A 72,089-nucleotide genomic window follows, 5' to 3' on the forward strand; every position below is an offset into this window, starting at 1 on the left:
TGTGCAGCGTAAAGGCGTTTAAAATAGTTTTGAATATTAAACGTATTGATTTCACAAATTTAGCTTTTATGTGTTACAATCTGTTTTGGGTGAATATTTCACTTGGAGTGCTTATTGGCCATGTGTCAGAGCAGCCCTGTCTCCTAAAAATCACATTCCCATACAACAAAACTGCATTGTGAATTCTAATTCAAGAGAAACATATTTTATCTCGGATTACGTTTTTGTTTATGATGAATCACAAATATGTTTGTTATGATAGTCTGTGGAAGTCCGCATAGGCAGGAGGTCGGGGTGGTGGATGGTTCAGGACTTTCACCCAGAAGACCGCCATTCATGTCCCGTGTGAAAACCCAAAGTCAACGTTTGCTCATTTTAATTTACGTCCGTAGCTTAAATAATGTAATAAACGTAGTCTTTTTAAGCCAAACCACAATTTATCACCAAGTCATTTTGCTGTGTTTTGTTTTGTTTCAATTTCTAACATTAACCACATGCTTTCAACTGTTTAAAACTGCGACCGTGATCCGGGAGAAAACATGTTTCCCCTCAAAACGTAATTCAGAATACAGTTTAGTTGTATGGAGACATAATTTTGTAGGAGACAGTGTTGAGATGACATGGGGATAATGCAACAGTGGCTGTCAAATTTAATCAGGTGGCCTATATTTCACTCTGAATTGTAGCAAAATGGATATACCCCAAGTGAAGTACAAGTAAATGCAAATCTGTACAATTCCACCACTACTCACCACCATTTATGCTAAAAGTTTGGAACAGTATGGAGCTTCTCCAGACACAAAATGAATATTCGCATATAGGAACGCACAGAGTTGCAAGTCTTAAAATATAGCAGGCCAAATATGCTGCCAAGGACAGATGATGTTTCTGTTTATTCACTTTTATTGATCTATTAAAAAATGTGATTTGGAGACACTAAGATTTACACAACTACATTTGCACGGCATAAATCAAATTAATAGTGTACTGTACTTGACTCTTTTACATCATCGTGAGATGTACTGTAAATTGCGAACATATGTATTATTTGTCAAGAAGATATCTGCCAAGTAATCTTTGAATATTGTACAATCTTTATGAATACTTATGTTTCGTTCCTTTTCCTCTAAGACATGAAAGCCAACATTCAACCCAACGTATCAGCACATCAAACATAACATGAATCCCTCAGGAAAAAAAAGATGCCTGCTTTGCACTCGTCGCTCTCTTCTAACAAAATGGTTGGTAAAGCAGCTCTTATGTGCGTAACAAAAAGCCCTTTGAAACACTCTCAAACAAGTCCGTTCAACATGTAATTGCAGAAGAAGAAGAAGCAATGCACTGTGAATGTTTGGAACATTTTACTCAGAAAATAACTGGAGGGAAAATGAGGGCTATTACAGCACCACGTATGAAAAATGTGAATGCCCAAGGACAGGTTATGGTGTCCCTGCTAGCTGGTAGATTGATAGCTATAAAAATCCTGGATCTGTTTACCACGCAATCATCATGGGACCTCGTTTGCACAAACAAATCTGAAAACAGCATCTGAGAATATACTAATGGCTCACGCTTGCAAGGCCCACACAGGTCAAATCGATGGGATGCTTTGGCTTCGAACACTCTTCTAATGTATTGCCAAGGGTTTTCCCATGTCGCCCAATTTACAAGTTGGGAGATTTGTATACGCCGATAAGCCAGAGCTCAAACTTTTGATTTTCTTGCCCTTGCTTGGCCTAGAAATGTTCGTTAACATTAAAAGCAAATAAAGCATTGGAATGTATGTTTTTGTGTGGGGAAATTGCCAGCTGATATGTCTTGGATGTATTATTGACATCTATAAGCATGTTTACTGTAAAATATAAAATCCTGGATTGACACAATCTGTACATCTGCATACCCAGAACTCACGTCCTTACCTGTGAGACGTCCCAGAGCTCAAACAGATTTAAACAGAGCTCTCTCAGAGCTATCTGTTTAATTTGCATGTATTTGGCACCAACAGAGCTTCCCCTTTTTCACTCTGAATTCCACTTTGGTTACCGAGAGCAAGAAAATAGGTCAGGAGGAGGTAGGAAAGGTTGGAGAGGTGATGAGAATTATAAAAACTGCACAGTGGAAAAGGCATAAGACTTGTTTTTTTTGCTCACAATGCATTCAGTAGTGTTCATTTGACCACTTGTGAAAATGACTGCAGTAATCTATGAGAGGGAAAATCTATTTCTCAGCATGCATGAACCTTTCCTACACCTGACTAAACAAACATCTCTCGCTGTGCTGTCATTCGTCTTTGCCTTGGATTTTCAAAACTGTGAAAAACATGGGGGCGTTCTGGAAATATCTTTTAAAAAACTATCCATCAAAATCGCTTAATGAAGAAATCTGAGGCGGAAGATAGGCCGTGTCATTTTAACACCTACAGCGGTTTAAATAATTCACCACAAGGTTTTCCGGTGGTGATTTTTTAAAAATATGACTTCATTAAAAAATATACTGAAGCTGCTGTGGGTGACTTTTGGCAACTGGGGAGCAGAAAGAGTCCAAAAACAAACTCACAGCAGCACACCTCAATAGATCATTTATCAAGTTTATGGCTCACGCGTTACCAGACAACTGCCTAACAGACCCAGAACAAAACAAGACTATTTTTTACCAACTGTCAGCCCAGTAATGGCTGGTTGTATCCCTGGTTTGGTGTGCCAACTCCTGAGAAAATCTGAGAATCTGGATCTTTGGCTTGCTAAATGTTTGGTGGTGTTTCACTAGATACTTATTTTATTCATTGTTGGGCAGGTAGTAGAGGAGGGAAGCAACAGAGGAACAATGATACAATATTATCCTAATACTTAAGTCACAATATGATCTTATTGCGATTTCAAACAATTTGGGATGTGCTGAGTATTGCGACAAGACATATTGCGATATACAGTATGTAAGGGATAATGTAAAGCGAAACGGTTGGGGTTTATTTCACAAAATTAACCCACTAACTGTACATTATCCCACTTATAACACGGCTCCTTATTTAAGAAATCAATAATTTGACACAAAAATGGTCAGCCAGAGTCCGACATCAGAACTGCGTCCATAGCAACGGTCTGCTGTAAAGAAATAACAGACCGTAGAACGCCGTGATTGACCAATCAGACTCCGAGTATTCAACAGTATTCAACAAGGCCGTATAATAATGTGACTTATTACCTTTTTTCAACTGCAAATTTTGAAGTTTGTCAACATCTGCTTTACCTAATAAGAAAAAGTTTTCACTCTGTTCATCTCAGACTTGTCATTCACATATCTTGAGGTCAGAGGTCAAGGGACCCCTTTGAAAATGGCCATGCCAGTTTTTCTTCGCCAAAATTTTGCAAAACTTTGGAGCATCATTTAGCGTTCTTACCGACAAGCTAACATGACATGGTACCAGTCGATTACTTAGGTTTTATAGTTTCATATGATACCAGTATCTTCGCTCTAGCTTTAAGACTGAGCCTGCAACAATGTCTGAAATATAGAATAGCGGCCAGATTATTAAAAGGTTATTAGTTTATACGATAAAAATTGATACTTGAAGTCTGTGTATCGATACAACGCAAAATACTGCGATAATATGCTGTATACATATTTTTCTCTCTACCCCTAGCAGGTAGCCTATTGTTTCTTCAACTAATGTAACTCTGTATCAGTCTTTGTGACCCAACTGTATGAATGGAATTAACTGAAAGCTGCACAGAGCTGTAGACAATACTGTTGATTCTCAGTGGGATCAGCAGTAGAGTTACCCATTCTATTACAGGGAGTCATACTGAAAGGAGCTCTTGGGTTTGCTTAATTGTCGGAGGTCTTGGACTACAGCTGCGGGGGTTTCTTGCTTGTTCCTGTTCTGTTCCACTGAGGCCTCCAACCGAATTTGGGGTTGTGTCTAGATGATAATCTGCAAGTTGGGAAACTCTCGCAAGATGGTTAAGGTTAGGCATTGATCTCAAATAGTTAAGGTTGGGCATCGATCTTGAATAATATTTGTGGCCTTGTTTGGCTTGGAATACACAGAAGAACTGGCCAGGTAGCAATAACAGCTGCCGGGACTGAACAGAGAAGAGAGCGCCATCAAACTTAATCCGCAGTAATTCCCAGGAAAAAAATGTAACAGATTAATCCCTGAGAGGAAGACAAGGGTGTTAGGTTTCTTTAGGTTTAGGCCCCAAAACGACTTGGTTTGGTTTAGAGAAACATTGTGGTTTGAGTTAAAAGGACCTTTGTAGTCATGGCTACCATAATATTTGTATTATATTATATTGTATTATAACTTCCCTATTTATCTTGGCTTTGTGATTTAGGAGACTAAAAGTTCTTGTTGCTAACTTAATATATGTGCGTTTCAACTGAATGCATTACTTTACATCGATTCATAAAATCTTTTTACAGAGGCAGAGTGAAGCATCTCTGTGGACACTGTTGCTGGTTATTTGTTATCGTAGTCCCTTCAGTAGTCTCAGTAGGACAGTCCAGGCTTGTTTGTTGGGGAGTTTGGGAGCTGCTGTCAATTCAGTGACATTAGTACAGTGCTAAAGACACTGTTGATGGCTTTTTAATGCAACACTAAATGTGCTGCCAAGATAATAATAAGCACAAATCTGACACATTATCACAGTTATGATTAATATAAGTAAGGCTGCAGGAGTGTGGGCATTATTGGCCAACAATTCCATAATAATCTTTAAGCATATTGTAATTCAAGTGGTCCCCCAGGGTTGGCAGTTTTCTGGAAAAGGCAAAAAAAAAAGCCAGAATTTGGAAATACAGCCCGAACCCTGCAGCTTTCCTCTCTTCATCCTAAGACCTTAGTACTCGTCTTTCATTTCAAACATCATCCTTCATACAGTAACCTGTACGAGTACTAGTCCTTCATTTCAAACTAGGGGCTGTCAAAGTCAACTCAATAATAACATGTTAACTCTAATTTCTTTAATTCATTGACGCAACTTGCGCTTCTTAGTTTGGAACGTTTTAAAGCTAGAGTGAAGATTGAGGCATCATATGAAACTAGAAAACCTAAGAAATCCATTGGTACCAACCAGGTCATACCAGTTTGTCGCAAAGGAGGTTAAATAATGCTCCAAACTTACGTTAAATTTTGGTGAGGTAAACCTGGCATGGCCATTTTCAAACGGGTCCCTTGACCTCTGACCTCAGGATATTTGAATGAAAATGGGTTCTATGGGTACCCACGAGTCTCCCCTTTACAGACATGACCACTTTATGATAATCCAATGCAGTTTTGGGCAAGTCATAGTCAAGTCAGCCCACTGACACACTGACAGCTGTTGTTGCCTGTTGGGCTGCAGTTTGCCTTGTTATGATTTGAGCATTTCTTTTATACTAAATGAAGTACCTCTGAGGTTTTCTGGTCAATATTTGTCATTGTTTTGTGTTGATAATTGATTTCCAATAATAAATATATACATACATTTAGGACGTGCATGTGCATCTGTATTTGTAGAACGGCCAATAGGAACGCCCTCTCTTTAAAATGACCAGTGATTGGACAAAGTCTCCCGACGCGGGCTAGATTTTCTAAAGCCTGAAAACAGAGCCAAGAGGAGATGCTGAAGTCTCTCCGACCACTTGAATTACAATATGCTGAAAGGTTATTATGGAATTTTTGCTCAATGATGCAAAAAAAAAAACCTGCCTTCCCCTGCTTTAAACAGACAGTGCTGTCTGTCAGCCCTCTCAACAGTCAATTATTTTCTACCTCTTACATATGCAGCACCTGTGACAACTCTGGCTCAGTATTACTCAGTATTATGTACATTTCTAACATAAAAAAATGTATCAGTAGTAAGTGGTTTTGACCATTTCTGCCATCAGTGTTGCCCACTCCCTAGTCCTTCCTGCGAGAGGAAAATGTGCTCAGTGATGAAATATTCATGGAAATGGTAAGGATTCAACTTATGAAGTAATTTGCTATACTTCATTTGAAGTGTGTCTTGAATTTCTAGATGCTTTGAAGTGAGTGCTTTTTCTATTTGTATGTGCAGAGAGAGTGACAGAGCGCACACATGCACACATGGTACTTGTGGGTGTCTCAGCGGCGCCGTTCGCTCCTCGGTGTCACTCATTTCCCTTGCTCTACGAGTTTTCTCTTCCCCTGCGGGCCCTCGAGGATCCAAAAAACCTGTGGTTTATGTACACTTCATATCTCAGCTGCAGTCGTCTGAGGGGGACCTGGACTGTTATCCCAGCAGAGAACAACACATCATTTTCTCCTGTCAAGCCTTCGGTTAGGCCTCATCACAGAGAGCAAGCACTCAGGATCCATGATATTATTAGTCTCCCAGGGAGGGTTGTTCATTCAATTTTCCCCACAACATTGCACTGTAGCGAGGTCTCTTCAGCGCGGAGCGGAAAAAAAAAAAGTGAGAAATGGGAGATAGCGCCGAAGCACAGCTTGTGTTAATCTCTGTGTTGAGAGGTATATCTTGGAAACAAGGTGATCCACGATCTTAGTAGACGATCTGGGCAAAATGTAATGAATGTTTTCCCCACTGCCCGCTCTCTACAGAGTCTCTGCCTACTTCTTAGGGGTTTGGTTACGAGACGCTAGGCCGGTGTGATCAATGGAAAGCCCTCATACAACGCTGTGACACGGTCAGGGAGATTCTCCAGCTTGATACAAATATTTGCACCTCAATAGACGCAGGAAATGTTGCTCTCAAACAACTTCAATGAAAAAGGGAGTGGATTTTTTTTTTCCCCAACGTACACCGGATCCAATCTAAGGCACCTGGAACATTCAGAAAAAAAAGGTGCTGTATTTTCAACACGGGCTGCACAGTTCAATCCCACTCTAACTTTCAAAGCCCAAGGCTTAATCCCCTCACCGGTGAAGGCGTTTGTTTGAGGATCGCCCTCACCGCTGGCGCCCGCCTCTCCGTCCTTGCCATGCCCTCCAAAGGCGTACTGGCAGATCTTCACTCAGGATTCCTCGTTAAAAAAAAAAAAAAAAACAGCCTTCTCTCCCAAGCCCCTCACTCCATCTTCTAATTTATTTCTCGGTTTTGTTTTGTTGACAGTCGCCAAGTTGCATCCTATCAAACACCCTGCTAAATGTGGCCCAAAGCTCCACTGAGGAAAAAACTGAGGCCTAAATGTCATCAGTCAGCGCAAACAAAGAATTATACCAACTTAGTTTGCTTATTTTAATAATAAAAAGTAATATAGCTTACAGTAGTATGAATGAACCATGGCCATTGTGTTGCTATTTTACATTATGGGGGCAGTAAATAGTTTTTTTCTTTGAGGAACTTGTGGCCTTTACAATAAACAACAAGCTAGTATTAAAGGCCACTGTCCAATAAGGAATGATGGTACGCTTCCAAATCGTGAGAGGTTATTCATTAGAGGCAAAACAGAAGAAAATTATATTGACCTTTATTTTTTTTAAGATACTACAGAGGAGATGAGGAGAATGGAAAATCCTAAATAAACATACATTCATGTATTCATGATTTTTACGGAAGCCCTGAAAGGACATGATTAAAAAAAATGTTTTAATACCATAATCTCGAGATCACGAGTTAGTTATGCCGTTAACTCGAGAAAACAAGCTTTGTTATCGCTGTATCTTTTATCACTTATGTTTGGGTCAAGTCAGCCGACGGTAAATGCATTCAAGTGGCTCAGATCAAGCCGAGAGCATGGATATATACATCCTGAGAGTGATGGACTTGGTGAAGTTAGAGGAAGGATTTTGTGAATGTATGAATGTCAGGAATTATTCTTTTTTTTTTCCAGCAACCAAAAATCTGTGATCAGAAATTAGTGGCTTTAAAACGAATTTGCGTTAACACATTATTACCCCGTTAACTTTGACAGCCCTAATTATGAATAATAAAAGAAAGCAACCTTTTGTTTTCTTGCGACGACGACTTAAATATCTCGAGATCAAAAGCTTTGTTATCTCGAGATAACGGCATTAAAAAAAAAAAGTTTGATTCATGTCAGTTTAGGGCTTCCGTAGATTTCTCTCCATGCAGAGTAACCCATACAACCCCATTGAAATGATATTGGGACAAGTTAAACAGTTGAGAAAATGAGAATTATGTCTCAATTGTTTATTATCATCCGAATCCTTTTTCCAGGGGCATCACAATAACACAATTTGTCCTGTTTCATATGTCTGTGCTGCTGGTATCTAGAGTGATGGTGGTCTGGTCCTACTGGAATGTTTTATCCCTTACTCCTTGATCACAAGGCAACCCTTTCTTGTTTCAGGGGCATCATCAGTGACTTTATTACCAGCGCTTGAACAAGTGTGGGCCCCGTTATAAATCTCATCCGAGCTGTCCGCCAATCCCAACTGGCGGATATGATTGTTATCCTTTGAGAAATTTCCCCGATGCCTAACGAGGCATTTAAGCTGCCGCGGTCGCCCTCGGAAAGAAAGTGGGGCTCAGAAAGAGGAATAATGTCCTCATTCAAATTTGACACACTTGAAGTAAAACGCTGACCATTTTGAAGGCATAAAAAGTGGGAAGTGGGTGAGGGAGACACAGTCTTACAGATGATTTTCACTCCTATTCAGCAGTTTCGGACCAAAGGGGTATTAGACAGAGGACTTTTCTATTAGATTTAAGCCTGGCTTTTCACCAGCCTGCAGAGAGAAATCTCCCAATGGTCTGTAGAATCAAGGAAAATAATCTCAATCCTTGCATCATTTTTCATCACGTCCCACTGCTAAGAGCAGGCATCCAATACCATTTTTTTTCCCACGCCATGCATATGAGATAATAAACAATCCAAATGTAAATTAAACTATCAGCATGTAGATCTCTCCTCAAGACTTATTATCATTCAAAGACACCAATTTCAAACTGCAAACACAGCTTTTTCTGGAATGCTTTTCTATATTCAGTTGACCACTCTCTCAAGGTTTACTTTTTTTTTTTTTAAATAAGCAGCAAAAGCAAATATATATATTTTTTTGTATGTCGACAGCCCAGATAATATGAGTTTCTAATTCTTGAAAATCTGCGTTGACTCACACACACTATGGGGGATAGAGCAGGAGAGGAAGGAGGAGAGCTGCCAGTGATTGATCGCTGAGCCGTCGAGCGGAGCTGCGGACGGGGGATTGGAAAAGCTCGGATTTGAGAATATGCCAATAACTCATTTCCAAAGAAATAAACATCAGATGCATTTACAGCAAATCAGAGATGCACCGGAAAGGAAAACATGTTCATTTTTATCCACAAATGCCCGACAAACTCCTACGCTGCACAAGGCAATCAAGTCGTAAAATCACAAACACATCTGCCTTTTATCAAGCCAGGAAGAAAGTGCATCACAGCTATGAAATGTGGGTGGCGATTTGATTGTTCTTCTTCTGTTGTTTGGTTGAAATACCAGGAATGTAATGAGTCAGATGGAGCATATATGACTCCTGGGTTAGGTGTTAAACATTAAACATTGATAACAGGTTGCACTTACAAGAGTGATCATGTAGACTTGATAGCTTCAGAATGGGACAATAATGGAGGCCTCTGAGGTTGTAATTGGGATGTCACAATACCAGAAATTTAGTAGGCGATACCAATACAACGGAAATTCCATGATTCCCGGTACCAATTCGAGACCACAGTAAAAAACAAAATCCCATGTACTTCAATATACACTGTCAAGAAGATAAACAGGTCATAATTCCACCTCTATTCTATATATATTTTATATTGCTGTGAAAACATCTACTTCAAACATCTGGATTTATTCAGTTTTCTTGCCAAAAACTACATTTTACGAGATTACATTTGAACACATCATGATAACGTTAGAATTTACCTTTGCCTAATACTCATACGTTTTACTGAATAGAGCTTGAACACATCAAATTGAAACTCAATGCGACCACCGTTAACATTAGCTGTAAACTCCGTGCAGGACCGTGCTGCTTACTGGCTGCTAATCTCTAACGTTAACATGTTATTGACAATGTAGCATTATCAGGGGGAAAAAAAGGTCCCTTGAACGCGGCGCTAGTGAGTTTACTGTGTCCTTTTGGATTTTAGATACCGTTAGTCTCAAGCCCTGATGGTACCTGCGGTACTGTAGAAAAACTAATACTGTCACGTTTTCAAAATTTTGTCATCGACTTGGTACCGAAGTATCGGTTCTCGTGACATCCCTACTTACAAGAGTGATGTAGATTAAATCTGCAACGATTAATCAATTAGTTGTCAACGATTAAATTAATCACCAACTAGTTTGATAATCAATTAGTCGGCTTGAGTAAAGTCAAAATTCTCTGATTCCAGCTTCTTAAATGTGAATATTTTCTGGTTTCTTTACTCCTCTATGACAGTAAACTGAATATCTTTGAGTTGTGGACAAAACAAGACATTTGAGGACGTCATCTTGGGCTTTAGGAAAAACACTGATTGACATTTTTCACCATTTTCTGACATTTTATAGAGCAAATAACTAATCGATTAATCAAGAAAATAATTAACAGGATGGCACCGTGCATGGCGGCCTCTGCCATCAGTGTATGAATGTATGGTCGGAAGACTAGAAAGGCGCTATATAAATGCAAGTCCATTTACTGGAGGTATCAATTCTTTTTATATACATTTACTTGCTAGTTTACCGAGTTAAATGAGAGATTGATACCTCCATGTCTGAGAGTGGTATTGGTCTTCCCATGTAACTCTCAGCAAGAAGTTGTATATTTCCCAAAAAAGATTAACTTTCCTTTAGTGGGTTGGCGTTCATGGAGGCCCAAAACTCTGAGCATTTAACTGTAACAGTATGTGATACAAGGCAAAGCTTCAGAAGTTGGTCCCTGAGGATTTCCTATTCCTTATTTCATTTCTCCCTATATTTCCCTCTTTCTCTGTCTGGTGATCCCACTGACTTCTGGGTTGTTTGTCTTGCAGCAATCTGAGAATCGGAGCTAGTGCTCAGTGAAGCAGCTCAGTGTCTGCCCAGTATCAGACGCAACCATGTGGCTCTGAGAAACCTTTTCTCATGCAACAACAGCTTTGTTTATGCTTGGGTAGAGTCTTGACACCGTACTGTAAAATAGCATTATGCAATCATACAGGTAGCGAGGGATGTTTTGCCATCTGCTAACCTCCACAGTGCCATCAAACTCTTTTGGACAGTAAACAAGAAAAAGTTTTAATTGACGTTTGAAACAAAACTGCATTTTGTATCAAGGCAACTCTTTTACTTTAAATAAAATTGGAATTGGTGGAAAGGTTCACTAAGTTTAGTTAGTTTATTTAATTAAATATGATAATGCCTGTCAGTATTTTTGACAACCAGTAATGTAAAACTACAGTTACAGCATCCTTGTCGCAATAAATGGCAAATGAATGACTGCAACTGCAAGTCATTCTGCGTGCAATAGGAACACCTTTCTTGCTTTTGGCGTGTCATTTGTACGCCGTGTAGTCTGTACCGACTGCAGTGTAAACACATCCGCATAAATGTGCTATTGCTCAGAGCTAGTGACGTAGAATGAATAGTGAAAAAGACTGATTATGGAGGGCAGGAGGGTGAGACAAACCCAGGACTTTCAACCAGGAGACCGGTGCTCGTGTCATGTTGTTGTTATTTTATAAGTTAGTGACGTTTGTGAAGTGTTTTTGACGTGTTTTCTGTACTTCTATTACATTGTTTCTGGATGTATTTTACTTAATTGGTCGGTTAAAATCAGGGTTGGAAATTAGCACTGGCCAAATGCTGGTAAAACGGCTCATTCTAAGGTAACGGAAACACAACGATTCTTACTATCAGGTGATTATACACTAAAGAAAACATACTTATTAATATTATATTCCATTTCTGCAAATAGATCCCCCTAATTGTTACACTCTGGTCCTAACATCTCTACATCACTGCAACAAGTTAAACCACTGAGGTGAACAAAAACGAGATTGTCAGCTGCTGTTAAGTTACCTTATTCACTCACCTATTAAGAGCTAGTAGTAAAGAGTTAATTCGGTTATTAAACAGATAGTCATTAAAGATATACTGAAGGTGGAATTTGAAGAAAAATTAAAATTCATTATAAATAACTACAAATACAGACACATTCTTCAAACATAATTACTTATATTAAGATAAATAAAAGGTAAAGCATGTAAAGAAATGCCTTTAAATACCATTATGTACGGAAATTTCTATTTGTATTTCTGCATGTACACATATATCATTATCATAAGCCAATATTTACTATCACAGAGATTGCACTGGATAGAGGTACTACAAAGCAGAAACCTGGCAACAACAAAAAAATATTGTTTATCGCTTTGGGAGAGGTCATATTACAGCAAGCAAATAACACTGATAATATTTATTACTGTATCCTGGAAACGCGCGCCATATTTACAGAAACTGTAGATGAAACATCTGCTGCGGGGCCGAGATCATGTTTGTCTCCTCGCAGCGAAAAGACTCCCATTGAGCAGGAAGTCTACTCCTTAGCTGCATGTCAGCCAACTAAACTATAGTGAAAGACAGATATGTATTTCAATGTGATCATTTTGCGGCATTTTATATTCAGGAAGACGCGGGTTTGGGATAATACAATAATACTGACACGCGGGGTCAGTTTGCATTCTGTGTTTCCTCAACTGGAGTGAATGATATCAAAGTGGAAATAGATTGCATTTGACTTGAAAGAGGGAAGTTCTGAGTCTTAATTCCTCGGAGGAAACGAACATCTGTATTTTTATCCGTTTCATTTCTCTTTAAAAGGCCCTTTTTTTCCATTTCCCTCTGGAGGAAAGGAACAAAACTTGTCAAATATGATTTGTTGATGTGTTCCTCCATTTCATCCTTTAAAGCTTTTCGCGGCTTATATATATATATTCGAGCCTTCAGACTGGGTTATCGGAACTGACAACATGGCGAGGGTTTTTTTTCCAAATATAAAGACCATTCATAGTGTGTAAACGCTCACAATGATGCAACTTGTTGAGTGTCGACGTTCATGGCTTTTTACGAGATGATCACTCGAGTCATTTCTTGGCTTTGATTATGCTCGGAGTTCAGCGGAGTGCATGCGGAGAGCATGGGGGGAGGGGGAGGTAATGGGAATGTCAGAATCACCAAGCAATGGAGGGCACACATACAGTATATTTGATTCAGACCAGTTTACTCAGACGGCTTTGTTACTGTATCTCCTCCACTCCCACGCAGCATCGCTGCATAAGCCCGATAGTCCTCTGAGTCAGAGTTGATGTAAACAACAAGAGAGCTTCATGTCCAGCCAGAGCCTAGCAGGAGAATGGATATCAACCCAGCGACATGTGATTTGCATAGACAGCACAGAGGGATTAGGGGTATGATCTGTGTAGCGTCTCAGAAAAAAAGGGAGAAGGAAAAAAAAAAAAAAATGTGTCGCTGTAATTCATGAGCACCACGAGCCCTCAGATTTGTTTTCATGTGATTCCAACCAGCAAATCCCGATCAGACAGTTATCCTGATAGGAGAAAAACATCCCCGGCTTCACATTTAAATATCTCGCTGTCCCAACTTTTATCAATGACAGACAGACAACGGCACATCAGGCGAGCATCATTTGGTATTATGTTCCCTTTCGCTCCGTATCTGTGAAAGCTGTGGCGCGAAACAAACAACAGGTCTCTCAATTTCATTTTCACCATTTTTTTGGCCTGCTTTTTTTAATTCTTTTTTATTTCCTGTTGTTGCCCTCTGACAGGCCTGCGGGGACGTTATTTTTTTATTTTTTTTTTAGGAGGAAGATGTAGTGTCTATCAGCCCTGTGAGTGTATTTTTAAAGGCGCAGGCGAGGCTGACAATACACCTGCTCCGGAGCTGAGCGAGCTGAAGGGGAATCCCCCAGTGGCACCTTGTCGAGCAGCCATGTCAATTGTTTGTTTGCATACTGAATAGCTCCGGGGCACTATGTTGTCTAGCTCGGAGAATAAGCAGCTCATCACTACCCATGGACCCATCAGGGTATCTGTATGCCAACCAGGAAAATTCACTGGGATCGACAATCATGTCACTGTCATTAAAAGGTAAAGAAATCCATCTGCCGGGTGGTGGAGGAGAAAGGCTGGAATTAAAAAGGGCACTCGGTATTGACACGTGGCACATTTGGAGGTGAATTAGTGGATGGAATGGACACTAGGGATGGCACGAGAACCGATACTTCGCTACCAAGTTGATGCCAAACTCTGAAACAGTACCACAGGTACTATAAGTACCGTCAGGGCTTGAGACTAACGGCATCCCGGGGACGGTATAAAATGTGTCTGGGACGCAGTAAACTCACTATCAAACGCACCCCATTTCTCCCTCATAATGCTAAAAAATATCAAAGTATCTATACATATCGAGACGGAATATTTGAAACGGTTTCAATACTCATTTTCCACAGTATCGATACACGGGTACTTGCTGCGCTTTCTGCTCACCCTTCTCTCCGACAGCAAGTTAACACACAACTAAAACATGCCTCAATGTTGAGTCAATTTTTCTCTGTGATATTGAAAATGGTATTGAAGTTTTAAATTCTGGTATCATGACAACAGGGGAGATACATTATGGTGTATTCAGGCTCTATTCAGTAAAAATGGGCGAAGGTAAAATATAACATTATCATGATACTATCATGAAACTTGAATAAATACAGTTGTTTGAAGGAGATTTCTCACAGCAATATAAAATACATAATAGAGGGAATTATGACCTGTTTAACTTCCAAACAAAAACTAGTACACAAAAGGTAATAAAAGTAGTGGATGTTGAAGCACATGGGATTTAGTGTTTTACTTTTGTTGTTTACTGCGGTATCAAATTGACACTTCTTAATTTCTAGTATCGTGACATCCCTAATAGGATGGACACTTCATTTCATAAAGTGTTTATTGTTCGCTCTTGTACTACAATGACAGAAGTTGTTGCTTAGCTTACTTAGCAATATGACTGCCCTTGATCTCATTTGAAAAAGGTGGTTACGAAGATGAAAAGCAGCTTGTCATAGAGCTTTTACTTTATTGTTGCTGCTGCTAAGGTCAAAAGATTGTGAAACCTCAACATGAAAGCCCGCTCCTGTCCTTTAATATGATAATAAACTATTTTTCAATTAGTGTTCACCCTGAAGCTTTAAAGCTGAAACTTTTCTAAAAGAGTTGAAAAGGGATGATAAGTGTGAACATTAGCTTGGAAAGTTAGCACTAAATGCGAGTCACCGAATCAATCTCTCTCTGGTTCTAAATGAAAGGGGCTTTTGAAAATCAGTGATAGCATGAAATAAGACAGATACGCGCTGGACAAACGTAATAACACTCTTTCCGCATTGGCTTGTGCTTTAGAGGAGCTTGAATTGAGCTCTTTGTGAATTTAATCAAAACTGTAATAGTACGCTTTTCCATTTCATGCCGAGGTAAGGACGAAAAAATACTCCACATCAATGCTTTTCTGGTACTAAACAGCCATCTCAGTTAATACTACATAACACTTATAGTAATAGTGCCTTTGACACTGCCCTTATTTGTTTAAGGGTTACAAACAGTGACCCCTATTTTCTTATTTCCATTTGTAGTAAATTGTATCTCATGGGCTGCCTGACTGCATCTAGGCCACTCATAGTGACTTTGAGGAACCGCAGAGTGCATTTGATTGATTCCCTCACGACAAGAAATATTATTCTGCCCCTCACAAAACTAGGCCTTAGCATGTTAACTAAATATACATACTTATACTGACACTTGTGAATATCCTACAAAATTCTATAACATTAAAATAGACCCAGATAAATATGGAAGCTCTCATAAATTGTGCCAAGCCTGTATGATACATGACAACCTGTCTTTTCTCTTTGCAGCAGCATGTTGTAAATAAACCCTGTGTACGTGTGTTAAGTAAAGCAATTTTCATATCTTGCACAGCTCTTGCGTTGTTTTTTTTGTTTTTTTATGCACAGCTCCACTGAGAGTGCTATACGGTTGGTCCGTTGGGCTGCCAGCTACGTTTTCCCTCGGGATAAATCCTGGTGCATCTCGTCTCAAAACGCTACTTAGATAGGCCCTGTGGGACACAGGCCTCTGAGGGGCCCTGTCTTCAGGAGGAAACACCCGCTTCTCTTTATGCTCGGCTGCATCGGAGTATAGGAAGGAAAATGACAACCTGGATCCAGTGTTGTTCTTACAGCATATTTTTCTTTTTATGACCACAATTTGAATGTTTTTAAGCATAATATGAATTTATGTCACAATCAGATTTCCATTTTTTGGCATGAAAAATGTAGTTTGATGGGATTTATTGTCTTTTTTTGACAGTGTAACATTTTATGGTCAAGCAACCTCCAAAGAGCACATAAAGGGTAAATTATAGCATATTCTACAATAATGGCCTAAAATGTTTTAAGTTATAGTTAAGAGTGCATCCAATCCAATCATATTTACATTAAAGGGGACATATCGTGCTAATTTTCAGGTTCATAGTTGTATTTTGGGTTTCTACTAGAACAGGTTTACGTGCTTTAATGTTCAAAAAACACATAATTTTTCTCTTACGGTCTGTCTGAATATAGCTGCATTCACCCTCTGTCTGAAACGCTCCGTTTTAGCGCCTGTCTCTTTAAGACCCCCTCTCGGAAAAAAGCCCAGTCTGCTCTGATAGGCTTGCGAGAAAAATATGGTGCACCGTTGCAAAGGTAGTTCTCAAACTGTCTGAGGCAAAGTCATGAAGTTAAGCATTCAACTATTAATTCCCAGTAGTATGCTGTTTTTAGAGTTAGGTGAGACGATTGATACCACTCATATGTTTGTACGTTAAGAATGTAGCTAGACTCTAGCAGGTGGTTAGCTTAGCTTACCATAAAGACTGAATACGGGAAACCAGCAAAATCTGCCTACCAAGCTAAATTAATATAGATATATATGAATTGTAAAAACAACAATTTGCCATTGTACAAGGGGTTTTGTGCTTAATTTCTTTTTGGCCTGGAGCAGCACTGTAATTCGTATATATTCCACAAAATAATTGTATATGTCTTTAATCCACATAATCAAACAAACAAACGCGCGTGGGGAGGTCGGGATGGATAAAAAAAAAATACAGACTTTCGCCCAGGAGACTGGAGTTCGTACCCCATGTGAAACCAGCAGTCAACGTTGATTTATTTGTTGCGTAACTTCCATACTTACAGTAATTAACGCCACTTCCATAGTTATTTCAACCCAAACCACAATCTTTTCCTAAACCTAACCAAGTTGTTTCCTGTGAAGATGGGAGTTTGTTTTGAAAAGACCGTATGCATGAAACGAGCGGATATTGACACGTGTTGCTGGACATCCTTAGGAGAACGCACGAAAAATGTAGAATAACTTGTCATAAGATATCACACTAACCATTGCACAAGGATACGTTGAACTGGCACATAACCCCCCTTGTCATTTTTTACACTTTGTCTTTTATGCGGATTAAACAAACGAGACAGAACTTATTACTAAATGAACTTTATAGGTGCTCGTAGGGGAATTTTATTACCTTGAGATAAAGCCGGGCTAGCTGTTTCCAAAATGTCAAATTATTCCTTTAATTCTAACTCAATGACGCTGCAATAACTGATTTTTTTTGCCATTTGGGGGCAGCAGAAACAAGCTTTGAACACAACACTGACATATTATCGCCTTTTAGGTTGACATGGTAAACTTGTTAGAAAAACAGTCTGTTTGAGTCCAAGAGACATGAAGCACAATCAAAGAGGGTAGGATGCATAAACTGTTAACAATAACAGATGTAAAATGTGGTATTCAAAGTTGCCCTGCTCCTCTCTTTTAATGCCGACAACGTTGTTGCAATTATTTCAACTTTCTCCCCTTGCCTACTGATGCTCAGCACTCCTCTCTGCAGTTCAGTTGCTCGCCATCTCCCAAGATAATTTGATGGGGAATTTATTTCATTTACACATCATACCACACTGGCTGTAATTAATTGCTCTGCTGTTCGGTGTGCAATAGTTCACTGACTCCTTTGTGCGACTACAGGCTTGTTACTGTTCCGTGATATGTGGTGCCATGCTGAAACTGGTAACAGATACTGCTGTCACCGAAAAAGTCCACCTAGGTGACTCCAAAACAAATAATCCCTGGAATTAATAAACAGCAAGCCTATATTAACGCATTCAATTCTGTTTTAACGGGAGGCTCTTCAATGAGATATTCTAAATTCCTCTGATTTTATTAAGGCTGTTAGTGAATATTATAGTAGTTTTAAGTTTTTACTATTTGGCAGCTCTTGGTATATTGGCCCACATATATCGAGCAGTAAAATATCTGATCTGAAATGGGCTTATGGTTGTTTCTCAAACTCTGTTTTATCTTTTCCATCTGTTACAAACACATATCTGGAACAAACTCCCAGAAAACTACTCTCCTCCAAATGTCAGTTCTTTTAAATCAAGACTTTTTCTGTTTGCCACAGCATTTTATTAAAGGGGACATATCATGAAACACTCACTTTTTTTCAGTGCTCCTACACATACATTTGGTTATCTGGAGTGCCTACCAACCCACAAACTGTGAAATAAGACAACCCAGTTAGTTTTTTTGTGGGCTGCATGGATCAGAAAACATGTGATTCTACAAGTGAAAAGGTGCTCTGTGTTTTTCTTAAAGAGACAGGTGCTAAAATTGTTTCAGACAGAGGGAGAATACAAGTATATTCAGACAGACAGTGAGAAAAATAATGTGTTTTTTGAACATTAAAGCATGTAAACATGTTCTTGTACAAACCCAAAATAAAAGTATGAACCTGAAAATTAGCATGATATGTCCCCTTTAAGTTAGGCGCACCTTGGTAGCTGAATAGTTACAGCGCATGCCACATAACCGCAACTTCCTAGGTTCGATTCGATTCTCTCCCAGTTTCCAGTCTGTCTCTACACTTCATTTGTCCAACAGAGGTGCAAAATACCACAAAAAAAGTCTAAAAAAAGAGAAAAATACTGTTTATTCATATCTCATCCTGTATGCACTATAACTGCAATGTAATTTTTATTCTATCGTTTCATTCGTCTTATTTTATTTCACTCTTTTTAAAAACCTATTTATGTGTGTGTTTTTATATTGCCTCGACTTTCTTTTATATATTCTCTGCTCTAAATCAATTATCATATTTGTGTTTTTCGTCATTTTAAGGTTTTAGGTTTGGTTGAGAAATTTTATATCTAACACATTTTGAGTATTTTGCATTTTACAAAGGCATAAAAAGGCTACGTATAAATCTTAACAATGCAAGGTCTTTATTCAGCCACAGTGCATAACTATTATTATTGGACACTAAGGGCTTTGTTCAGGTCATTTCTGTAGCTGAAGCTGTGTTGTTTTGTTTGTAGGCTATGAAAATATCTCTGCAGTGAGTCTTAAGTAAGTTAAATCTTAAGGAAATCATTCCAGTTGTGTCATATGAGAATTAAAATCATTGATTAATTACCTATCATTGATTAAGTAACAGATATTAAAGGGTAATCCAGTGATTTAGTGATGCACTTCCATAAATTTGGGGCCCTCAGAGACAGATTTAAAGGAATGATGTGTAACATTTAGGGGGATCTATTTGCAGAAATGGAATATAATATTAATAAGTATGTTTTCTTTAGTATTTAATCACCTGAAAATATGAATCGTTGTGTTTTCGTTAGCTTATAATGAGCCGTTTATATATACATAGGAAGCGGGTTCTCTTCACAGCCGCCATGTTTCTACAGTAGCCCAGAACGGACAAACCAAACACCGGCTCTAGAGAGAGCCATTCGCGTTTTCGCGTCAGCCACCGTAGCTCTCCTACATGCTTGGCACACGGGAGAAGTTTAAGTTGGTTGCAATCTGCTACCTCACCCGCTAGCTGTCGTCAAATCCTACACACTGCACCTTTAAAAAAAAAAAGGAATTGTCAAAATCAAAGCAGATGCTTTTAGTCTCTATGCTGGATTTCCCATACATTATTTTGTCAAACTTTAACATCTGACACTTGAGTAAGACTTAAACTGCATGCGGTGGAATGTACCATCATATGTTAACACATAGCAGGCGTGTGAGGAGTTATTCTAAGGGTCGGAAGCTGTTTGCTACAGGCTGAGGATAAACCCTGCAGGGTCTTCACCTTGACTGCAGTGTTTGGGAGGTGGTAACACATCACAATTTGCAGCTATAATGAATCTAATTCCATTGCCCTTCATACTCCAGAGCTCCCTTTAGTCGAGTCTCTTCCTCTGAATACTCTGCCAGTTTATAGACAGAGAAACACACTTCTTCCTGCTGATAAACATGCCCTACAACCAAGTCTTTTTCCTTCATGGAACCGGCTGAAGGATGCCCAATAGCAAGCCCTAAGCCTTCCTGTCAACGTCCTACACTCTGTGTTGGGATTTATACAAGTGAAAATCAATAAATTATCCATTGCTCATTATTTTTCCTAGGAGGAAAGAGGTACTAACCTGTAGGAATGGTACATTTATAAACTAGTTATTATAATTGTGTATTATATACATTTATCTCTTGGTACTGCTTGGGTTTGTTGAGACTTTCAACCTTAGAGGAACCATACTATTTGACTGTGAAAACACATTTTAAACGATAATATGTTTATGCTGCCGACAATAGGTGTATATATACACTGTGTCACAGCAGCATCCATTGCCTCTGTACATTGTAACACCTTGTGTAGCCTTCCTATAGGTAGCTTCACAATCCCTATCCATGTAGAAAACACAGAGTAAGAGATCACAACCTCTGATTTCTCTATGTGTTTGTATTTGAATGAAAAAGTAGAGAAATTGCATATGGATTAAATATCGTTTTCAACACAACATATTGTTTACAGTTGTCACTACACCGCTTCTATTCAAGATAGTGCAACGGCAACATGATACTGCATACAGTAGATGACAGAATATACACCATATGGACCGAGAAATATCACTAAATAAATAAAAAAACAAAACTGGCAAGATAAGCGCTATGATTCAGAGGTGATGAAATAGCAAACAAACAATACAATGAGCCCGACAAACAGCCTTTGAAACAGTGGCGACGACAGCTGAAGATAGCTCAGTGGGAAGACATGAAAAGATGAAATCACAGTTATTTAGTATCACGTATCAAAAGAATTCGGTATACAAAAGAGAAATTAAGCTGAGCTGATTGGAAAAGGCAACCGTTACTCTCTAAAAAAAAACACTGATTTGATAGTGATGGAAATGGAATTTAAAAAAAGCTAGATTCCTCTCATGGCTCTCCTCTCTCGTAATGCACTTCATAACTCATCACTGTTTTGTGCAGGTTTCGTCTGAACTTGGACATCACGAGAACAAAAAGTTTGCGGCGCCCTTGGGCAGACACGTAAAGTGACTTTGTCACCGCCGGTGCTGAGCTGCACATTTATTGTTCATTGAAGCAAATCTGACAAAAGGAGTGGAGGTCAAGAGAAAGACAAGCCGATGTGGGAACGGAGCATTATATAAGGTCGTTTAAAAACTTAATATGACTGAAGTGACACAAATTATTAAGAGGGCCGTCTCATCTGTGCGTTCCGATGTAGGCAAAGATCACAACAGGGCTTTGGTCCCCTGCCATTATGGACTGTCATCGGAGCAAGGATGACGAGAGGGGACGTCTCTAATTAGCCCTTGTCAGCACAAATGACATTCTAATCACGTGTTTCTGGTAATTACTTCACTTTTATGATCTCCCCACTCATCTTAGGTTGACACCAGAGCAGTAAAGCGAGCCTCTTTAAATGTATTCGGAGCTTCCTGGCTAAAGTGGTAGAAGGAGTGGATGTAAAAAACGGAGGGGAATAACTGCCTCGATCCTCCACTTTCAAGCCCTGAGGCGCCCTAATGTGAAAATTCTCACTTTATCATCTCCGGTGCATAAAATTGAGAGGTGTGGTGGTGTATTTACGTGGACTAACAGAGTCTTGACACTGGCAAGTCTGTACTTATCTGTTTGCACACCTTTTAGGTGGCTTTGGTTGATAGCCCTGCCTTCCTGAACTTCTACCAACTGAGCTGGTTATATGTGAAATTAAAAAAGGGAAATTATTAAACAGCCGGCTGAAGCTAAACACGCTTCCTGGACACAGGGGCCAGGAGAGTGATTCATTTTCATCCCCGTCTTAGCCTGCGAAATTGATTCAGGCATTAACGTGTGCTCACAGAGAGTATCTATATATTTAGCAGGTTTTAAAAGAGAGAGGGGCGGGGAGACTGGCTGAACAAAATGGAAATGTACACATTATGAATGTCAAAGTTTTAAAACATTTTAGGAAATTAATTGTTTTCCCAACTAATTATGAATAACTTTGTCCTCACAGGAAGCCAAATAGCATTCCTCACTTATGAGACACCAGCCTGGTCGCATTAAATGGCGTATGAATGACACGGTAATTCGCAAGTTGTTTTGCGTGCAATAAGAACGCCGTTCTTGCTTTTGGCGTGTCGTTTGTACGACATGTAGTCTGTACTGAGTGCAATGTAAACATATCTGCATAAATTTGCTAAGCTCAGAGCTAGTGACGTAAAATGAAAAGTGAGAAAGACTGCTCAGGACATTCAACCAGGAGACCGGTATTCGTGCCCCAAAGTGTTGAGGTATTTTGAAGTTAAATTTGTGACGTGTTTTTTGGTGACATGTTTTCCGTACTTTGTACGCATTCTACTTAGTACTTATTTTAAGCCCAACCATGATGTACTTCCTAAACCTGACTGAGTGGTTTTGTTGCCTAAACCTAACTGCATTCGTTATCGTAATTTTGTTGCGTGGCATACAAATGACACACAAAAAGAGGCATACAAATTAGAGATGTTCCGATTTTTCCTGCCCGTTAACAATTTCAATACTTGAACTTGCGGTAAGGAGAAGTTATTATTATTATTATTGTTTACTACTGACCATGTAGGCTGTGCCCTTTTTGTTCTTCAAATGTTTTATAAGATTGTTGGTGTTGAAAGTGGCAACAATTAGTGCATCCCCTTGAAACTGAAGCCTTGCTGTGAAATATGGCCAAATGGCTGACATTTTCCTCGCTCTGACTACTACTACCGTTACACTCTCCACTAGCACTGCACTGTTGTTGTTGTTTGCTATCGTCACATGGCAAACTATCTGCAATCAGTTCTTCTTTGCTGCTCTTAAACAGTAGTTACCAGTGGAAGCCACGATACATCCAGGGCGACAGCGCAGTGAAGGCTACTGTTTTGGAGTGGCGAAGAAGAACTGATTTCCCGTTTCAACTAATTTTTTTCTGGGTTAATAAATTATGGTATCAGATCCTAGTATAGACTGGTGTACTCGCCAATACCCGATACCAAATTTTGGACAGTATCAGACGCATTTCCGATACTGGTATCGGTATCGAAACAACAATATTACAACTGACACACGAAAAGGTTGAAATGCGTTCTCATGACACGCAGAATGTCCTTGTAATGTCGTTGCTATTTATACGCCTTCCCATGAGATTGGGTCGGGAGAGACACTTTATGTGGCTGCTCTGGAGGTTACATCGAGAGGGATAACAACAGAGCGTGTTAAAAAGCCCTTGAATTTTTCAGGTTGCTTCTGCGCAGACCTGCCGTACCCTCTGCTGGAACACAACTCCCCAACAGTTCCCAAAACCGCTCCCTGCGGGGAATCATTAGGCGGGACACATGTGACATCGCTTGAATCTGTGACCTTGCAAGCCTTACGGGACCACTGGATCGGTAGACACATCATTGAATAATACACAGCTCTTTTGCTGTGTGAAGCACAAGGGACGGCGAAGAGGGGGTGGTGGTGGGGAGCGGCAGAGCATTATGCTAAAATATGTACCATTTCCACTGTGGTCCGCTGGGCCTCGGCGACTGTTGTTTGTGCCGCGGTGGCTGTCTCGGCTTCTTGGTTCGCTCCATCTCCGACTCAAGCCTCATTATGTGTGACAGCGCTCGGAGGAAGCAGGTAGAGGCTGGAATGAAAGGAAGGGAGGGAGATGGGCCTTCTCCTCCTCCTGATATCATGGAGGAATCAATTGATGCTGTTTTGTGCACTTTTTCTGCTGACCCAGCAAGAACGGGGGGGGGAATATTCGGCCAGTTGCCTATGGCATGGCAGCTAGAGTTTGAGTTTAGCTCACTCTGTCACTATTATACCCCCCCTGTCCCCATGCTTCTTGCCACTGCAAGCACACTCACACAGGAAAAATTGTGCATACACACACACACACACACACACCATCCCCTTCGTCTAAAATGCATTTGTCGCCTGTGGTGTTATGGCATTGGACTGTCTGCTAGATATTAGGGTTGTGGGGGTAAATCTAGATGATGGATGATTTCTGTTGTGCTGTCAAAACCGGCGCTTGATAAAAGAACAACACAGGACAGACGCACAAGACAAACGGATGGTGGAGGGGAAAACAAAACTCACATCAATATCTGCTCTTACAGGAATTCATACCACTGGAGCAATTTGAATCGGTGCCTATATGTGGCATCATGAGGGCCTGCCACTTATAAGTTTGTTTACAGTGTCAGATGCTTTAAAACCAGCCAATGCATTAAGCACGCTGCTCGCAGCTGCACTTGCAAGGTAAACATTATTATGAGTCCCTCAATCAAATGTTTTTCTGCTGCACATTGTGTCAACTCACCAGGCGTATTCAGCCGACTGTGGGCAGAACAAACGCGCCGCTGTCTTGTCTTTAAGAGGAATAAATATTGATATGCTCCAGTGGCCTGGTATGTTAATTAAATACATGCTTATTGAAATTCAATGACAGCTGGAATTTCACAGCGAGCAGGGGATCGTGCCTCTCCCCCAAGAGTGTAAAACATAATTGGTTGACAGCAAAAAGTAACACACAATTAGTTAGGGAGGTTTAATTAATATTATTCAGGCGAGGTCCTCGGTTTGGATGCGTCCTACCGCGCGCTGCCTCGCCGTCGTACGGATGCAGCAGATGTGGCGCTGGGAGCTTTAGGCGATTGGTTGACGCGTACAACGGGGGTCCGTGGTTGGAGCTGTAACCCCTCGGTGCAAACAGATGAGAGAAAGAAAAAAAACAAAAAATAATGATGCCATTTTCTGAAATATCTATGTTTAAAGAGTAGTCTTTAATCAATTGTGGCGCTCTTTAGTTCTGCAGAAATTGCTCAGCAATTATGTGTGTGTAAAATAGTTTGATATAAAAATCTTACTGTACCATCAAAAATACCCCATTTGACTGTTATCAGCTCATCAAATGTGTCTCATCAAGTCTACTACATTGTAAAAGAGAAAGTGAAACTTAAAAGCAATACATTCTACCACTTTGAAGAACTGAATGAAACGTTACGTTTTGAACAAAAACAAAACAGCTTCTTAAGGTTTAAGCAACAAAGACACTTAGTTAAGTTTAGGGGAAAAGATCGTGTTTTGGCTTAAAATGACTACGTTTGAAAAGCGAAAGTGAAACTTAAGGTTGTGAACACACAGACGCACATTGTTGGTTTCACATGGGTTGCGAACCTCGGTCTCCTAGCTGAAAGCCCTATGTTTCACGCTGTCTATCACTGCATTCCATTTGAAAAGGGAAGTCGGAATTTCCAAGTTCCGAGAGCAGAAATTTCAACTTGAACACCACCTGGAGTTGGATTTCCAACTCGGAAAGTTGGACAAACCTCACTAACGAGTAAGGCGCTTCGAGTGGTCGGGAGATTAGAATGCTCATGTAAAGCAGGTGTGATGTTTAACATGTTCACCATCTTAGTTTGGCATGTTAGCATGTTAACATTTGCTAATTAGCAATAAACACAACGTACAGCTTTTGCTGATGGAAATATCATACATTTGCAGATATATAGTCAGAAATCAAAATTGGACAAAATGCACTTTTGACCTGATGGTGGCGCTAGAAGAAAAGTCAGGGGATCACCAATGTGGTTACAATTCATCCTGATGGGAACATGAATGTCTGGACAAAATGTCATCGCAATCCATCCAATAGTTGTTGAGATACAGTAAAAGCCAAACATGTCAACCTCATGGTGGCACCAGAGGGAAAGTCAGGATCACCAAAGTCATTAGGATTCCTCCTCTGGGGACCATGAATGTCCATACAAAAAGCAACACACACAGACACTTAGGTCTCACTTGAAAGCACCGGCTACACTGATAAGACTGATTAAAGTCTGATTGGACTGAATATTTTTGCACAGGTCTAAACAAAGCTTCAGTTCAAGAACAGTTTTTCTCAGTGCGGCTATACTCCCACAGCATATATCCCACAGTCAGTCAATCTAACATGAAGAACCCGAAACCCCATACACTTAATTAATGCTCACCTTCCCCTATCACCGGGGCTGTCGCCTATTTCTTCCCACGGTGGCGTTGACACCTGGAGTCCTTTGTGAGTCATGTATCACACTCACTTAAATGGCCTCGCACGGCTTATGGACAACAATCCGCTTTGTTTTGGGCTATTGTGCGAAACATTAAAAAGCAATTTGCTGGCAGACCTATTGAGCAGACCTGCAATCGCTCCCCCAACATCACTCCCCTGGTGGATTGTTATTGTCATTGAGTGTTTGGGGGGAGGGAGACCTCTGACAGTAGGCGGTTGTGAAGTTTCAGACTTTATTGAGCTGGGCTTCACAAAAGGCAAAAAAGGAAGGGAGTTAAAGGGGAGGTTTGCTGTGATAATGTAGCACAAAAGCCATTAGACTGAAAAGACCTGCCTAGTGATTATGAGTTAAGTGACGTTCCTGCTCTGCATTACCGAGGTCCTATTAGATGTTTGGCTTTACTTGGGCAAACCTGCCAAATCAAGACTACACACCTTAGCCCATTTCAGTATAACCAGGGTCAGGGCATTTCATACTCACTTTGACACATAGAGCAATTTACACTTGGATATTTGCCCGAATGTGTTTACATTGCAGTCAGTACAGACTACATGGACGTACCAAATGACACGCCAAAAGCAAGAACAGCGTTGTTATTGCACGCAAAATTACTTACAAATTACAGTGTCATTCATACGCCATTTAGTGCGACCTGGCTGAAACAACATAACACAAAATAAGCCACAAAATCAGAATTAAGCAGAAATGCAATTATAAAATCATGAATACTATTTATAACACAATCATGTGAGATACTTCATCTTTAAAATAACCTCAATGACAATGTTTAAATACTGATTGGTTTCCAATTTTAAAAAAAGGGCTATGTATAATTGAATATCTTAAGTTACTGTATATTCAGCAAATAATAATACAGTATATAACAACTCTGTGAGCATACAAAACTACTGTGAGAAGATATTGTAGCTACAGTATAACATAAATCCCTCCAGACTCTCAGGCTCGGTACTCCCATCCTGTCTTGTTCCCTAGGACACAATCTAACAGCCATACAATCCAAAGGGAATTCAGTACATCTTGCGAGGGTCGACATGGGATCCAGCACCAGCTCCTTCTTTTGCCTGCATCAACCGCTATCAACACCCACTCACTGTTTATTTCCCCATACAGACGAGATCAAACAAACATGACCTGCACTCTGTCGTGCCTTCATATAACACCTACCGCAAGATATTAAATCAAACAAAATGTGAAATGGGACATTTCAGTTGCTGGACTGTAAACCAAACATCTCTATAAGTAAGCCCTCAGCTACACAAGCCAGCTATCCATGTAACAAATTGCAGATTAGTGGAATGCTGGATGGCCGCGTGTTTGCATTTGTGTTTGAAGGAATGTGGGTAAAGGAGTGCTGAATGGGGGGTTGTTTCGATTTAAGCTCTCTCTTCATTAGTCGAGCCTTGTTGCAGATGGATGCTCACCCCAGGCAGGCGCAACAATCATTCAACGACACTGTTCATTCTTCTGTCCAGGCACTGACGAATGATCCAGAGTGTCTCCAACATGGATTAGTTGCGGCACATGAAACAATAGCAGCGAGACTAGAAAACACTCACTGTAAAATGTTTCGGAGTGGTCGCTAAACCTTTCCCCAAACAGCGATTGTCCAATACAGCTTTGCAACTGTAATGGTAGGCATGTTTGTTAAGCTTTGAGTTTCTACAAATGGTGAAACAGTGTCATATTCGTGCTGTATTAAGTAGGGCTGTGTATTGGCAAGAACCTGGCGATACGATTTGTATCATGATATACAATTCAATATATTGCGATACTGTAAGCGAGGCGATATATTGTGATTTTTTTTCAAATCTAATTTTAGAAAAATTGTCTATGTCTATATGTACAAAATCTGAGTAAAAAAGGGCACTATGTGAAATGGCTACTATGGAGACTAACATCATTACACATGAATACAATTGGACTCATTGGATCCACAAGAGTCCCAGTTCAAGTCATACCCAATGTATGCAATTCCAAGACTGTTTAGGGACCCCATGCAGAAATATCCAAACACATCATTTTAGAATAGGTGAAAATAACACATTTGAAATGCATGCAAAAAACGACTTGGTTTTTTACCCCAAACCACATGGAATTAGCATAAAGTGGGCATGTCTGTACCCATATTGAACCTATTTTCATTCAAATATATTGAGGTCAGAGGTCAAGGGACCCCTTTGAAAATGGCCATGCCAAAATTTAGCATGACTTTGGAGCATTATTTAGCCTCTTTCACGACAAGATAGTATGACATGGTTTGCACCAATGGAATCCTTAGGTTTTATAGTTTTGTAAAGTTTCACCCTAGCTTAAAAAATTAACCCGCTACTGCCTCCGAAAGACACGGGTCAGCCTAGGGGCCGTCAGATTTTTAAGAGGTTAATTAAGGTCGATACTGCGTTTTGGAGAATTGATACAGTATCGCAAAACATAATATCGCGATACTCATGTGCATCGATATTTTCTTACACCCCCAGTATTAAGAGGGATATATATAATTTATATATAGAGAGAGTTTGGAGGGTGGTATCGTTTTTTAGCCTTTTCAAAACCAAAAATACAAGAGCAAAAGTTTACGGAATGGATAGTTACCAGTTCGGATTGAGAAGTCTGCTTTTTCTACCTATGTCCACCATCAATAACCTATTGTTTCAAAAATGACAAGCAATTTTGAATGGAGAATTTCCCCACCATTACCTTTGTAAACTTCACAGCTAAGATCCTGATGTGACTTGGCATGGCAGCCGTGTTAAGCAACAGATCGTTCCAAAATTCATTCCGATGTTGATGCTGTAGTCGCATATGAACAGAACGGTGAAATCTGCCAGATATAAAGACCTTGCTGTTATAATCATCATGGCAGAAGCATATTTTCTTCCTCTAATAAATACAACCATGTGAGATCTGTGACCAATGATTTGATGTCTTCATATTATGATTAATTTCTCATCTGGTCACAGCAGTGATTCTATTATTGATGTAGTCACTGTCAATTTGCCATGGATATAATAGTAATAGTGGTTCTTGGCAAATAATTACATTATTAACCACAGAAGGAACAATGAAAGATTAGTGTTTGCCAAGGCTGCCCGGCAGTATGTGAGGTACATTTACCCTGTCTGGTGTGTAATTTCGCTTGTCAAACTTCAGTGTTTTTATTTGTTTTTGCCCACTGGGCTGCATTATAGATTATTAACTACAATCTTATCTTATACTTCCTTTAATTTACTGAAAGAAGCTACCAGGGGATGATGTAGTTTTAGGGAATAAAATAACTGTTATCAAATCTATAGAGCCTTCATACCTCAAATTATTAAAAAGCTTTATCAGATTTGTTATAAAAAAGAAGCAGTGCAATATCATTTTGGCAACTGTTTCAAGCAGGAGGACAGAGGAGGTGTTGCCACAAGCAAGTCTAAAGACCCCGCAGCTCAGAGTACACCAATTACCACACATTTCCTCTAGCTTGGCACTTTATGCCTTGGACAGAGTCATCACAGAGCCGGAGCGGAAGAAATTAAGACAAACTCAGAGCCTTGCTTTTCCCAGCACAGATGATAATTTTCCAGGCAATTAAGGCGAGCTGCGCTTTAGAAGGTGGGGTCAGTGCATGCTCATGGGAAACTAGTGTGATAAAACCAGCACAGTGCTGTTGTGGGCAATGTAAAATGCTGCTTGTCAGCTGTCCTACAAGCTTGGGTAATTGACCCAGCTTTGAGACAGATCACTGATATCAAAGAGTCATTAAGTTCTTTAAAATTAGATTCCCTAATGAAATGTTGACGAAATGTTGCATTTTTCTGAACAGTGTCTGTAAGTTCTACCGTTATCTAGCTCAATGCCACTGACACTGTTATGTACAATATCTAGTCTGACCAAACCAAATGCTTAGTTTAACACGAACATGTTTACCTGACTTAATTGCTGCCTTCAAATGGGGTTGTGTGTACCATGTTCACGAGAAGAGTGCATATGAATGCCATCTCGTGGTATTCATGACCTCGTAAGTGGAAATGTTCTTTGTTTCTCAGTTGTGACGTGTTGGCGGACATTGTCAGAAATGACAGAGGGCATGGGAGTTCATTTTTCGGTGCATATACCGTTAATATATTGTCATTTTAGTGGTACAGAGTTTTTCTTCGTAATTTTATAATATGTCTGAGGAAAATGTTGATTCCCAACGGTCTCATCTTTTTCCTCTGTCATTATGCCTTTGCATTTATTGTACTATCTAAATTGTTAGCCTCTGTGGCTTGTAGACGCCGACAGTAACGTAAATATTGCCGTCGCCTAGCAGCCGTGTTCTCGCGACTATAACCACTTGAACGCCAAGCATATTGTGTACACGACTTCTCTTGTCGTAACCACAAGCTCGCGAGTTCCACTTGAAGGCAGCATTATGACTCTTCTCTACTTCTGTTATAACATTTTGGCATTTCATACATTAGCTAAAAGATGATAGCACCAAAGCAATTGACTCAAGAAAATGTAGGAAGATTCAGGGCAGGGCAATTTTCTCACTGTGCCAGTAGAAGTAACCTCACAGCATGTTATGCAAATGAGTTTAAAGTTAAATAAAGCTTTACAGAGATACTACAGCACAGGAGGCACCCACCACTACAGCTGGAGAGCGGTGCAATCAGAGTCTGCTTTAGATGGTTAATTGGTAGCGCACAAGCTGTACTGCCAAAGTTAAGGATTTTGATTTAGGTGGGTAACGGTGCCTGTCATTAATTAGGTTCACAGTTTTTTTTCAAACCCTACCTCTTTAATATGTTGTTTCCCATCATTTATGATCATTTAAAAAAAACTAACTACTTAACTGCAGCCAGGTTTAAACACAGCCTAGAGGGGCAATTATTAGGCCTTAAAAACTGTAAGAAACCAATTTTAAAAAATGGGAAGGTCAACCAAGCCTAACTTATACACTAGTAAAAATAACAGCTGTCTATGAAGTCTATTTGACTTTATTTTGCTTGCTGCATCTGGCAGAGATCTTGCTAAGAGCCATTAGCTGAATGAAACCTATTGAAAACCACCATTTTATGAATAGAGCATAAAATGGTTTCGTGAGTTTAGTGTTTTTGAAAGCAGATTGATGCTGGTTTATGAGGGCCTAAACAACTACTCAATGTCCAACATTGTCCAGCTTTGATAATTGACAAGCACAGCGGTCAATTTCTGCGGTTAAAGAAACATTTTATTAGGGTTTAAAAACAGTACCTATCCATTTTGGGTGTCAGCTTCTCCACATCTGTCTCCAAACTGTTGGAACATGCTCCGGTTAAAATTGAACATGGATGACTCGAAACATTAAACAGCGCCCATTGTCAAGCTCATTTGTGCATTTTAGCACTTGAAAGATGCTTCCCTTGGAACAGAAATAAATGGAGCCTTCATTTCATGTGAGGATGTGATGCATGAAACAAAGAACCTGCTAATATGTATCAAAGGAAACATAAAACAACAATCGCTGGGGCTGGCTCCTGCAAACACACACCATCTGTGTGATGGAATCCTGTATCGCCAAACCCACGAGCCACAACCGAGCCAACGTAGCCGTCTCTTACCCAGAATGCAACAGTCACAATCTTTTACCGTCTTGGGTTTGATAACAATTGTGCAGTGCTCCCCTCCTGTGACTGTGTGAACATAGGGAGAACTTTGAAAACAAACAATGCTTTAGAGCTTTTTTCTTGTGATTGATTTTGACATTTGGATGAGTTGCAGAGGTCAAACTGATATTGAGGTAGACCCATGGGGTATGTGGTGTTACTTGGAATGGCAGTGCTGGTCTGTTGGCCTGTTGGTTGGTTGGTTGGTTGGTCCATTTGTCCTGACTGAAACATCTCAACTACTGTATGCATTGTCATTGCAGTTGGTATGAACATCCATGATCCCCAAAGGATGAAGCCTACTGACTTTGGTGATCCCCCAACCAACTGAAACTTCTCCCGGGTGCCAAGCGTGTAGGAGCAAAAACAAGGAACCACTCCGTATATAGATATAAACGGCTAATTTTAAGGTAACGAAAAAACAATGATTCTTATTTTCAGGTGATTATACACTAAAGAAAGCATACTTATTAATATTAGATTCAATTTCTGCCAATAGATCCCTCTAAATGCTACACGCTGTTCCTTTAAAATCATGAAATACAATGTAAGCCTCAAGGGTGAAGCTGAATAAAAATCACCTAAAATAGAGTTGCATATGACAACAGCAACAACCTTTTACTTGATCAAAAGGTTTCAGTGAGCCCTTACGTGAATCCAACCAGGGCACCTTGGTTTTACTTTAGTTATCAAAGGGGCTCATCACCAAAACACAAAGCTCATTCATTAAGCTCATGCACATATTTTGAAATTCTAAACAATCTTTGAATTTGTCCTCTGAGTGATGTCAACTGGAGGACGCTGATTACAGGAAGTGTTAGAGAGAGAGAGAGAAATAGCATAAGTGAGCTTTGATGGTGTGAAAATACAATTTTTTTTTAAATTGTTAGCGCTTTGCTTAGCATATTTAACAATGCTTTCCAATATTTCAAATCAAAACTATAAAATCTATATAATGCAAGTATTGAAAATAGTCCTTTGTGGCGTAGATGAATTTTCTATATTCCTGAAGGTTATAAAGAGTTCAAAAAGCACACAGATTCAAAACAAAAACTCTGACACATCCTTTCATTGTTCACAGGAGCATGCTGAGATGTTCCAATTTGGTAGTTTCACTTTTGAATGAGACAACGAGGACGGGCTCATGCATATATCGAGCATACAGCAAAGGCTTTTCGAGACATGGCTTCGTTAAGTGAAAGAAAGCTGTAGAATGCTTCCTTCTCCGAGGTGGGTTTCCGGTATAATATACACTATTCTACAGTACACAGATGAGCAGAGGTGGCTTCGCTACCATTATCTTACTGGGTTCCGTCTGGGCTTCCTTTTGCTGCTTGTATTCATAACCCAACACATTTCACTCATCTTCCATGTTAAATAATTTAGCAGCACTAACCATATTAATGGGAGCTATCCATCTCTGGTAGATGAGAGGTGGAGAGTGGTTATTTATGTACAATACCGACTGGGGAATTAGGCCTTGTCTTTCAAATGAGTTGAGAGGCAATAAATACGGGGATTTGAACTGGAATGGCCCTCGAGTTAGCTTCGCATGTTCAAAATAAACACAGGAACATATTACATGAACAGATTGTGATAGTTAAGTTGGTCCCAGGCCTTTAGGGAAAACTGACATGTAGATCAATCAGCCAACTCACATGGAAAGTGTTTCTCTGTGAATGCACAGTGTATATATATACATATATACACATAGAGAGCGAGAGAAAGTATGTTGGCTCTGATTTCATCACTCCCCACAAATATCCAGAGTTTTGCACCGAGTAGAATAGATAGGCGAAGTCCCTCCCCTTCAGTTGGACCACATGGGACCTTATTACGGAAAAAAAATATGTACAGTAGTCAACGACTAGAGACATATATATTTTTTTATCCTGTTTGAATTGCACCATGAATCCCACATGATGTTTGTCAAGAAAGTTGCAGTTTGTCGTAGGTTTTTCGTAGTATTTTTTAGTTTTGTTTGAAACTGCTCAGTGAACTACATCTCTCGTCTCGCACGATAGAGTGCTCCAGGGATGTATTTTTGTAGGTCAACCAGGAAGTTAGCATCGCCCTGGGTTCTCTCAACAAAAATCCAATGGGATTTTTCCATTGGATTTTGGATTATTGCAGAAAATAAGCTCTGTGGCAAACAAACCTTTATGATACTTACACGTTTTGTTCAGAAAGATAATTCTGCACAAATAAACTACTTTTATTATATTTTAAGTTTGAATGCAATCGCCAGAAGTGAAAAGCTAACGTTAAGCTACAGACAAACTACACTACAGTCGCATGAGCGCGAGTATACACAACGAGGATGTAAAAGGCGGACGAGTTGGCGTGATGACTTTTACTAGTCTCATTTAGCCGCTTGTTAGCAACCGCTTTTTTTTAAAGACACGATAAGGCTTCAAATTTCACGAGTGGGATATTTACTGATGTATTTTATATTGTAGAATAACACGTTAAAATCTCTTCAGCTTGTGTTAAACACAGACCTTGTGAGTACATCCCAGTACGAAACACACAGGCGTCGTAGCTTCAGCGAGAGAGACGTCACTTACGCGACTTTTGAGTGTGTAGTCATTCTAATTACGTAGTTACACATTCTTATACTTCAGTTTTACAACAAACTGCAACTTTGACTTGCAAAATCATTTTTAAATTGACAAATCATATGTGTGGTTCATTGCAGTGCAATTCAAACTGCAACAATGGTAGCAACAATCATAATGTGCCCCCTTCAAAGCCACATTAGATGCACAGAATCGACTACCCTTTGTGGCCATTTCCCGACAACTAAACCCAGCAATCCACCTAATATGCAGCAGCACGCCTAGACACATCAGCTAGACAGCAGATAATTATTATTTAAAACACATTACACTCTCAGAAATTCATAACTCAGAGCAATCTATTCTTGTGAAATGTTCTGCGGCATCAATAAGCAGGAATTCACAATTAATACCGATACAAATACCGCACAAAGACAGATGACAGCAGCACAACGCCAGAAATTAGCATCCAGCAAATGTCATGATGTTGCCCACATGCAGAGCAATAAAACAGCCGGCAGCCTCAGCATCCTCATAGCTTTCTGATATTGCCTAAGCACACAAACCAGCAAGAGTTTGCAGCTGTTTTACATTTATTTACTGCAGAGTTTGCAATCAGCAGAGGAGCGGGGAGGGCATTGCAGGGCTTAAATAGGCCCTCTTATTGCAAAGGGTGTGTTGGGTATTAGTTGTATCAAACTGAGGATGTCGTGTGTGAGTACAGTAGTGTGTGAAAGGAGACAGAGACATACATCTAAACACCAACCAAAGGATTGAGACACTCTGTATGCAGCTTCCTTCTCCATGGTGTTGGGTCCGGCTCAGAGGATTAAGAGACAAACCAAAAAGTTTACACACTTATAACAAGTGAAATGTAAACCCACATCCTGCATCATCGCCTTTTGCCATATAGCAGCATCACTGCTATATGTGGACTGCATTCATGTATGCCAATTTAGCAGTTAACATTTGTCAGTGAACTGCAAGTTGTCTTCAGTCGACTCCCTAACGCCACTCCCAAGTACACTTACAAACGCCCTACAGAGCCATCGAGGAGGCACCCTTATTAGACTCTTCATCTGTAATTAACCTAAGATCCATCCTCTCCCCATCATCATGCTAATGAGCAATCTAATACTCTTGAGTGATTTGTAATGTGCACAGGCCATCAATCATAGAGCACGGATAATGTCTGGGTCCAATCAGAGTAGATGTTCCATGAAACGGTCCACTACAGCGCTGTCGGTGCTTCAAAAAGGACCTCTCTTTGTTTACCATTTAACACGGTATTCAAAGCCAAATTACCATTCATAATTCAGTAAAATAAATGTGCATTAAAGTGCTAAAGATTCGATAAAGCTGGGCAGATGCTGTATGGATTAAACCTGATTTTAGATGATAGACTGTATATAAGAAGTGGACGTAGTCACCGTGACGTCACCCATTGGTTTGTGGACTGCTGTTTTGAAGCCTCGAGTTTGTCCATGTTTTTTTTTGCGACCAGAAGTGACACGAAAGGGTGGAGCGAAGTACAACTGAATGCTGAATAAGCCATTTTTCGGTGAACAAATGTTACCTTTAACTTTCATGAACTGAAAACACACTGTGAAAGGGTTAAAGATGTAAGACGAAAACACGGAAAACTCCCAAACCAACACCATGGTAGCAACCTGTCAATCACAAGGTAACCACGCCCTAAACGCCTGGTCTATTTGACTCTAAATGGGACCATAATTTACTAAATGAACATCATGCTGTATTGAAGAAGACTTGAAACTAGCGAGTGAGACCATAAACTCATGTTTACAATGTTTACTGAGGTAATAAATCAAGTGAGAAGTAGGCTCAGAAGTTTGTCAGACTTGTTTTTGCAACCAGAGGAGTCGCCCCCTGCTGGTAGACTAGATAGAATGCAAGTTTAGCATTGGCTTCACTTTTCAGATCCGGAGGATGTCCACTCTTTTAGACCCAAATTAAACACCTCTGACTTATTTTAAGAATCGGGCCTAATTTCCGCCAGATCAGTTTTGTCTTGTTTGAATAAGCTTTATTGGAATTGTCAATGGGCAAAACATTTTTTGCTTTTTTTCTGTGTACATTATATTGAATAGCTTTTGCACTTACACCTAAATTTTGACTTGACTTTTCAATTAGCGGTCCCATCATATTCTGAGCTGTCCTCACCACCAGAAGACCCCATTAACAACAAATGGTGCTCTTACCGCAAGAAGCATTACTTTTTTTTGATGCGTGGGAACATTACAGTATATCTCTGTGTAAATCAATTCCAACAAATCACAGTATTTAACAGTGAAGTTTTGTTACATTACAAAAAATGATATAGGTTTCATAATGCTGCAGAACAGCAAAGCTTTGATTTTTGTGCCTGCATTGGCTACTCATCATTCAGCAGCTGCACACACTTCAGCAGGAGCTACATTACAGTAATTGATATTTGTATCCTGAGACAGTTAAGTAAAACAACCTCTCTGGCTTAAGGCAGGAGGATTTCCCTGAAATGTAAATGGAGCTCGGAGAAGGTTGGGAGTGATTTAAGAGTCAGTGACATCCACACTGTTGTGCTAAGTCAGTGGAAGTGCTGAGTGCAGGGCGCCAGGCCCGTCTCTCCCTCTCTCTCACACTCTCTCTTTCGCTCTCTCCATCACTGTCTCTCTTTTTCTATTCCACCCTCTCCATTTCCCTCTTAAGGCAGCTGCCATAACTCAGACTCTATCTTAATCCGTTCTGAGTACACAAACACACACATATGCTACACACGCGGCAGCCACAAGCACACGCGTGCACACACGCAGGAAATCACAAAAGGCATTTGCTAGAAGTATGATCCTGTTAATCGTCTTTTGGACTTTAAGGTGGGGAGCTCAGACGGGGAGCTAAGCAAAGACCAAGTGGGATGCTCTGTAGGCAGGCAGAGTTATTAGAAGGGCATTTAGGTTAGCTATTGTATTATGAACTGAAGCACAATGACACCAGATAATTCAGTTTCATAAACCACAATTTCAGTGCTCCAAACAATACAGATAGGATATGATGGCGTACATTACATAAGTTTCCACAATATACACTCACCGGCCACTTTATTAGGTACACCTTGCTAGTACCGGTTGGTCTTCTGCTGCTGTAGCCCATCTGCTTCAAGGTTCGACGTGTTGTGCGTTCAGAGATGGTATTCTGCATACCTTGGTTGTAACGAGTGGTTATTTGAGTTACTGTTGCCTTTCTATCATCTCGAACCACTCTGCCCTTTCTCCTCTGACCTCTGACCTCTGACATCAACAAGGCATTTCCGTCCACACAACTGCCGCTCACTGGATATTTTTTCTTTTTCAGACCATTTTCTGTAAACCCTAGAGATGGTTGTGCGTGAAAATCCCAGTAGATCAGCAGACCAGCCCGTCTGGCACCAACAACCATGCCACGTTCAAAGTCACTTAAATCCCCTTTCTTCCCCCATTCTGATGCTCGGTTTGAACTTCAGCAAGTCATCTTCACCACCTCTAGATGCCTAAATGCATTGAGTTGCTGCCATGTGATTGGCTGATTAGCTATTTGTGTTAACAAGCAATTGAACAGGTGTGCCTAATAAAGTGGCCGGTGAGTGTATATCACCTCAATAAACTCAAGAATATAGGAGAAACTATATTGTATGCACATTCTCTCGTCTAAAATATTCATACACATAATTTCGATGTGATACCTTAAAGCTGCAATAAGCAATTTCTTGCCACTAGGGGGCAGAAATCCTCCAAAACACTCACAGTAACACATCCCCAACATACTGTGGACTATAAGCTTTTGGCATAGCTCAGCATAAACACTGGAAGCAGGGGGAAACAGCTAGCCTGACTAGGTCTACAGTTAAAAACACAGATAGAGGTTTTTGTTTGCATTGGTTACATTGCATGGTTTTAAAGGGACTATATGCGAGCGCGCATGGGATCCCGACCCGGTAGAGTTATACCTGTAAGAAATTACAAACAGTCCCTTTAAAAAGGTCCATGTAAACAACTTTAACCATATTAAACCCATATTGGAGAATGGTCCGGGATTACTTTGTGCATGTAAAGCAACTGGATGCCATATGTTTTGTAGGTGCACGGAGCTGCATCCCTGGTTGGTGTTGAGTCCTTTGGACGCTACAAGTGTGACTCTGCAGTTTATAGGAATGCATCTTGCCCTTTTTCTTTAAAAAACTCTTTTAAGTTTGTTTCTTATTTCCAGGGGTTTCTGTCACAGTCGGCACGCCAATGAGAGATAAATGAGGTGATTTAGCGTGGCAGTCAGAGATAATAATGATGTCGTTTGGGGAGGCACAGCGCTCACATCTATGTATGGTGAGACGCGAACATTGTAATAAAACGGATAAAAATAGATTGTCTCATATGTGATGAGGGGGAGGAGGAGGGCGGTTGGGAGGGATGACACTAGCCAACTGCTGTGCAGGGGGAAACTCGGCTCTTGTTAACCTAAAATATGCTGAATGCTTCATTCTTCAAACAAACTCACTCCTTTGATCATGTCGAGGTCCTTGGAAGTACAGAGCAACAATAGCAAACATGCTAATTTATTCCAAAAGGAAAAGGTTGAAGCATGTATTTACAATTAAATGTGAATTACCGCGGGGAATACCAGCTCGCACTGACACACAATTCAATCCCTCTCTCAGATAAAATTATACTGTCCTCTCTGTGTGTGCGCGGTTAAACACGACCCGGGCCAAATCTGAAATAAGCAAGCGTTCCCCGTAATGGAACAAACAGACAAAGAGCCCCATTGGTTTGCCTTTGTGGCCTTATCTGGCCTCGGCCAGCTCGAGGCGCATCATGGGGGACTGTGTATGTGTGAGAGATCCAGTGTATCACATCTCGGTGACTGTGGGGAGTCAGTATCGCACCAGATCTCCAGGTCATTTACCAGGGTGGGCGGTTTCATTAGTCTTCTTTGCAACAATACTCCCTGATTGCCATCTTGTTTCGCGGTGATTTATAATTCCAGCCCCTTGGAGTTTGCAGAAATACCTTAAGCAACTGCTCAAATAAGATAAGAAGGGGTTCTTTATGTATGGTGTTGTCTGTGGTGTACATCAGAAAGAGACCGAGAGAGAGAGAGAGAGAGAGAGAGAGAAGCCTCGGGGTGACGCGGTACTTTATTTTTTTGCAAGCATTTACAGTTTCTCGCCGGAGATGCGAGAACTGCGAGAGAGAGGCTGTTGTTTTCTAACTTCTGGAACAAACATTGGCTGCAAATGAATGAGACAGTTGTCAGGTTCAATTTGGTTAACACACGACGCTACGCCACCTTTTAGAGGATTGCGGAGCATCTATGAGAATAAAGCAAATCCGCAGACAAAAGGGTGTCATTTCAGAGGGAGAGATTGTGTCTTTTTATCGCCGCGCGATTTACATAAAACTGTACAACCCCTCAAATAGCAAGATGGAAAGGAGAGGAGGAGAGGCTGAGTCGCACAGTGAACATAAATAGACCGAACAATTAGGTGGACAGAAATAGGAAACTTTGCAAAGGTGTGATGGTGTTAATTGGATACAGCAGAGAATGAGGTGCACAGACTTAGTTTTTTTCCAAAGAAATCCCGTATCAGTAACCAATTTTCACCCCGACGCAGTTCAGTTAACAATATAACATACGGAAGCTCAGAAGACAAGACGAATCAATCTTTACAATGAGGTTGTTTTAATAGCGTATTTTTTTTTTAAATTTGATATGCAGTTAACTTCAAGCTGCTCTACCTTTACACCATGACAGTCGCTGTGAGAGCACAGAGGCATGAATTATGCACAGGGATTTTTATTACTGCCGCAAAACAGCTAATGGGCCATGCATTCTCTCTCAGATTAACACTGGCAGTGCTCAGTGCTCGTGTGAGTGCAAATGGACCAATTCAGCTGCCAATGAAGGTCTGTAGTAGTAGAAAAAAGAAAACAGGCAGCACATAAACTACGTATCACATAGGACGATACACCTATCTCCTGATTCGATACTATCACAATACTTGGTTTATTGCAATTTTTGTTAACTTTTTTAACACTAAAGCATGAGAAAAAGTTGAATTATACACTTCTAGGGACTTTTACTTTGGAAAATATCTAAATTAATACAGTAAAAATGTTTGATTTTCAGCATGTATGTAGTCAGAGATGTCCTGAAGTCAACGATATCAGTCATTATTTATTCAATTTTTGTCCAGCAACCCAAAAATCAAAGAATAGATATTTCCCTCACAAATTAGCGGTGTTTTCCTTTTAATTCATAAGGGACATGTAATGTTTTATACTTCTGGTGAATATAATCCAGTCAATCTTATTTCCATATATAGATTTTGTATAGACAATTTCCTTTGTTAACAACTTATTTTGAAAACTGGACATAGTCACGCGGAAGGCTAACTTCGCCAAATCCGTCGCTAGCTCTCCCATCAGCTCTGTGTTCTCTTTATACATCATGGTCAGCTCCATCGGAGCCGTTTGAATGCATTTAACATAATACTCTACAGTTGTAGCGTCGGCTGATTTGACCACGGAGATGCGAATGACAGCTGGCTTGACCACACGGTACTATACAATAACGTTTCCTGTCCATGACAGAGTTATCATGCAGCTTTAGCCATGATGTCTAGTGCTGCTTTTCCTATCAATGTGTGAAACACAACATGTTTCCATACTTTACTCTATGTGTAGTGTTTACCACTTTGGATTTAAAATGTGAGGGTGTAGCTGGCATCCATGCGGACCCTCCGCTGTTTTCTACTTTCTTGTTTCGGCTCGCTGGGGCCGACTGTGGTTTGTTTTGGTTGACGGATACAGAACGGATATGACGTCACGTTAGTCAGACTACAACAATAAAAGCGGTAACTTCCTTCTATCTCCGCATAGACTCAAATTAAGCAAATATATTGATTCTGACATTAAAAAAAATCTATTTCAAAATCATAAAAAGAAAATGTGATACATAGGTGAATACATTATTTTCCCACCCCTATAAACTACAATACATACAGTCAGGGTCACAAACTGCCATCAGAGAACTCAAACTGTGTACTGAATGCTTGATAATGAGTTTTCATACATTCAGTATAAAAGAGGGTAATCAACACACAATATCATGAAGTCATATATCATTGTAAAGCTTAAGCTATAATCAAATCACATTGTCATGACACTGAGGTCAACAGAATTTGACCTTTGACCTCTAATGCTGCAATGGGGAAAAATCTGAATGTCACTGCAAATGCACTTATAACTAACTTCATATATATCTGATGTGCCCATGGATAGTTCCAGCATAAAGAGCACAAAAAGAGCTTTAAAATTATAAATTATATGACTAAGAACAATACAACATTTCTTATCAGAGCAAACGTAACTTTGTGCAGTTTGTATCTGATAGAATGTTCAGAGCTTTGCATTGTTATTGGGGCAGTTTGTAAATGGCTTTCTTAGCAGCAGAAACGCAAACTTCTACAAGAACTCAAAAATCTTTCCTACGAAATTAATTCTATACCAGGTTTATCCAATATTTTCACACTCTTACCTCATTGTCAATACAAACATGTTACAAATGATGAGGCCCATATTATTTGGCCGTCAGCAACCACAACACCATCTCCAACTCCAAAACATGCTGCAAAATCTCTGTCTTTAACACGCTAGACTGCACAAAATACAGCCTATATGTGCAACCCACATCTTTTCTCTCTCAATTCAATTATTGTCCCGACCATATTGAAACACAGTATTGCCAAAGCACGCCGTATACAAGGGGACACAAACAGGGAAAAAAGGCACAGTTTCCAAGATGCAAACAGCAAAAACACCATGTCAACATCACATTGCAAAAACCTTGTCAACAATATCATGCAATGCGAAAAAACAGCAAGCACAGGAAGCTGAGCACAACTGGTGGATGTCAGCAACAACATGGAAACAATAATAGCATCATGTGTGTGGCAATGTGTTTCAATATCTCTCTCAGTCACCATTCATTTATTCTGGTCCTGTAAATATACATGTGAATTGTGGAAAGATGTCAATTTTATCCTTGTTAACATTTTCTCAGATTTTGCACTGTACTATAGAAATATTATATTTGGTTGCTATGATTACAGTGACAAAGACAGTAATGCATTTTTTCTTATTAATTAAATTTTAATTCTCGCGAAGTTCCACATTCACAAGTGTAAATTTACCCCCCCCCCCAAAAAAAGCCTAATTTCTTTGTATTTATGAAAGAAATGGATCTATATCTGTCAACAATTTCTTCCTCACAAAACAAAAAAGCAATGAAAACAATGAATTTATGCAATATCTTTAAAGTTTTTAAGTGAAATTATTGTCATACTCTTGCATGGTCTTTTTTATTATTATTTATTTATTTATTTTTATTTTATGTTGACTTTGTTTCATTTCTGTTGTCCTTTTTATGTTTGGCACAGCTCTTTGTTTATGTTTTCGCTATGCTTCTTTTGTATGTAAATGTTTTTAATGTTTTCTGCTGTTACTATGTTTACTGTCATTTTGAAATAATAATAAACAAACAAAAAATATCTCTCTCAGACACCCACTGCACTGTCAATAGAACATCTTTGAAACAGACCACTCACTCCGCTCTTAATTCAGACACACCCAAAACTCATTCAACATGTTGCTAGCAATATAAAGTTATAATTAAACTGCGTGGCTTACTTTGAGAATAGTTGCATGCTGCAGGTGTTCGGGTTGAAAGTCCCTCTCAGAAGCTAGCTGAACCAACAGGGCCTTTCTTTAGTGGAGAATTGCGCCTGTGTTGTCAGTCCCGAGGTCCTCTAAGCGTTGTCTTCCACAGCTAACGTTAGCTCTTCAGCTAGCAGCAGGCTCACCTTAATTGGCAGCTCACGTCGGTAACGTGGCTACGCGCTCAATTTGACGTAATGACGTCATAGGTGATTTTTGTTGTACTGTCAAAAATGTACTGTATATATATATTTTAAGGGTTTACAGTGGATAAATTTGGATTTATGAATACAAAATGTTGCTAATCTTATGATCAAATTTATTATATATAATTCTTTACTGTTGTTATGTAGAAAACCACGAAACAGTACATAAAAAAACATTTTTAATTAAAAGAAAATATATATAAGAAAGCTGCAAAAACAATTTATTTGTGCGCTTAGTTTAATGCGTTTTATTTAAAATATTCCCCCTGGTTCTGACATTGTTTGTCTGTATTAATGACTCCTTTGTTTGTATGTGCACTATATTTGCAATAAAGAATAGAAGGGGAGAAAAAAAAGCACCAGACAAATGAGCATACTTCCTTAAATAGATAAATAGATAGATAGATAGATAGTAACTTTATTGATCCAGAGGGAAATTCAAGTTTCCAGCATCACAGTTCCATGGTGCAAAACATGTTAGTGAAAAGGCAGTAAAAAAGTTAGTAGTGCAAAGTACAAAGTGCAAAAAAATATACAAGATATAAAAATACAAGGAGATGAAGAAAACTGTTAAAACTGAATATAGTGCAGGGTAACAACTGTGATACACGACTTCACTTTTAATATGATAAGATATACCGGTCATACAGAAGGCCTACAATGGAAATCATATTGACAAATAATACAATCCATGGACAAACATAACTGTAATGATGTATTTATGATGCTCATATTTTGTTACATTATATGCTGACTGTCTTATATGGTTGTTGCCGTTCTCTTGGTATTCTTTTATGTTCTTTAGTGCAAAGCAAATTCCCCCCAGAGAATAAAGGTTTATTTCATTCATTCATTCATTCATAACTTAATGGGAACTCATGTTTTTCTTTCATTTTAATGAGAATTTCTTAAATTTCCCTCTAGTTCTGCACCAGTAAACACATTTCGCTGGTTTCCAGATGCAACTAATGAACTGATAACACACAAAAACATGTTTTGACTAGATTTAACATTATTTATTTTTCCTCATGTATTCCTAAGACAGTGTACAGCATGTCTATCTGTCAGTGTGTACTAGTGGACCCGTTCAATTAATTATTTCAAATCATAGGAGATAAAACAGCCAGCACATACACTAAATATCACATATGGTATATTAGAAATCCCATTTACAAAAAATGCATACATGCATACAGATATACTCACACTTTAGTTTAATTTTAAAGATAATATCTCCAATTATAGTCAAATGCACCAGGAAACAAATTCCTCAGGTTTCCAGATGCAACTGATAACTTTTAAAACATGCAAAAACACCAATTTATATTAGCTTTATTTAATCTATAATCGCTGTCAACTTTGTGTATTCTTATGACAGCGTTCTACATGTTCATACCATGACGGGCAGCAAAATCGTGAGGTAATCACGAGACCATGTGGAGCCTCATTATTGCCCTTGGATGTGCCTCTGGGGCCCTGAATCTCTCCCCATTCACTCACTGTCAGACCTCTCAGAGGAGATTAGCAAAAGGCCCATCAATACCCTATCACATACCACTCCTTTATCCGCAGGTTGGCAGCAGGGTTACACTGCCTCCCCTATTAACTTAGCCACATGTCTCGCCATGTTAGCTCACTACCTATGTGCTCAGCTCATTATGGTTATGTAGGCCAGCGCGTCTCTCAGTCCCTCTCGCTCTGGCCCTCAGCTGTGTGCGGAGTCTGTCTGTCTAGATGAAGAGTATAGCCCGGGGCATCTCTTTGGAGAGGGCTTCGTGTCTGCCTCGGCCTCTGCTGATGACTGAAGAATGGACTGAGCATAATGTGCACTGCGACTGAAGTGGACGCTAACTTCTCTGTTATGGTCTGACTTTGCCCCCAAGACATGAAATTATCCTTTGATGAAAAACAAAGGGCATGAACCCCCCGCAGCCCTCAGTGACTTCACATTAACAGGAATTTGTGTTTCTCTTATCATGTCACACATGCTCCGATGAATGCATGAACGCAGTAACAAAAATAGAAATACACAAAGTTTAAAAATAGGATACAGTATTCAGAAAAAGTCATTGTTCCATTGGAAAAAGCTGAAAGGGGAACTCAAAGTCTATTTACAGATTTTGGGGAATAGGCCTACTAGTATGGAGGACAGAACATGCCAAAATAAAAAAATGACACGTGGTCTTGAGGAGCTTCTCAACTCCGAAAATGTTGGAGACATTTTTCGATTCGCCTTCAATTTTTTATAACACTGCCAGTATAAAAAAAACCTCTCTTCGCAGAAGAGAAAAATGTAAAAAAAACAAAAAAAAAACGTACTCTTTGGACCGGGTATGAATAAATACATTTAGAAATACATTTAAAATAAATGAAAAATAATTGCAAAAATACATATATACATTTAAAAGTTCATAAAAATAAATAAATAAATAAATAGATAAATAAATAAATAAATCGGATAATTAAATAAAAGAGAAGATAGAATGGGGAATTAATACAAAGATAAATAAATAAAGAAGCAAATTAAAACAGAAATCACATTTTATTAATTAATTAATGCCTACATTTATTTTTTTATATATTTTTTTAAAAACGTTCCCCCGCAGTCCGACAATGTTATACGAGTGCAATGCTAAATTGGGGGACTGCTCTTTAAAATGCAATTTTGCGACCACAGCTTCTGTTAACCATCTTTTTGTAAAACACTTTGTGGCAAGAGAGTTTAGAGTTGTCAACATCAACACAAATGCATTATTTATGGAAAGGATTAAGGCACAGCTGTGCTTTGAGCTAAATGCTAACATCAGCATGCCTACACGCTCACAATGACAATGCTAAATCAAGTCAAGTCAATTGTATCTGTGTAGCCCAATATCGCAAATCACAAATTTGTCTCAGGGGGCTTTACAATCTGTACAGCATATGACACCTTCTGTCCTTTACAGTACGGCACTCTCGTTGGATGAGGAAAAAACCCTTTTAACAGGGAAAAAAATGGAAGAAACCTCAGGAAGAGCAACAGAGGAGGGGTCCCTCTTTCAGGACGGACAGACTTGCAATAGATGTGTACAGAGTAACAACATAATGAAAATACAACATAGACAATCCATATGACAAAAATGCATATATAATGTGAACAGGCGTCGCCAAACAGATCACGACTGAGCCACATGACCTCCTCTCCACCATGGAACCTAGAGAGAGGACAACATTTTTGTTTTTAGTTCACAGTTGCTTTGATAATATAAACCTTTTTTTCCCATGCCAATAAGCCACTTAGGACTGAATTGAATTGATAGAGAGGCTGAATCTCCTGTGGGTTCTGGGGACCCCCAGGGGTCCTTGAGAAAGTTCCAGGGGGAATCCTTTAATTTCACTATATTTGAGTGGTGCAGGGATGAAACCAATGGCTGGCGTCACTGTGACTACGTCCACTTCTTATATAAAGTTTATGTATTGGACAAATTGAAATTTTGACCTGATGATGGCGCTGGGTGAAAAGTCAGAGAAGTTCATCCTGAGGGGCACCTGGATGTCTGTAACAAACTTCATGGCGATCCATCCAGTAGTTGTTGAGATAATTCATTCACTTTTTTTTTTTTTTAAATGGATAAACTGTTGTCCAACGTCTTTGCTATAATTAGTGTAAACAAGTGAGACCATAAGCCCATTAAAATTAATGCGGCTTAAACACAACACTTTAAAAAAACAAAATGTTTTAGCGCTCTGCTTTCTTGCCTTTTTGGAATAACCTGGTGATAATAATACTGTGGATTGCCTTGGCATGTTGTGTACAACATTCCTGCATAATCATGGAGTCATGGTGCCTCATGTTGACACACTGTCTGGGCCCCTCATTGATGCAGCCCTCGCTTCATTAGTTAGATTCTCTAACTGAGAGAGGTATTTTAGCAAATTATTCCCTGTGCTTTTTTCCAGAACTCAAGTAGCATCTTAAAGAGGACCTATTATGCTTTATCTTCAGGTGCATACATTTATTTTGGGTTTCTACTAGGACATGTTTACATGCTTTTAAGTAAAACTTTATTTTTCTCATACCAGCTGTGCTGCAGCACCTCTTTTCACTCTCTGTCTGAAACACTCTGTTTGAGCTCCTGTCTGCTCTGATTGGTCAGCTTGCCCACTCTGTTGTGATTGGTCAACCGAACCAAACACTTCGGACTCCGCTCCAGCTCCGCTCCAACTAGCTTTGTTTGAGGGTGTGCCAAACTAGCCGTTAGGCAAAGTGTGTTACTTGGTGACATCACCACGTTACGGAAAAAAAAGGCAGGGCTTCAAGCGAGGCTTTTCAGGCAGTTCGAGAGCAGTGTTTCTGTGGAGGAGAGTAATTCCCTTTGGGGTGGACTTTGGGCTTTGTAACTTTGCAGACCTTTTACATGCACAAAAAAACTATAAAACATTTAAGGAAAGAGGGAAAGCATAAAAAAGGTCCTCTTTAATACAGCTGGATATATGTAGTCCCTGTGTTTTTTCTATTTCAACAGGAATAAATGTTTGCCTGAGGAAGATTCTCAGTGTAAATTGAACGTTATATGTGAGACTAATACTGTGAAGAGAAGTGCATTGTCCTTGCGTTAACCTCTGCCATTGACTTATGACACGCTCGGAGTCCATGCATCATTTAGTTATTACAGAACACTTTGCTACCAGCCCACTTCAGATTGGATTTTCAGCTTAAAGGATCCTTTTTTTTGTTCAATCTACAGCGCCTAAGCTTCTAACCGAACCTGACAGCCATTCGGCGAGAAGCAGGATCTGTCCACAGTTTAAGTTTAAAAGAAAACAGACGACCCTATTTCACTATACATTAAACCAATTAGAAGGCGGGGGAGGGAGGAGGGGGTGCGATTAAGTGTTGGAAAGATTCAGCCTAACGCTTGTCAGCAGCACGTTTTAGGATGGTTCACACATACTTAATTTTTTGGAGTGGAAACCAAAAGAATCTGAGTGTTACATGCTGATACTAGGGGCCGCCTACAGTTTGGCGCTGGGAAAAAAATTCATTGAAAGAGCGCAGACAGTTGCAAAATAATGATGTTCATGAATAATGATGGAGGGGGTCTCGGAGGCTTTACACACATTTTAGTGCCAGGCAGCAAGAATTTGGCAGGATGAAGCTTATCGGGCGAATGCCACAAGATTCTTGGGGGAAAATACTACAAATCCTGCTTGGCGGGAAAACAGTCGTGCGCGCGTGTGTTCGAGTGTGAACGCGGGCATCCCCGACAGCATGTCCTGAGGGTTTGTGGGTACGACGTGTATGACCGAGCTTTGGCACGGCAACAATGTACAGTCGCGTGTGAATGAACGAGAGAGACGGAGTAAGGGTGAGAGGAAAACACAAACTAATCCTCTGGATGCTTTTGGCATCACAAGGTAGAGGACGATCACAGCCACGGGGTTTTCTGACCCCTAGACAGGGGGCGCCGCAAAAGTCCCAGACCGGCACCAGAACCCAGGGCGATGCATGGAAAGGGCATCTCCGTAAAGCACACCAGGGGCCAAGCAAATCAAAAAACAAGCACAGATAGAGGGCGCGGAGGAGAAAAACAATAAACAAGTTGACAAGTTATATTCCACAAGGAGATAGCTAAGGTCACTCCACCTCTGCTCAATCACTTAGGAAAGGTCTATTGCATGAGATTGGGTTATTAACCCCTGTGGACGCACTGACAGGAACCACTTCAATGGGATCATCAAAGCAATGCAAATCCAAACAGCATGTTGTGTTTTGTTGAATACACACTGGACGTTGCGAAGAGCAATTTCCACCCGACCCCGACTCGAACCCTATTTATTTCACGGTGCAATTTCACCCGATAACGGCCATATAGAAGGTTGTTTCTATCTGAATAGTGAAGATGAATTTCAAGTTTCATCTCCAGCGACTTTATCTGGAAGAAAAGATATTTTTGCAAAAAGTACACATGCAGGAATTCTAAACATATATATCGCAGTGTCCCAGATTTCACGAAAAACCTGTAAGGGAGGGAAGAGAAGAAAAAGAAAAGGGAACTGAGCAGACACCAGGGATCATATTTCTCATTCCTCTGTTTTCTCCCCCCTTTGTCTCAGGAAGGATTCTGCGGGTCTGAATTATTAATTGTCTCCCTGCATTCAATTTGTACGCCTTGTCACTTTTATCAAATTATATGTGGGATCGCTCATTCTTCTGAGAGCATTCTTCTAATTCGATATCTACATTTCACCTAGCATGGTATTCAAATTCACACTATAAATTTGAGTCAGATTGAGTAGATTAAAATGAGGGCGGTCAAATCGATTAAACTATTTAAAAGCTGAACTCGCTACAACCTAAAAATCGCAAGTTGAATTAATGCACTAAAGAAATAAGTGGCATTAAAACAAATTTTGCGTTAACGCGTTATCATCGTGTTAACTTTGACAGTCCTAATTAAAATAGAAATTCTGACATATTTGAAGGCTGTTTCCAAAACAGAATTCACATTTCTTTTTTTAAAGTAAACCAAAATCTTACTGAGGACATAATTCTCTTAGATTATTATTTCATCACTTTACTGAGTAACTTAAAGGTGCATTCTTTGATTTATTGGCCACTAGGGGGCAACGTAACAAGCTGTAAACACAACAGTGACATTTTATCACTTTACAAAGTTGTTGTGGCAAATGTGTTAGCAGTTAATAGTTTCCTATTTGGACAGTCAAATATATCTGACCACTTCGCAAGTCCACTTTTCTTTTAGCTCTGTGTTCGTCTCTAGGAACTCCGGAGGGAAATATCTTGCTAGTCGCTAATTAGCTAGTCCTCATCTTTGTCTGTCCGCCATTTGGTGGTGGGCAGGTAGCATACAGTAGGTTTATTAGAACGTTTAAAAAATAGAACAAGATGGAAACAAGAAGGATTAAAGTGGTGAGGGTGGATCATACATTTAAGCTCCAGGCTGTAAAACCAAAACGATGAGCTGAAAGATACTAAAACGCTCCGTAGAGCTAAAGGGAGCTGCAGTCAGGTGAAAATTATCTGTTGGTGTTTCACTACGAGAGACACCTTTCATATAATGCTTAGTCAATTTATCCAATTAATATAAAATATTGCGTAGTGCAGCTTTAATTTATGTGTAATGTCTCTAATGACTGAATATATTTACAAGTATTAAATGATGCACTTCAGTTAAAAAGCTTCTTTGAAAAATGTTTTGGCAATGGAGCTTTCAGCTGATGATTACATAATAACTTGAAAATTCATTCACATGTCCGCATTGTATTTTTCGAGGGTTATAACCCTGGGGAAGCCTGACCTCCGATGCACGATTTGTCACAGGCGGAGCAGTGAAGACCACTTATTTTGCGATAATGTCAAGTGGTAAAATGACTCACTATCTGTCTTTTGTATCAACTTGCCTCGTCTGAGGGACGAGTGAAGGCACTTGACCCCTGTCACCTCCCAGTTATTACATGTTTTCAAAGTGATGACAGTGAGGTCTGTCTGTTATTTTCTCACTCCATCTTCTGTCGGTATACCTCATAAAGGCAGGTTTTGCCGACAGCAGTGGAATATGACTAAGTACATTTACTCAAGCGCTGCACTTAAAGTTACTGGGAGGAACATTTAACTGGTTATGAAACAGTCTCAATTTAATACTGATGCCTCTATATGACCTACATCAGTAAACGAGAGCATCAGCGAGAAGGGTATTTCTATATAGTTATTCTTAATGGCTGTCATCGGTGCCACCGGCTCGGATTCTACAAGAAATGCCGAGCCAACACCAACGCCACACTGCTGGAGGCCTAAAGGGACTCTGGTGCTCGGAAACACTATCACTTTTGTCCACAGGGAGCGCCAAAATCAACACAAAATTAAAGTTCCTCGCAGTAGTTTAAGTACAAATTTAAAGTACTTGTACTTTGCTTGAGTCTTTTCTTTTCATGCCACTTTTTAGTTTAACTCCTCTACATTTCAAAGGGAAATATTGTACTTTTTACTTTTATTTATTACAATTATTTGACAGCTTTGGTTACTAGTTTACAAATTAATACTTTTGCAAAGAAAACATAAGAAGCGCTTATATAACATGATGTTTTCTTATAAGTTAAGCTACCTAAAAGTGTAGTATAGTTTAGTATAGTACAGCTGAAATGACGATTTATGAATTAGTCGTTTGGCAGTAAATGAAATGGCAAATATTTTGAGAATTGTTTGTAATTTTTCATGTAAAAAGAATCATGATTATAGCTTCGCAAATGTGAAAACGATTTGATGTTTTGCCATTTAATAATTTGAATGCTTTTTTTTAATAATTTATAATTTAGTGCTTTTGCTTGGACAAAACAAGCATTGTGAAGGTGTCACTTTGGGAACATGTAACAGGCATTTTTTCACTATTTTTACAAATCAAACAATCAATCGAAAAAATAATAAGCAGATTAATCAAAAATGTAAATAATCATTAGTTAAAGCCTTATATAAAATAGCTAAAAATCAGCTCCACCTCAACCAACAACAGCAAAACCCTACTTTTACATTGACGCATAAGTAATAATCTAATGATATAATATATAATACACTCACTGGGCCTATTTTCCTGCATACTTTGAATATTAGTACATTTTCCTGATTATACTTACATACTTGATATTTTTACCGTGCTTATTAGTAGAATACTTCCTCCATCATTTTCCACATAAAACGCCCTGAGGTGTTTTACTACTCCTGCCACCACATCCACGAGCAGGAGATCTACTGTACAATAGCTTTTGTCCGGCCCTATTTACCACTTAATCACATCTCATCGCTTTAATGACCACAATGTTAATAATCACACTGTAAATTGCTCATTAATCTCCTCTGCCACATCCGCCCCGTCTCTTTTACTGCAACAGCATTCTGCTGTGCTGGCGTGCCATAAGCACTTCCTTTGATCGAGTGAGGGATGGTCACGTTTTTCGATTCAAATCCTCCGTGCTGACTGCGGATATTTGGATAGAAAGAGGAGAATCCATTCAGCACTCCTGCTAATGCATCTTTAGCGTCGAGGCTCGGCGGAGGGATTGAGACATTCCCTGCCTGTACTCCGGGGTTGACTGTTTCACAATGTGTGCTCTCAGTTTTCCCCCCCTATTATGAATATTGAAACGCCTTTTTCGGATTGGACCCTTCCCTCACGTATGGGCTCAAGAGAGGATACTTAGAGACCTGAAATACTTTTAGCGCTAATGTGCTGTTCAGTGAACCATCACAGTGCCAAGATTGACACCATTTTTTACGCAGCCCCCCATTAGTGTCACTCAGCCTCCATCGTGGCACATTAAAATAAACTAATGATGTTTCTTCACCAAAATGTCTAATGGAGTATTAGCCCAGAAGAGTTGCTGCTCTGTACTTACTGCACTTTCACCTAAAAAGTGGCACAAAAGAAATCCCTTACTGTGTCAGAAACGTATTACAGTTGTGTCATATGCAAATGCTGGTGGGGGGAAATGATTTCTGGCGGAGGGAGTCGATGGCTTCGTGCCTTAGGAGCGAGACAAAAATCATTGAGATGACACAAAGTGAAACCCGGCTCTTTCCTCCACCTCTGTTCCCTATGTTGACCATGGCTGCTTTATTTAGGCTGTGTAGCAACGCAAGGGAGGGCGGATCAGTGTCAGTGAGGCTTAGTTCCAGCCTAAGGCCATCCCTGCTGCTCTAGTGGCCTGCATGGAAAGCTACTGAGGACCCTTTTTGCGTGGACAGCCGTCTCCCCAAACCCTCTCCGGACACCGCTCTGGAACTACTGAAGGGGAAATTGAAATATGCTGCCTTTCTGCAAGGTCAGGCTTAGGAAAGGACTGACACCTGCTGCTGACCATGTTCAACATGGCATCCAGAGGCTTTGCGAGCTCGGTCTCACTTCTCTACCGCGTAGGGGAGCGCGGCTTTATCACATTTTATGTTCATTGAACTACAGCTCATGGAGCCAGGCTAGTGTGTAGCACAAAAAAGCATGTGAAAGAGAGCGTTGATTGGTATCTATTTTTCTGCTGGAGCTGATTGACTTTAGCTCATTACATCAATGAACCTCCAGGGAACGTCCTTTTAAAAGGCACACAGAGATAAGATAAGCAAGGGATGATGTAAACGACAATGAACAGACCACACTACAGAGCAAACACGAATCCAGAAAACACCTTAAAGAGGACCTATTATGCTTTTTTCCCTTTCCTTTAGTGTGTTATATCGTTTTGTTTGTGCATTTAAAAGGACTGCAAAGTTAAAAATCACACGCCAAAGTGAGAAACACTGCTCCTGAAATGCCTGAAACGCCCTGCTTGAAGTCCCGCCTTTTCTTCCGTAACATGATGATGTCACCAAGTAACACGCTTTGCCTTTAGCGAATAGTTTGGCACGCCCTCAAACAAAGCTAGTTAGAGAGTGGAGCTGGAGTCTGAAGATTTCGATTGACCAATCACAACAGTGCTGACCAATCAGAGCAGACTGGGTTTTGTGAAACTGTTTCAGATAGAAGGTGAAAAAGAGGTTGCTGCAGCACAGCCGGTATTAAAGAAATAAAGCATTGTTTGAACATTAAAGCACATAAACATGTTCTAGTAGAAACTATGCACCTGAAAATAAGCACAATAGATCCTCTTTAATACCCTTGTGCAGCTGGCACACAGTTTCATTTCTGAAGAATGGCTTTTCTTCTGATTCTTCTGATCCTTTCTCCCTACAATTCTTCTTTCTATTAGCAAGAGATGCTATATTATATATGTTACACTCTATCGATGCCATGATGATGCTGGAGTAAGGAGAATGCAGACACAGATCATATAGCTTCCAGAAGGTAGAGAAATGTGTCCCGACACTTCTTAAATAGATTTCTAAAAGAAGCAAATGACACAAGCAAATGATCTGCATGGGCAGTCTTTGCTATTACACTCTGAGAATTGCAAACAGATCTACTTATTTTTCAGCCAAGAGAGTAATTACAATATTCAATACTTTATCAAAAATCATACCAAATATTACCTGTCATTGTACCTTGTTTAAAAATTGCAGTGGATATATGAGCAAGAGGGTCAAAGTTCAAGGCACCATGTTATGATGAAGCATACTGCATGCAACAGTACGTACTTTGTAAGGGCAGCTGCAGTATGTACTAAAAGTAAAAAGAAAAAGTATGCAATTTGGATCTAATCCAACTACATTTAATTATTACAATTCCTCTTGAGGGGAACATGAAAGTATGGACCAAATTTGCGGTTTCGTTTGCCACCAGTTCGACGTGGGTATGTTTTCAGACCCAAATGCATTTTCAAGTTTTTGTGATTCTGAGACAAATTAAATTTTATGTCATGTAAATTCCAAAATAGTGAAAGTATCCCTTCTGTGCTTCTAAATACACATATCCTCTTGTGCCATGTTTACTCACTTTTACTATGTGCTTCCATTCTGCATGCACACATGTTCTGCCAGGGGAAAAATTGCACTAAATTTGTGGATAAAATTATGGATTTGGATTTTATAGGACCCTTCCTCCGCCTTATCATTTAGTCATGCGCCTGCATAAAGAGCTTCCGTGTCACTTATCAAATGAAATGGCTGCGGTATGCCATTACCACGGAAACCAATGAGGTTTTTAAGGTGGGGCTATTGTATGTAATGAAAGTATAAAAGTACATTACATATGGCTTGGAAAAAAGTGCATTTTTGACCAGGAAAGGCTCTTTTAATGAGAAAACAAGCTTCAGCTCATGTACTCGCCAGGGCCTTCCGTGTTATGAATAGCTTGGTCGCCTATACATTACAGCAAGAAATTCAACATGTCTGCCAGGGGTACTTGGGGAAATCACATTCCTTGGTGTGTGGGAGTGTTGCTTTTTATTACCTGCCTCAGAGCTTCAAATCCAATTCCATCTCCTCACTTCTCCCTGGGCCTTCCTCTGTCAGTGTGGAGAGAACATTGGATAGGTGATGATGCAGCCTTATGGATAGAAACGGCTATAGCCTGCAGGTGACTTTAAATTAACACCCTTCATTAAGAGCATCCATCACATGGGATCCATAGGGAATCTCGGCGGAACACCCATGACACGGAAGTAAAGAGCCCACAGAAAATGGCACTAATTCTGAATACATGCACATCAGTTCTCGGCGAAGTAATCCACCTGTCTGACAAACTTGTCCTCAATAGATTCTTCTGGGTATAAAGTGGAAGATGTCATAAGTTCTGTGCTGGTTTCCAGCTCAGGCTGGCGGTAAAACAAGGCGGACTTTCCAACCGCAGTCGGAGCCCTGCTGTGACAATGCTGTGTGCTGGAATGGTAGGAGGCCTGGGCATACATTCTTTTGTGTTTTGTCATACAGCACAGCTGCATCCTTTATGAGGTAGAGAATGCCTAACCAGCCATCCAAGACAGAAGACAGGCCAGGCATCCAGGGTGACAGCGAAAAAAGGGTACTTCGTTTACATTCAGAGGGACTTAGACAATATTCCCCTGGCCAACTTATCCTGCCGAAACAGCGGCCACACTTGGCCGACAGAGCTGCGATTTTTCAGCGAGTGCTGGAAGCTGCGGAGGCTAGCGGAGGCTTTAGCGATGGGGGCGAGTAAATCTGGGCTGCCGAGCACACCACTGGGCCGGGATCCCTGAGTTGAATTTCTGAAAGGCTCATTATTCTGGATTGGGGAGAAAGTGGCATTGAGGGGTGGAAGGGGTGAACAGGAGCTCAAGGCAAAGTGTCCATCAGAACTGCTGTGGTGCGTTTAGACACATCACCGCTGGGACAAATGGGGGATCAGGGGTTGGAGTGCGATCATGTGATTCACAAGAGTCAGTACCACACTGTTTTTTCGCTGTACAGATGGCACTGTTGTCACAGTGAGGTAAAAATTGAGGCCCTGTAGACTAACTTGTTTTCTTTTCTGTCTCAATCAACTAATTTGCCCAGAATTAAAAAAAAAAGATATAAAAAAAAAAAAATCCACCAAAGCTGTTATTTAACAAAAATAAATAACCATCATTGATCGTGCACCTGCGACATGATTATGTTTCGATTCAAATTAAAACAAGAAAGAATGCGCTTCACTCCCTTTAATTTGACAAAGAGTCCGGTTCTTAGTGCGGCGGAATACATTACTATCGCAGCTTACCACACATTAATAACTGACATCTCACCAATCTACATTCAAGGGCTTCAAAAGGGAATAAAATTATGAGGAAATTACAAGGCAAGTGAGTTTTGGTCCCACACAGGGAATTAAAACTTATTATCTGTGACAACCTGTCAGCCGGCGAGAACTCAAACACGAGCACAAAGCTCTGCGAGCCGCAGAAGGGAGTTGGAAAAAAAAAAGAGTGATAAAAGAAAAAGGGGAAGGAAAAGAGAAAGGGGCAGTTAGAGACATCATATTCGCGCGAAAAAAAAAAAAAAAAAGCGCCTCCCGGTAGGGCTGAACAGTAAATGTTTTTGGACGACTGTGATTTGACAAGCTTGATCTCAATGTACAGTATGGTCGTATAATTTTTCAGATCCTGCGTTTGTTTTTGGAGATTAAATGATGACACTGGGAGATTAGATGCAATTCTTTCAGAAAGTGGATACACATAGAGTATGATTATGAATTAAAAGAATGATAAAGAAGGACCATAACGACGCGTATATCACCTGCCATTAAACAAGTTCAAGCATAGCCCATCACAGTCACTTTAACCAGTTCAAGGGAATTACAATACTCTCCGGAGTCGACAGTCAGATGCAATTAGTGGGACTGATGGCAAATTAGACTAAATGATCATGCTATCTGATTTAATGGGCCTGGAGTGGCGCTCACTCGCACTTCCACAGTCATGATGTCATCAACGTGAATCCCCACGGGGATGAGTCAAACATTTTACTTTAATGCCCCCCAAGGAAATCCACTCCGATTCGGTCCACCCACCCCTAAAATCCCACCTGGGAATGCCCAGAGAGCTGCATGAAAGCGCCCGCGAAGCTTAGAGGAGAAAAACTTCAGAAAGAAAACAGCTTCTTAGAAGTTGGTCCGAAACATCCAAGCATTACCAAGTTTAGGCAACTTCAGAAAAGCCTTAAAGCTTGGCTACTTCTCAGAGATTTTTTTTTTTTCTTCTTCTTTTTCCTTAAAGACAACAAAAAGACTGTTTTGCGTGCGGTGTTTTTTTGACCAAGCTGTGTGCTTTGCCACGGCTCCCGCTGAATGCGTGAACAGAGTTAGTACAATGAGCTCCGGCAAACCGCAAGTAGCCCTGTTAAATAATACGGAGGCGGAGGAGGAGAGGAGGTGGGGGGACGGATGAGGAGAATTTTGGTTGCTCATTCCTCGGCTTTGTGTCATCCCGCTGACATCTGCTACATTTGCATGGCAGCTGGAGATCCTTGGATTAAGCGCTTACAAGAGTATTGCCATATCTCATTTAACAACATAATCATCTTATGAGGAAAGCGATGTTTCATCCCTGGTGCTTTACAAAGCTTGGCATGCAGTTTCCACTGACTCCCTTTCTGCCTCTCATCTCCGTCCCTCCTCTCTTTCCTTGTCTCTATCTTTTTAGCTGTGATGCCTTTGCAACTTACACTTTTGGGAAATCTTGTTCAACAGGACACAGTGTCGGTGTGGCCCCACTGTAGATCACATTATTTACCAGACAGCTCTTTCAATTTTTTCCTTTCTTTCTCCAAGGCTATCTGGTCCTCGAAAGCTCAATCAACATTTCACCAAGGTCTCTGGAACAACCAGCAAAAAAAAAAAAAAAAAAAAATGAGCCACATCAAAACAAAAAGCTCCAAGGATGCCTGTGCTTCAATGCTGCCTCTCGTGGCCACACAAGAGGACAGTTAATTCACTTTAATCCACAAGGACAATGTCTTTGGGGTTGTATTTAGCTTGTTTTGATCAGGATCAGCAGCTTAAAGGGGTACTCCACATATTTATCCATGTGATGTTTGTCTTCTAAAAGGAGAGAAGGCCTGCACCAAGACATCTTTAAAAAAAATTTTCTTTGTTTTTTTTTTCTTGATTTTATTCCCTTTATTTTGTGGGTTGCATACCTAACTTAATTATGCTAAAATATCTCAACAGCTATTGGATGGTTTGCCATAAATTTTGTACAGACATTCATGGTCCCCAGAGGATGAAGCTTACTGATCCCCTGAATTTCCCCCGAGTGCCACCACCACGATGTTGATTATTTTTTGCTACATACATTTTTATTAGAAATTATATTTTATGCCAATAAAAGTAAACTATAAAACGGTTTCCTGGAACCATGCAATCCATTTTAAGGCCATTACTGTTGCAAAACTATTTGCAAATAAGGGTGGAGAGTTGTGTAACTGTATCTCAATCAGTGTGCGTGCAATCGCATTTGTAAATGCCTGAAATAATCTCTAAATGCGTACTTGAGATTTGTGAATGTGAACAGGAATCTGCAAATGTGGATTCAGAATCCATGTGTGTTATCAGATTTGTAGTGTGTAAAAGAAATCTCCAAATCTGTATTCAGATTTAAAAGTGTATTGAGATTTGTAAATGTGTAGACACATTTGTAAATGCGCAGACAAATTTGTAAATGCGTACATAAATCTGTAAATGTGTAAACAAATCTGTAAATGTATAAACAACTGTAAATGTGTAGACAAATCTGTAAATGTGTACATAGATCTGTAAATAAATCTGTAAATGCGTACATAAATCTGTAAATGCGTAAACAAATCTGTAAATGCGTACATTAATCTGTAAATGTGTAGACAAATCTGTAAATGAAAAGCTCTATAAAATATGTGTATGATTATCCGTGATTGATAACGTATACTATAGAAGATAATAGTGACATTTGTAGTTTTGAGAAAAATGTCTTGACAACTAACGGCTGGATGCCATGAAATTTAGATTCATACAATCACTTTGGGGGTCCAATATTTCGGTTAATGACCAAATACCTGCAAATCTAATAGCATTCCCATTAGCCTCAGCTGCAAGTGTTATAGCACATAGCTAACACACTAAACTAAGATGGTAAGCGTTAAATATTACCTGCTAAACAACAGCATGTCAGCATTGATACTATGAATATGTTAGCATGCTGATGTCAGCATTTAGCTCACAGTCTCAGTTAAAATAACTCTGGAAGTGGCGTAACTTTTTTTTGTGGGATTTATACGAATTGCAGTGCATTATTTTCGTAGTTATAGCTACAAACAGAGTATGAGAACAGGCTGCGGTAAGTTTGGCAAGCAGCAGGATGAATAAGTGGAAAAATCTCATAATGGATAACAGGAAATCCTTAGAGTCAAAGCAAAAGAGAGAAAGTCCAGACAAGAGTTTCTTACATCAGTAATGGTTTGCATGGTTTCACAATGAGGGTTCTTTACTGTGACCTTTCTGGGTTTCAGACAGGGAGATAAATGGGTCTGTGTCCACTCAGGTTACCAACACAAGTCCAATTATTTTGTCTTGGCCATCCAATCTGGTTTGCCTTTTTTTGCTTTTTCCTTGCAGCGAGTGATCAAATCTGTGCCCGCTCCTGCATTCTTGGCTCAGGCCGTCTCTCCTCTCCACACCATGTTTATTTCATAAAGAAATCCACAATATCAGAATCATCATATGAGTGTGTGATATGAGATAGCAGCACGGTGCAAGAATGTGCTGATGCTGTCAAGCCCTTTTTCTTCTCTCTAGTTGCACTGGTAAGCGATTCATATTCTGCTTTTACAGTGCCTCGCAGTCATGATTGTCTCTACGCGGAAGACAAATCGGCTTGACAGAGAAGGCCTCTTTATTTCTTTACAGATGGAAAAAATAGTTTGAAAATATTGCACACTGTACATGCAAAAGACACTATTAAAATCTTGCAAAGTCACATAATAACAGTTGCATACGTATTTAAGCGGCAATGTACACTGTAACTGACTATGTCTGAGTTCAAATCTTGCACATACGCTTACTATAGTGGAATTGAACAAACAAAAAAGACATGTGCAGTAGTCATATATGTTGCCTTTAGGTGATAAATCTATTTCAGCCTTTTTATACCCACATTAGAACTATCTGTATCGCAGTGCAAGCTAGCCTACGAGACTAATAATGCTAAGAAAAGTTGTGTTTTTTATAATTCGTAATTGTGCAATGTAATGATGTTTAACTGCCTGAAAGAATATTTAATGAGACTTTATAAGTAATAATATTTAAAGAGGACCTATTGTGCTCATTTTCAAGTTCATACTTGTATTTTGGGTTTCTACTAGAACATGTTAACATGATTTAATGTCCAAAAAAGGCATTATTTTTCTTATACCGGCTGTGTTGCAGCACCTCTTATCGCCTTCTATCTGAAACGCTCTGTTTGAGACCAGTCTGCTCTGATTGGTTGGCTTGGCCCACTCTGTTGTGATTGGTCAACCGAACCAAACTCTTCGGACTCTGCTCGAGCTCCACTCTTACTAGCTTTGTTTATGGTGCGTGATAAACTAGCCGTGAGGCAGGTGTTATGCAACTGGGTTATTTAGTGACATCACCACGTTACAGAAGAAAAGCAGGCAGTTCAGGAGCATTGTTTCTGTGGGGGGAGAGTAACTCCCTTTGGCCTGGACTTTGGGCTTTGTAACTTTGCAGACCTTTTATATGCATAAAACTATATAACGCACTAAAAGAAAGGGAAAAAGCACAAAGGCATAATAGGTCCTCTTTAAATTAATTGTTTGATACCTTTGGACAGAGCCAAGCTACCTGTTAAAGTGTTGACTTCTAAATCGCAATAATACGCAAATACATTTGAGCTTCAAAAGTAAATCCAAGTATACAAAATGTGTATTAAACCCACACTGACTGGGACAGTTAGGAGAAACCCCCAATGATTTTCTCTATAGAGAAACAGATGTAGGTCACAGACGCGAAAAGCACTCAGGACACCACAAAGCAATAACTGCAAGGACGAGGTTATATTAGCCTTTATATGAATTGTATACAAAGAAGGGAATTCGCCACAGGGCAAATGTCTTCTACTCGACGAGACCTATTTTATGTCCAAATTCATTTGGGGACATAGCGGGTCATGGCGTCTACTTATACCGGCACCGTTTTTTGGTCGTTTGCGTTAACATTTCTCTTGACGTGACTCAGCCGAGGTATCTCAGAGAGCCATCAAAGCAATCTTAGCCTCCTCATAAAGGTGGGAAGGTTTACTCTGCACTCCTTCTTAAGCACTCCGAGCTTTGTTTGTGCCTTATTATATCCTCCCGTCTGTCTGTGTACTGTACTAGGGGAAAGGAACTCGGCACCGACACGGCTTCATTACAGTCTAACTTTAGTATCGTCATTCACTGTACAGATTGATCAAAATGTCAGTGTGACATGACCTCTTTTATTAGCTTATGTGGAATTTACTGTATGATGTACCGACTTTTTTCTGTTTAGAATTATTGTTATTAATTACCTGCATAGCAATAATGCAGTGGAAACCACGGTTATAGTGATCAACTGCTTATATGGATCAAAATGCTTGGGGCAGAATCATTCCTATACAAATGCTGTTTAAATAATTGGCTTATAGTAGTCCGCTGTTCATTTAAGGTCTTTTCATACATGACAAAAAAAAGTAAACTTTGGATATTCTGCTTTACTTTACTGCCATTATACTGTATTTACTTATTTGTAAACAGCACAATACTGTTTTAGGCTATAACCTAAATATAATTTGAACTACAGTAAACTTTATTTTATATTCAGTACTGTACTGTATTATAGTGTATTTGAATTATACACAGTACAGCAATTTAATTTGTACATTAATTTGAAAAGCGTTTGAAACAGCTGTACTGTATTTTGAAAGTCAATAGAATTCAGTAAATAGCTAAGCTTTATATTAATGTCATAAATATGCAAATGTCAATTAAATAGTAATCTGTATGAAAAATAAAGTAATAATAATCATCCGCTTATAGTGATCAATTTGACCCGGACAGACGCAATCACTATAAAAGCTTTCCACATCTAAGCTCAAGGGTCCACCCACTAGCTTCCGGAGATCCCAAATGCAACCTCACCCAGCAAATGGTTCCCTAAATAAGACAATTGGTTCTCTTACTAGAATAAATTAGAGGGAGAAAGTCCGAAAGAAAAAAGAAACAAATAGAGGAAAGTAAAAAAAACAACAACATTACTTTGTGTAGCATGAATAATGTTCTGCTTTCCTTTCCTGTTTCCTGTTCTTTCCTGTCTCAACAACGTCAAGCCTACACCTGTACATTGTACTCTGTACATTACACATATTATTTATACTTTAAACAGTGAACTTCTTCTATTTTTGACCTTTGCAGTACTTGCTTTTTCTTTTATCTCACTGTTGATTGGTATGCACCAAATACCAAGGCAAATTCATTCTATGTGAAAACCTACTTGTCAATAAACCTGATTCTGATTCTGTTGAGCATCTTGCAACCCCTCAAGTGTATCTTGCAGTCGCTTGGGGGTCCAAACCACCAGGTATGTAAAACCACTGCTGCAGGGTAAAGAGGGAGTCTGCAGTTGTGCGAGAATTGTTTATGACCAAATTGGTCTGTTCGCCCGAAAAGTCGTATGAATGACAGGATAATTTGCAACGCATTTCGCATGCAATAAGAACGTGTTTCTTACTTTTGGCATGTCATTTGTACACCATGTATTGACTGCAATGTGAATGCATGCGCATAAATATGCTATGCTCATGGGACGGACGGGAGGGAAGGTTGATGGGTCCAACAAACACAGGACTTTCAACCAGGAGAACTGTGTTTTGTTTTGTAAGTTACGTTAGTGACGTTTGTCACGTTTTTTAGTGACGTTTTCCGTACTTATGTTACGTTGTTTCCGTACATACTTTACCTAGTTTCCGTATTTATTTTGAGCCCAATGATGACGTTTTTCCTAAACCTAACAAAGTGGTTTTATTGCCTAAACCTAATTGAGTGTTTTTGTTGCAAGGCGTAAAAATGACATGCAAAAAAGCCTGAAATGCGTCCTCATGACAAGCGCAATGTCTTTGTAATTCGTGGTATTTATACGCCTTCCTGTGAGATTGGGTTTAATTGGGAGACAAAAGTGAGAAAAAAAGGAAACAAGGTTATGGCGGTCAGGTTAGGATTCTCTTGCCCATTATTCAAGTCAATCTTGCACATTTTGTTTACTAAGCCAAAGCAGAATTTGCCATCAATTTTCTCTATAACTATTAAATTTAGCTAATAATTTGAAAGTAACATATTGAGGCAGCCATTCCACATGCACTGCAGGGACTTACAAGCATATTTCTTCCTAGTGCGGTGCAGTATGGATCTAAGGAAGCAGAACCTGATATCCCACAAAAACCAAACCAAAAGCGTCCCATGAAGCGAAACCTGTCTTCCTGTTTGATCACTTTAATCATGACTGATGTCTCCTATTAGATATGCAAGCACGGCAAATAAATAAATAAAGCGTTTGGGGTGCAAAAAGAGGGGAATTAACTCACTGGGTTATTCATGAGCTATATGCTGTTCGATAGCTGCAGCTAGGCATATGGCAGAGTAAATTAAAAAGGGTTGAGAGGAACAGGTGGTCAGGAGGATGAGGGGTCTCTATAGGAACGGGAGGTGGAAGATATAAAGACTGCAAAAAGGGCTTCTCTGGCTTTTTTAGCAGCAGTGACAGGACTTAAATGATCAAATCCTGATTTATAAATGTCTTTAATTAGGGTCGAGCATGTCATAGTTGACGTCTGAGTGAATAAAATACACCATGGGATTCCTGAGAACATTTTAATAACGGCGTGTACATGTGTGTGTTATTTCACGACAATCAATCAATAAATAAATAAATCATGTTTTCTCCGTGTTAAAAGCACGCATCATGAAAACTATTCTCGGCGCTGCTGCTTAATTGACACACCTGAATGACTCGAGCCTTTCTTGATTCTCGCTCTAAATTACTGAGTGGGTTGATGGATTTCGTGGCACGGCTGCATGCATTGAGGAGAGCGCGCTCGTGATTTGCTTATGAGTAAACTCATTACCACACATGTACGAGATTTTCCATTAAATGGGAGACTCATCTCAAGTATTAGCGCTGCTTCATTCTTCCTCCTTTTTCACACTCCCCCCACTACCCCCACACCACCACCACCACCACAATCCCCAACAACCCTCCCACCCCGCTTACACGCATGCATCCTCCTTTTCTTTCTTCCAATATCTCCCTGCGAGCAGCCGTGGGGATGGGATATAGCCCGAGGGCACCGATTTCCCTGAGCAAGCAGCCTGCGATTGCACACTAGCCTAATAAACCTTAAAGTATATATTTCTCCCATTTTTTTTTATCCCTCCCCATCTGCTTCCTTTAATATATATTATATATATATATGTGCATTTTTTTTTCAGGTTGTTTTTTGTTTGCATAAAGCAACTGAGCAACAAGAGAAAACATTGATAAAATAATGATAAAAACATTTTACTTTTGCTCCTCTTTTTCTATTTATTTACAAAAACTGCATGTTTCATTACCTCCGACTGTGGATTTTACACAAAGCAACAGTTGGGCAGGACATATGGCAGGCAAAGCGTGGGCACTGTTGTGTGGCACTGCTTCATTGTACACAGATGTTTGACTAGAGGAGGGAAAACATTACAGAAAAGGAATTTAGTATTAATTAAATTTTGCAACTTCCTAGATTGGCGTTAACATGAAATATTGTGTAATTATTATTTCATCATTTGAATACGAGGTTTATAAAAAAATGTGCTTCTTTTATCCCAGAAAGAGGGGATGGGTTGTATCATTGTGTACTGTTTCATTCAATGTCCTTTGATTGGCTGTGTTCATCAACTTATCGGTTCAAATGAATTGCCCTGTTCCTGAAACAAGATATCAACAACACGGATACCCATGGTGAAGTTTTTATGAAGCTTTAATTGAAACTGCTAACCTCAAAGTGTATGAGGATGTTGCAGCTGTGTGCTGGTGATGAGTGCATAAAGAAAATCTTGTTACAGAAATTGCACCCGAGGAGACATATGTATACATTCAAGTGACGGCGGGATTTCATCCCTACTCATCATATTTTACTGCATGTCACTTATAATGATGTCGGGGGCAGCCCTTTTGTGTAGTATCTTGATGCTGAACGGTCACGGTTAACGTTGTAACACGTGGTTAACATTGTGGAACGGTGGCGGTTAGGTTTCGGCAACAAAACCACTTAGTTAGGGTTAGGAAAAGCATCGTGGTTTGTTTTAAAGGTGCTCAATATGAAATTCAGAGCTTATCTATTGTCTCCACACGGCTCACACATAACGGTGCTAACAGAACAAAAAAAACGCCATATTAAAGCAGTGCAGAGTGGCGGCAATGAGTTAGCCAGTGGGGTACGAGGGACTTCATTCTCTGCTCCGGTAGACATTACTCCTCTATATCTTTACATTACAAAAAGTTGTTTGTTGCTATATCAATGCTCTGGATATCATATAGAGAATGTTTAAAATAACTGCACTTGTAACGTAGCATGAGCTATGAACGTAATGTCATGTGACTCAGTGGCGTTGTGTCACGTGACAGAATGTCATCAGTAAAACTCACTCAATTACGACTAGTCGACTCAAGAAATCTTAGTCGACTAAGACCAAAACAACCGATTAGTTGACTAATTGACGAAGAGGGGGCAACCCCAACTGTAACCATTACGCCGAAGGTCTACTAACCTTAAAGGTCCCATATCATGCTCATTTTCAGGATCATACTTGTATTTTGTGTTTCTACTAGATCATGTTTACATGCTGTAATGTTAAAAAAAACAACTTTATTTTCCTCATACTGTCTGCCTGAATATACCTGTATTTAACCTCTTTCGGAAACGCTCCGTTTTAATGCATTTCAACAAAATTGCAACGGAACTGCAGTTTGGGTCCATGTTTACTTCCTGTCAGCTGATGTTATTTACATACACTGCAACAGGAAATAAATTGGGACACATTTAGAATCTTTACGTTTAAAACCGTGTAATGGTCTAAATATTGTAGATTTGTGACATCACAAAAGGACAGTAATCCTAACGGCTTGTTTCAAACGCGCAATTTCTGAATACGGGCAGCCTGTGTTTCTCTGTATATTGAGTGTTTTGATAGTTTAACAGTATTTATACAGCACTTAAACCTGCTTTATAATATAATACACATGAAAATCTCACTTTTTACAATATGGAACCTTTAAGGAAGTATGTATTTTAATTAGAACCACAATTCAAACCATTAACTTTCTCTAAATACAACTACGTCGTTGCGCCTAAACCTGAGAAATGATATTGTCCTGCTGTTAGAGGCGTCAGATATTACTTCTAAGTCACTTTCACATGTGACTTTATAGGTGAGACCAAGTCAAAATACCCTCACGTCCAAAATAATAATAAAAAATGTCTCGACACCCAGACTGGACCCGAGTACTACAGCCCTGGTACAGCCAAACAGTCCAACTGCCACGTTGCCTGCAGTGCTACTGCTCCTCTAAATGATTACAAACTGCTGTCAGACAACGATGTTAAACCCTCTTTTACTTCCTGTTCTAATTTCCTGTGTGTAAACTGAAAATGTTTAACCGACAGGCGTAATTCAGCAAACAGCAAAACCTCTCCGAGCGACCGCAGCTCACACAACAACCCCTCTGAGCGAGCGTCTTAAATAAAACGTGAGGAATTATGTGCTGAGTGCCGCGCATCAATCACATTGATTCTCCAGGCCTCATCATCCTATATAAAGTCCTTAGTATAATAATGTTGTCAGTGGATTTGGCGCGAGGTGTCTTCACACTGCCAGTGTCAGTTCATTTAGATGCTCCCTCGGAGCCCTGGCAGCTATCATTGCTCATAACCACCGTGTCAGTCAAAGGCGGGGGCAGAAACACAGCATCCTGCCCTTCGGAGGTGCTAACATAATGAAAGAAAGACGCCACGGCTCGGCGAGAGGGTGTGTTAAATGTTTGTTTCCACGAATACCAGACGTGTGACTTGGGCAGGGGAGAGACAGTAATGGAGGCAAACTACTTTTGACACTCTTGACTGTCAGTTTGCTTTGATGGTAATGCGCATTCGCCGAGACACGAGCACTCCCCAACAGCAAGTGACTGCTTGCCCCTGGACCCCTCACTTGTCAGATTTTATTTCGAGACGAGCATGTGGGATGTGTGTTGATCATCACGAGAGAAAGTTTAAATCTTTCAGAACAACAACGGCGAGAATCGTGCCTCACGGAATAAATAAACGGCCAAAAAATCGTCAAATTTTTGCTGTCAGATTTGGAATCACGACGACTTTGTGTTGCTGCACACAGTGTAGGCTACATTTTAATTTAGAAATGCTGAAAGAAAATGTCCGGCAGAACCCAAAATCTCCATTCTAAATGCGGATTTGATTTCATTGCCAGGTGCATACAGTGTGCAGACAGCGTTCGTTCTTCCCTCATCATGCATTCATGAGATGTATTTATGGTTATGGACTGACAGTCGGGAAATAGGACACAGGAAAACATGTGCAGCCAGCGCATTGTGGTATCTAGAAAAGGATACAGAACATTTCAGGAAGTGTTCATCACCAGGGTTGCCATGGAAAAGTCCCGTCGACCTCGTTATCGCCACGGAAACACAATTAATATTTGGAGGGAGAGGTGGATGGATTTGAATATATTCAATTATTTAATAATGAATATATTGATTTGATCATAAAAATCAGAAATGTGAATGAATGGAGCAGCGTGTGCTACTAAAACTGTGAAAGGACATTTACACGTTTTTGCATAAGCAAAAAAGCAAAACCTTTGTTTTCAACTTCAAGGTGATTCCTCATTTTCTTTTCAGACGCTGGGCCTTGAAAAAAAAAAAAGGTTACTTATAATGATGTGAGCGCCGCATTGAAAGCAAACCAGCGTGATACAGCCGTCGTATTCATTTGAGATCAAATAAAAGATATATGGATAAGCGTATGATCAAGAGATTGCTCACTGTGTTTGTTTCTAATCTGGAGAAACAAAAAAAGCTGGGCGGGGAGTTAATCCAACATTATAGTCACAGACACCTTTGTTTTCATTCCACATCTGAAGTATCTGTGCCCGCGAGGGATTTGAACATTTCATGGGTAAAAAAAAAAAATGATTATTCCAGTTTTTGTCTCATTAAAAAAAGAAAAAGGTCCTTTTTAATAATGCCAATGTCCTTCTCATTCCCTCAATAAAAGGCCGGCACAAAAGTTACAGGTTTAACAGTTTTTCCTGTGCATGATCATTCGTTGTCTCCCCCCGTGTTCCACAACCCAATTAGGCTTGCACAGAACAGTGCAATGTTGCTGCCCTGAGCAGTATGGTGGCTCTGAATGCCCAAGGTGTGTTATTATCTTGTATTAGTGCACCACCTGCCTTGCCATAATGATTAGCTAATTGGCTCGGTGCGTGTCTTGAAATAATAAAGAAAGGAGACGTTTTACTCTGATTAAGGAAGCACATCAAGTGGAGAACAAGGCCGACGAGATCTACACAAAGTACACGCCGCGGCTGCAATCCTGAGCAGCGCGGCGGAGGTGACGTGAACTATATGCGTCGTATTCAGACCTGAGTGTTGAGCAGCGTGTGGTATTCAGGTAATGCTTTGTTCACTGATGTATCTTTACGTATCAAGCAACTCAAATATACAACAAACATGTCTTATTACATCATTGTACTTTTTCTGTCAATTACTATTTAACATGGTGGGAGAATATGTAATTGTATATTATTAGTTAAAACAATTAGACAAAGTTTGCCTTTCAACTCAAGTACTGTAGCTAATTTTAAGTGGAAGATATTTCAATTGTAACATAATAATAATTACATAATTTACTTATTTAGTTTAAAGCTGCACTAGTCAATGTTTATTTTCAAATAATAGCTAAACATAGTGGAGCATTTAGAAGCTAAATATCCCCATGAGTAGTCGGTGGAGACCAAAACCGAGCTTCAAGAAGAGTAAATATTGGACTAAAAGGTCTTTGCACACCAAGTTTGTATTTTTTCGTCCGAAATTGTCTAAGGACGTGCATTCCAAGTAAAAATACTATTCGATAATCACTTGGAATTAGTCGATTATTTTTCGAAAATCGTGCATACCCAGCACTGACCAAAAAGAGTCGAACTGAACGTGCCACAAACATTTTGCGTAGTGACATTACTACCAGCGCCTGCGACGGTTAGAACAAGGGAAAATATGTATTTTTAAGACAGGACGATAGTCCCATAAACTAGTCGATTTTTTATAATTTAACGACTATTCGAAAAAACTAAATTGTCGCACGTCTGAAAAATAAATACGACTTCACGTTGTGCCGATCACGTTTTCACACCAACAGATTTTTTTCTATGAGCGGAGCACGGATTTTTTTAAAGGTCAATATCGCAGTCGATGATGTTCATTTAAATGTGGGAAGCCAAAATCGTGATCTCCCTTAGCACATAAGAGAGAGTGTCTTTTGACATTGCCAATAAAGGGAATAAAGTCTATTAAAGAGTCTGACAGGAGCTTATTCCTGTGACTCAAATATAACCATCGATGCACAATTATCAAATGTGAAAAAGTTACGATTATCAGAACCACAAAAAGGGGATAAACTAAGAAAAGTTATTTGAAATTGTGTCTCCTGTCCGACAGCGTTTTGTTGAAGGAATACAATAGAATAATAAAATTGAAGGACATTGTACCGTCTGCATATTCTCTCATTAAACCAATATTTGCATTTGTATGATTTCTAACTGTCACACCTTGAGCATGTGTTGAATTATGGGTAGACTACATTTTGACTGTGAATGATGTTCTTCAACCCTTGAATATATATTTTTGCATTTATGGCTCCAATTAACATAGACGATGTGAGTCTTTATCACAGCCATGACCTCTACATTTCAGACACATTTTTCAAAGCCAATTACTGACTGACTAGTGACTGCTGTTTACCTTTGAATGCCAGTAAACTACAGACCAGTTTGTGTCGTGAACCGCTTCACTTTAGGTCAGTTCTTTCACTGTCTGTATCAAAAGCCTTTCCACTTTAAAAACATATACTTTTCACCGCAGGAAGGACGCAAATACATGAGGACTGTGTTGAAATAGTCACATTACCGCACTCACACAAGGATTTCAAAACACAAGGTCATCCTCCTCAGAGAGAAGGGAATGTTCCTAGATTACCCTGACTATTTCTGCAATTTCCACATAGCGGGGATGAGCTCTGTCCTACTGGGCCACTGATACCGCTGAAGCTCTGCAATTCAAAAAAACTTGTGGGGTTACACACTCTGTTTCTGAAAGAAAACGGTTGCTGTTTACTGTATCTGGAAGCTTGGTGTCATAGTGACTACTTGCGGGTCATGCAGTGTAATATGATAACTCACTCCTTCCCGCAACCCAATTTTTTCTCCTAGGATGGCGAAAGCATAATCGCTCTACTCTGCCTCTGATTGGCTAGTTCTTGTTGCCTTCGTTGGTTCGGTTGGTTAGATTTAGGCATGAGGAGTGAGACTGGTAAGGGTAAGAATATCAGGATAAGCCAATCAGAGGCAGAGTAGGGTGGGTCATGCCTTCGTCATCCTAAAAAAAAAAAATATCCCGCAAAGATCAACACCATTTTTCAACCACCGCATCTCAAAATTCACCAAAAGTCGAATTTTGCAGTTCTAAATACTTCTGTGGCCAAGCCATTACAATTTTGTAATGTACGTCGAAGCACAATTTCCCCAGCAAAGGCCACTTGAAAGGTGTAAAAACAAACTTGAGAGCGGTTGAACTCACAGCTTTGACGATGTTCATTTCTAGGTTTAAAAAGCAGTGAGGTCTGGGTGTGCTGAGGTGCTGTAAAACTCACGGACGGCGCCGCAAGCCACCTTCACTAGAGCAGGTAGCGGTGCACTGCAGGAAATATGGCCGGTGAGGGCCAGACCACCCGTTGAGATATGTAAAAATATTTTCGGTTCATTATGAAACTGTGGAGGGCTGAATGTCCGGCTGGATGTCAGATCACTTTGATTTCATTTGAATTAGGCTACACAATGGTCAATTATGATTATGTTAGATGCCATATAGACATTATCGCCAATGTTACCATTTTAAACATGAAAGTGGGGGGACAGAAAGTCTCGCTGCCTCTCAAGCTGTGAACAAATTTCACTAAAGTTGAACTCCACAGGGAACATTCGCACGGATTACTTCTCAAGCGGATCCTCTGATTGCAGCTTAATTCTGATTGTTCCAGTCCCATAAGTCAGAACAAGTCTGTCCCATGCACTCAATATATTGTTAATTCCAGGACAGGTAAAGCTACGAAATGATATCAGTTAGTATGTGATACATGTTCTAGTATATTTTATATAGAAAAAAAAATGTGTTAATTCATGTATGTTTCACTCATATATGAATATATTCATCAGTCGGTATTCATAATTTTATCAGGATCCACATATTCAGACATAAAAAATGTACAATTTGTTGCAGTTAATGTACATAACTTGTTTGGGATGCATTATT

At 39.8% G+C, this 72,089-nt stretch overlaps 2 long non-coding RNA genes across 2 annotated transcripts; both read right to left on the reverse strand.

The window, feature by feature from the left end:
• Positions 1-24,886: 24,886 nt before the first annotated feature.
• Positions 24,887-43,480, reverse strand: LOC119482216. Its single transcript, XR_005205369.1, has 2 exons — positions 43,319-43,480; positions 24,887-25,051 (listed from the first exon to the last, which is right to left on the reverse strand). It is a non-coding gene; the product is annotated as an uncharacterized LOC119482216 (long non-coding RNA).
• A 4,284-nt stretch (positions 43,481-47,764) lies between these two features.
• On the reverse strand, positions 47,765-61,237 carry LOC119481970. The gene is made up of 2 exons (XR_005205340.1): positions 61,190-61,237; positions 47,765-47,961 (listed from the first exon to the last, which is right to left on the reverse strand). It is a non-coding gene; the product is annotated as an uncharacterized LOC119481970 (long non-coding RNA).
• Positions 61,238-72,089: the final 10,852 nt, after the last annotated feature.

This window comes from Sebastes umbrosus, chromosome 22, assembly GCF_015220745.1.
Source record: "Sebastes umbrosus isolate fSebUmb1 chromosome 22, fSebUmb1.pri, whole genome shotgun sequence".
Taxonomy (NCBI): Eukaryota; Metazoa; Chordata; class Actinopteri; order Perciformes; family Sebastidae; genus Sebastes; species Sebastes umbrosus.